A 72,089-nucleotide genomic window follows, 5' to 3' on the forward strand; every position below is an offset into this window, starting at 1 on the left:
AGCAGGGTTAATACAACCTCTAGTGCATGTCTTCCTGACAGCCGCTAGACGTTTAACTGCGAAGATGGATGTGAATTTTGCATCCATCGCGCAGAGCGTCCATAGGAAAGCATTTAGAAATGCTTTCCTATGGATTGTTACAATACGCGCGCACGACACTTGCAGGGCATGCGCATTACGCACCACTCAGGAGCTGACTTCAGTGGGGTAGGAGAGATAACGAGCGTCGAGGGAGCCCGGCGCTGGATTTAACTAAGCTGTTGAAGTGGTTTTAACACCTTCAGCGCCACGGGAGGTGGACCCTGACGGAGATGTTCCACCAAAGATTATATAGTGTCATGAAAACAGCTTTGTTTTCCAGACACTACAGTGATCTTCTAATTAACTTTATTAAAGGACCACTCTAGGCACCCATACCACTTCAGCTTAATGAAGTGGTCTGTGTGCCAGGTCCCTCTAGGAGTAACCCTTTCTTTTATATCAACATAGCAGTTGCAAAGAAACTGCTATGTTTATAAATGGGTAAATCCAGCCTCCAAATCCTCTAGTGGCTGTCTCATTGACAGCCGCTAGAGGCGCTTGCATGCTTCTCACTGTGAAAATCACAGTGAGAAGAGGCAAGTGTCCATATGAAAGCATTGTAAATGCTTTCCTATGAGACAGGCTGAATGCGCGCGCAGTTCTTGCCGCGCATGCGCATTCAGACAAAGAGGATCCAGCTCCCCGCCCGGTGCTGGAAAATAGATAAGTTTAACCCCTTTCCTCGCCATCCAGCCCGGCTGGAGGGGGACCATGAGGGTGGGGGCACCCTCAAGGCACTATAGTGCCATGAAAATGAGAGTTTTCCAGGCACTATAGTGGTCCTTTAATTAATTTTTTAAAATTGTTTTACCTGCCTCTTCAAAAATGTGAGGACTGGACTCTTTATTGATCATCTCGTCCACTCACATGATGCCAGCAACACACAATGTCTGTCGTAATAAAAAAAAAAAAAACATAAAATTAATATAATGTACTAGAAATGTTTCTTCTTCTTCTGCTTATTTTCATTGATTTCTTCTTTTTTAAAAGCTAAGTAAAAAAAATGGCAAGTGGAAATAGTTCAGATTCAACAGGTCCAAATGATGCGGACATCCAACGTATGGTAAGTTTACATAAGTGACTTACATTTTTCATGTTCACTCCTATTTTAGTAATATCAATTAACCAAAAAAAAAAAAAAGATCTCATAAGTCTAGCCGATTTTCTAAGCAATGAGATAATCATTGGCATTGGAGACAAATGGTAATATTTTGCATTGATGGATAAAAAGGACTGGACCACTGCATTAATCTCAATTCAGTTACATTAGGTTGCCTGATGGATGTTTTCATGGTCGATGAATTTTAAAGGACCACTATAGTCACCCAGATCACTTCAGCTCAATGGAGTGGTCTTGGTGCCAGGTTGCTCTAGTGTTAACACTGCAACTGTAAACATAGCTGTTTCCTAGCCTAGAACAAAAAAACGCTATAGGGTCATTAGGTCCACCCCACCCTCTGGGTCCCACTCCTGCAGGGCACTCGGGGTTAAAACCCCTTCAGCCACTTACCTTTCTCCAGCACCGTACTCCCTCGGCTAAGGTGAACACTTCTTCTGCCGACATCATTGACGAATGCGCATGCGCCACAATTGCAACGCAAGCATTCTAAACGCACATGGTAAAGCATTACTCAATGCTTACGTATTGACATGCAGCATCTTATCACTGGCATTGAGTAATGTTTTCCTATGGGCGGTTTGAATGCGTGCACTGCAGTTGGCGCGCAGGCGCATTCGACAATGATGTCAGTAGGAGGAGTGTTCACCATCGCCGAGGGAGCACGGTGCTGGAGAAAGGAAAGTGGCTGAAGGGGTTTTAACCCCGAGTGCCCTGCAGGAGTGGGACCCTGAGGGTGGGGTGGACCTAATGGCCCTATATTGACAAGAAAACATTTTTTTTTTCAAAACACTATTGTGGTCCTCTAACTGTCATAATTTATTGAATACAGAATAGGATTCATACAAATTTTATTGTGTTTATGAAGATCTAATACATATTTAAAAAAACAACTACTACATATATTTATAGCTGTCAGAATATTTTGAGGACCGTCATCGACATGCAGTGGATCCTGATATTTTAAATAGTATGGACTGGGATCCACCTGCACAGCAAGTGATTAACGAGGAAAATACGCAAGGTTCACCAACAAGAGTTGGAACATCGGAATGGTGTCTGTGTGGCAATTGTATGCCAATGCAAAGTGAGGAAGAAAGTCTATGCTGCAGGGAGATAGAGAACATTGTCGATATGTTGAATGAACAACACAATTGCATTTGCAATCTTCCATATCTACGTGAGCAATTATCTTCACGGGAACACGTGCTGTCTCTATACCGTTATGGTCTCAGCTATGTAAAATCCGCTAGATTCCGTTCTCCAGAACAAATGCAGGAAAGGTGAGTCTATCATAAATCTAAATACAGCGCATTGTTCTTTAAAACGGTCATGTATTTTTAAAAAAATTAAGCAAAATTAATATCTAAAGGAGCACCATAGTGACACAAAAAAAAATCATTTTGCTGGCACTATATAGTCGTTAGGTCACCCCCCAACCTCTTGGGAACCAATCCTGCTGGGCTGAAGGGGTTAAAACATCGTCAGCCACTAGCCTTTGTCCAGTGTTGTGTTCCCCCGGTGATGGTGACCTCTCCTCCTCCTGCCAACGTCCGCTACCAATGCACATGCGTGTCTATAGCGTTGCGCATTTGGAAAACAGCCTATAGGAAACAATTACTCCATGCTTTCCTATGAACGTCCAGCGTCTTCTCACTTAGAATTGTGGAAGCTCCTCTTGCGAATGTCGGTGAGACAGCCACTAGAGGCTGGATTAACCCTCAGTGAAACACAGCAGTTTCTATGTAACTATGTTTACACCGAAATGGGTTAAAACTAGGGGGACCTGGCACACAGACCACTCCAAGTCAATTAAGTTGTCAGGGTGCCAGGTCCCTCTAATTTTAACCCTGCAACTCCAAACATAGTGTAGGAGAAACTGCTAGCTTTCAATGAGGTTTAATCCAGCCTCTAGTGGCTGTCTCACTGACAGTCGCTGGAGGAGTTTCCTCAATTCTCACAACGCTGGATGTCCATAGGAAAACATGGAGTAATGCGGACGTTGGCAGAAGGAGGAGAGGTCACCGGCACCGAATGAGCTCGGTGCTGGAGAAAGTCAAGTGTCTGAAGGTGTTTTAACCCCTTCAGCACATCATGAGGGGGGGCACTGAGGATGGGGGGGGGGGGGACAATAATGACCCTATAGTGCCAAGAAAACGAGATTGTTTTCCTGTCACTATAGTGCTCCTTTGTTTTTAGTATTCAAATACTACAATTGGTTATGTTTTGTTCTACTTACTTTCTACAGTTTTGGATGCTAAATTTTATATTCATAATTTAATATTTTTTATTCTTTACTCCATTGACAATCATTTTTTGTTTGGTTATTTATATGCAATGTAAAATGTTTCCTTTATTTTTTTTTTGGTCACAGTGACTACCGAAAAACTGCCTACAGGTCCTTCACAATGTGGGTGTACGGATACCTGGGACCCAAAAGGCGGCGTCCGATACCCTCATGCACAGTGAAACTGATTAGGTCACACTTTCCTGCACCTGATGCGATATACATGGGTTTTAGATATGCGGATGATGACCCTATAGCTGTTGAACTTGTATAGTAGACAGTACGAAGCCTTGCAATTGTTTTACTTTATCAAAATGTGTTAACTATTCAACATTGGTTGTTTGTTGTATATAATGTTTAAAAAATTTAATTTGTTAATTTATTTTTGTTGTACAATGTAAACTGTTATAAAATGTTTTAATTGTGTTATATTAATATATTAAAAAATGTTAAAAAAAATTGAATTTTTAATTATTTTAATGATACTTTCATCTACTAATTTTATTTTATAGAAAAATAACACAAACACTAATATATATATAAATAATTTATTTATTTTTTCCCAATACTAAAAGTAATTTTACTGCAGTGTGATGGGTAAAATTATTTGTCCTTTAAACCTGCTATCACTAATTTCAATAGGGTGTCTACATGTACATAATTATCGAATAAAGTACAAAAATTGTGAAGTAATAAACATTTATTAACAACAATCAAAAAAATTTTTACAACAATAATTTAATGTAATAAATTACAAAATTTTAAAAATAAAATTTGGAACACAAGTAAACTTTTTTTTAAAAGCATCAACATCGCTAAATTAACTTTATTGTTACATTAATTGGTTTGAAAATGTAAATAATATATCATTTTTTTAATTAAGTAAAACATTATTGTACAATATCAACGTTGAACTTTCAAGAATATGACAATAATAAATATTTTAAAATAAATAAAATAGTAAACTACAGGCACCCTAATAACTGAATTTGCATAAAGTTGTTATGGTTCCTGTAATGTAACATGTTAAATAAAACAAAAACAAATAGTAAGTAAGTGCAACGTCCTGGTTTTGTTTAATAAATTATACAAAATAATCCAAAAAAAATATTATTTGAAGAAATTTTAATTTGTTGTTCTACTACAAATTACAACTAAATTGCACTATAAACAAGTATTTAGCACCATTAACAGAATTTTATCACCAGTCCAAAAATGTCAAACACAAATGATACATTTTTGAACATTTTAAAGTCTTCTTGGACGTAAACGTGAAAAGTGACGGTCTACCATTACCTCCGTTGGTGGGCGAGGTGTTGAAGCAATGTTTATTGGAAGTTGCCCTGTTTGAGACTCCCAATTAACTTGTAAGTCACCTGAGGCTATTCGTAGTACGTCAGCCATCATTGGATATATATGGGCAATAGTGGTTTTTTCATAGATTTTCTTTATTTTCCAAGTTTTACTCCTTTTTGAGAAAAACGGTTTGAACCGCAAGTCCCCAATGTGTCCAGTGCCTGCTTGTTCTTTATGTATAGTAGCCTGTTCTCGGCCTACATTGGCGTTGTGGGCCAAAACAGCCAGTTGTGTCCTGGCTACCATCCCATCCATCGTAAAATGTACTCTTTTGGGACGGTATTTTAATACCAGGCTGTGAAAGACTTCCAGTGAGCCCGTGTGGCAAAAATGAACCAGATGTGGAAAGTCTTTCTCTAATTTTGAATCGGTGACAAAGCTTCGAAGTTTTGAGTATGCCACTCCATTTTCTTTCAACCAGGATTTCTTTTCAAGAGTATGATCATATTCCGGATGTTGACATTTTTTGTAAATTGTTGCAGAGTCCCATTCATGTTCATTTATAATATGATGCATTACCGACAGCCATTTTTCTTTTAACAAAATTGGATTTCCTTTGCTGTAGGAACAAGCTGCCCACATGTGATTTATTATTGAATTTTGCCACGGAACCAATTCCTTGTACATTGCTTGGCGACATATGGTTGAAAGTTTTAACCGAATGCTCCTACAATAGTGCCATATATCGAATTGGTGATTAATGGCTTTGTATCTCTCTCTCATGATTTTCCTTATGCTTACATGACGATCGGTAACGAGAATTGAAATTAGAATTTTGTCGCCTAGTACTTGGTCCATGCAACTTTTGAATGCCAGTGATTCCATAGCAACGGATGATTTTGCATCACTCACTTGAATTGTTTTACATTCTATTATTTTTTGTGATTTTTCCTCCAAAAGTGAATACGTGCAGTACTTGGCATTAAATCCAGGGCTGTCACATTGCCCATCTCCTGACAGACATACCATTTTTCCACGTAAACCATCTATCAATAATCTTCTTTCTTTCTTATAATGATGATCAACTATTGGAAATAAAAATTGTTTTTGATATATGTAATGTATGGATTGTGAAATAAACGGCACGCCAAAAATTGCAAATAGTTCAGAAACTTTAGCAAAGTGCGAACCACTGAACAAAATTGATGCACTTGCTAATAAATTTCCACAAGAACGGTTCCCAATCATAGGCTGGCTGCTCCAAAATTCGCAACGATGATTTGATTCACAGACAGTGTATACTTTTAACAAAGTGCCTGATATAATTTTTTCAGTGGTTGTTATCGGAGCGTTACATGTTTCGTGAAAAGTACATGTTTGAATCTTTTTGATCAATAAATCGAGAGAAGTTTCAAACACAATAAACTTTTTTTCTGAAACATAATCCTCAGGAGAGGGCTCTGTTAAAAATGTTAGATCGCCAATATCGGTTGTTTCTTCTTCAGGACTGTAAATCGGATCTTTGAATTCAGAAACATTCAGAGTTGAATCTATTTCCGATACTCTTGAAATTGAAGAAATGTTGGAGAATGGCGTATCTATATTTTCTCCGGGTACGGACTGTTGTGAATTTGGGGATAACAGTAGTTCTGTCTCCATTGGCATTGCACCTGGCATAGTGCAAACCTTTTTTATAGTATCTGAATGCTGTACAATTGCAGGGATTGGTGAATTGTCAATGGATCGTGCCAATTCTTCTGTAGGACCAGTCCATGTCCAGACATCCCTTGTTCGATTCAAACCAATTATATTGGTGGATACATCTTTTGTATTAATTAAATTTTGGGTTTGTGTAGACCTGCTCCGCCTTCCATAGTATTTGGAAGTTGATACACCTTTGGCAATCATTAAGTTTGTGGTGTTGGTAGCTATGTTCGTAAATGATTTGTCTAAAGCCAATTTGTAATGGAAACCTGATATGTATTCGTGATCGTAAATAGATGTCTCGCCTTCTGCTGATTCCTCAGTTAGCATGCAAGGAACCTCTGTTGGAGCACTGAGGTCCTCTGACGGAGCTACCAGGTCCTCTGACGGAGCTACCAGGTCCTCTGACGGAGCTACCAGGTCCTCTGACGGAGCTACCAGGTCCTCTGACGGAGCTACCAGGTCCTCTGACGGAGCTACCAGGTCCTCTGTTGGAGCACTGTGTCCCTCTGTTGAAGCACTGCGGTCTGCTGACGGAGCACTGAGGTCTAACATTTCTATATCACTAAAGTTTTCTGCTCTCCTTAAAGTCATATCGTGTAAAGTTTGCAAAACTTTAGCTTTTACAAAAATAGTTGGTTTTGCCATTAAAACCAATCGTGTTCTCTTTTCAGACTTCACGATCATATCTGCCGTGAAATGGTCTGAACAAATTTTGAAAATCTCACTTTTTTGTTTTTCGATGATTAATTGCATTGTGGCCTCTAGGTTGACAAATTCGTCACCTGTGGCTAAAAGCCATTCTTTAATTCTGTCCGGTGTATTTGGAAAATTAAAGAAAGAGCAATCTGGTGAATGTTTAGTGTGACTGTTTCTGCAGCCTACAACTAAACACTTTGGCATTTTGTCTATGTTTTTAAAACAATAAAAGGGATGACAAAAGAAAATAAGAATAAAATGTAGTGTGATTGTTGTCGCCAACACTTCTCTTAATTATTACAGAATTTTTTTTGACATTGTTAATTTTGACAAGTAAAACTATAATAATTTTTTTAATTTAGTAAACTCAAAAATGGACGACGAACACCTAAATATACAGGCATTGAAGACTACATATACGTCACGCAATGAAACACCTGTACCAATTGTGACTGTAAAATGTGCGATTCACCAAAAAAACAATATCACTCGTGTTCAAAATATTTGCACACATTCATGTATTCTTATTCTACTGTTAACAATTACTCTGTACCACTAAAAACTTAATATCTTTCATAATTTAGAATATGTTAGTTTAATTTATTTTAGATTGTGTTATGTTAATCTTTGCAAATTAAGGACCACTCTAGGCACCCAGACCACTTCAGATGAATGAAGTGGTCTGGGTGCCTGGTCCAGCTAGGGTTATCCCATTTTTTTTTATAAACATAGCAGTTTCAAAGAAAATGCTATGTTTATAAATGGGTAAATTCAGCCTCTAAATACTCTAGTGGCTGTCTCATTGACAGCCACTAGAGGCGCTTGCGTGCTTCTCAACTGTGAAAATCACAGTGAGAGCACGCAAGCGTTCATAGGAAAACATTGATAATGCTTTCCTATGCGACCGGCTGAATACGCGCGCAGCTCTTGCCACGCGTACGCATTAAGCCGATGGGGCGGAACGGAGGAGGGTCGGAGGCAGAGAGCTCCCCGCCCAGAGCTGGAAAAAGGTAATTTTTACCCCTTTTCCACTTTCCAGAGACGGGCGGGAGGGGGGCCCTGAGGGTGGGGGTAACCTCCTGGCACTATAGTGCTAGGAAAACTAGTATGTTTTCCTGGCACTATAGTGGTCCTTTAAATACTCACAAAACCAATACTGTTGTTGATAGGTTTATGGAACACTGTTAAAGGACCACTGTAGGCACCCAGACCACTTCAGCTTAATGAAGTGGTCTGGGTGCCAGGTCCTTCTAGGGTTAACCCATTTTTTCATAAACATAGCAGTTTCAGAGAAACTACTATGTTTGTGAATGGGTTAAGCCTTCCCCTATTTCCTCTAGTGGCTGTCTCATTGACAGCCGCTAGAGGCGCTTGCGTGTTTCTCACTGTGATTTTCACAGTGAGAAGCACACAAGCGCCTCTAGCGGCTGACAATGAGACAGCCACTAGAGGATTTGGGGGAAGGATTAAGCCATTTATAAACATAGCATTTTCTCTAAAAATGCTATTTAAAAAAAAAAAAAGGGGTTAACCCTAGCTGGACCTGGCACCCAGACCACTTCATTAAGCTGAAGTGGCCTGGGTGCCTAGAGTGGTCATTTAATGCGAATAGCCACAGCTTACCGATATTCGGTACATTTACGATTTCAAAATTCTAAATGAAAAATGTTTTGAAAGGGAAATGCACAAAATATACATGACACATGTACTAGATGCAGTGTGTTTATAAAGGGAAGTCTTGTGTATTTGTGTAGTGTGTATATAATGAATGCATAGTGTGTGTGTGGTGTGTGTGTGTGTTTCTGGAGGTATGTAATTTAAGTTTCATTCTGTCAAATTTTTAAAAAAATGTTACCACTCAAAAACATTGCCTACCTTGATCAAAGTCACGCACAATACTGATTCTGATGACGCAAGACAATTCTCTGAAAATAAAAACAAAACAATATTAGATTTAAAAGAAATTAAAATTCATGTTTAAGATTAGTTGGATACGTAAACATGATTTTGACTGTGTGCCAGCAGGCGAAAAATGCAGCCCCAAGAAAGTAAAAGTAAAAATTCAGGGCAGCACTTTTCACGTGCCGAGCAACAGTGAAACTGTGTGAATATACAGAAATGGAGTTCAGCGATAAAGCCATTTTATGTGTGCCTGCAAGCAAAGCACGGGAGAAGAGCCTGCCTTCTATGCGCTGAAGCACAAGATGACGGCCAGCTCTTTTCCTGCGCTCCAAGGATGGCATACAAAAATGGGACACACACATTGAAAACACAAAACTACACTCAATAAAAAAAATAAAAAGTGAGTTTGACTGTGTGCCAGCAGGCGAAAAATGCAGCCCCAAGAAAGTAAAAGTAAAAATTCAGGGCAGCACTTTTCAAGTGCTGAGCATCAGTGAAATATGTGGCAATATAGAGAAATGTATTTCTTCAACACAGCTATTTTATGTATGCCCTCAAGGAAAGCACAGGAGAAGAGCCTGCCTTGCATGCGCTGAAGCACAAGATGAAGGACAGACCTTTTCCTGCGCTCCAAGGATGGCATACTAAAATGGTACATACCGATTGAAAACACAATACAACACTCCCAAACGGGTGGGGAAAAAAAATTGAAAGAAAGAAAAAAAGTGAGTTTGACTGTGTACCAGCAGGCGAAAAATGCAGCCCCAAGAAAGGAAAAGGTAATATTCAGGGCAGCACTTTTCACGTGCCGAGCAACAGTGAAACTGTGTGAATATACAGAAATGGAGTTCAGCGATAAAGCCATTTTATGTGTGCCTGCAAGCAAAGCACGGGAGAAGAGCCTGCCTTCTATGCGCTGAAGCACAAGATGACGGCCAGCTCTTTTCCTGCGCTCCAAGGATGGCATACAAAAATGGGACACACACATTGAAAACACAAAACTACACTCAATAAAAAAAATAAAAAGTGAGTTTGACTGTGTGCCAGCAGGCGAAAAATGCAGCCCCAAGAAAGTAAAAGTAAAAATTCAGGGCAGCACTTTTCAAGTGCTGAGCATCAGTGAAATATGTGGCAATATAGAGAAATGTATTTCTTCAACACAGCTATTTTATGTATGCCCTCAAGGAAAGCACAGGAGAAGAGCCTGCCTTGCATGCGCTGAAGCACAAGATGAAGGACAGACCTTTTCCTGCGCTCCAAGGATGGCATACTAAAATGGTACATACCGATTGAAAACACAATACAACACTCCCAAACGGGTGGGGGAAAAAAATTGAAAGAAAGAAAAAAAGTGAGTTTGACTGTGTACCAGCAGGCGAAAAATGCAGCCCCAAGAAAGGAAAAGGTAATATTCAGGGCAGCACTTTTCACGTGCCGAGCAACAGTGAAACTGTGTGAATATACAGAAATGGAGTTCAGCGATAAAGCCATTTTATGTGTGCCTGCAAGCAAAGCACGGGAGAAGAGCCTGCCTTCTATGCGCTGAAGCACAAGATGACGGCCAGCTCTTTTCCTGCGCTCCAAGGATGGCATACAAAAATGGGACACACACATTGAAAACACAAAACTACACTCAATAAAAAAAATAAAAAGTGAGTTTGACTGTGTGCCAGCAGGCGAAAAATGCAGCCCCAAGAAAGTAAAAGTAAAAATTCAGGGCAGCACTTTTCAAGTGCTGAGCATCAGTGAAATATGTGGCAATATAGAGAAATGTATTTCTTCAACACAGCTATTTTATGTATGCCCTCAAGGAAAGCACAGGAGAAGAGCCTGCCTTGCATGCGCTGAAGCACAAGATGAAGGACAGACCTTTTCCTGCGCTCCAAGGATGGCATACTAAAATGGTACATACCGATTGAAAACACAATACAACACTCCCAAACGGGTGGGGAAAAAAAATTGAAAGAAAGAAAAAAAGTGAGTTTGACTGTGTACCAGCAGGCGAAAAATGCAGCCCCAAGAAAGGAAAAGGTAATATTCAGGGCAGCACTTTTCACGTGCCGAGCAACAGTGAAACTGTGTGAATATACAGAAATGGAGTTCAGCACCAGAAACTTTTTTTGCATAGATATCTCTTTATCCTATATGTATAAGCATACAATAAGACAAAGAGAGCCAGGCAAACTTTACCCCAAAATAAAGACAAATTAAAACTTACCGTAACCACTTTGAATTTGTCCAAAATTCTATTGCGCTTTGAATGAATCTGAAATCTGCGTTCTGAATTTGAAAAGAAGATAAATGTTATTTTAAAAATTAATTTGTTATAATGTTTTTTATATATAACTAAACAATTACAAAAGGATATGGATATTTATATATATTATATATACGACTGTATGTATGTATGTATGTAATGTAATGTTTTTGGTGCTACAAATGTAAAATAATAAATTACAACAATGTATGCTTACAACTACATATACTATTATAAATAATGAATACATTGAAAATATCTCTAAAATATTTTTAAAAAAACATATATAACAAAAATACATATGTACACACACATAAAAGAAAATGTATATAAATATGAATTGAAATAGCAAAACTGTAAAAAAAATATAACAGTTAAAATAGTAAATCTATTACATAGGTCATATATATACCAAATCTACATTTTCTTCTCTAAATAAGGCAAATAAATGAATTAAATATTATATAAATCACTAAATAAAATTAAAAAATGAAAATAACAGTTAAAATAGTAAATCTATTACATAGGTCATATATACAAAATATACTTTTTTTTTAATCTTAATAAATAAGGCAATTAAATGAATTAAACATTATATAAATCACTAAAAAACATTAAACACATTAATAAGACATTACATTAATTAATAAGCAAATAAAAACATTAGAAAAGTGTACTTACTGTCAATGTGCAGCCAGATTCCGTTAGGGAAGATTCTTCTTCGGCACTCTGTCTTCAGTGAGAGATTCTCTCTCACACACTGGCCTCCGAGGAATAAAACTGAGATGTGAACGCGCTCGGCGCGTTCACATCTCAGCATAGTCTCTAATGCAGGCGCGCTCACATCTGAGCTGCCTGCATTAGAGGGAATGACGTTAGACGTCCAAGAGGACGTCTGACGTCAGCTCACTGTGATTCTAACAGTGAGGATTGCGGAAGCACCATCTAGTGGCGGTCTCAGAGACAGCCACTGTAGGTGGGAATAGGGAAAAAAAAATACACTGCTTTTTCTCTGAAACGGCAGTGTATTTTAAAAAAAAAAAAAAACTAGAGGTACCTGGCACCAAGACAACTTCATTGAAATGAAGTTGTCTTGGTGCCTAGAGTGGTCCTTTAAGGAGACATGTAAACATAAGCACTTCACTGTCTTCTCTGCAGTTTGAATCTTAAAAATGCATGATTTGCAATGCACACTGAATCTATAAGCCCAATCCAACATAAATAAAATTCTAGCCACTTTGTACTTTTACAAACATCCATAAAATAAGGTGTAGTTATACCTTAATAGGGTTTATTAGCCAGCAATACCAGAAATTTTACAGATAAATATACCCGTCACAATAGTGTATTCCTGTTTGACAACACATTATACAATGTAAAATATTGTGTATGTTTTATTTAATACACTTGATTAACTCTTTGTTCATGGGTATAGTGACCTGAGATTTATTTTCTTTTAACAGCAAATTACTATAAAAAGGGCAGAAGATTGGAGGGACAACTGGTTCGTCATGAGCGAGACGATCAGGGCTGTTTGAAGGAATTTGGGGGCCCCAAGCAAAACGGACATGGAGGCCCCCCCCCCCCGAGTCCGCCCACCGGGATGCAGTGTCTGCAGGGCCGGTGCAAGGATTTTTGCCGCCCTAGGCAAAAGTAAAGTTTGCCGCCCCCCATGTGACATCACAGTGCCCCACCCATATGATCTGCCATGCAGTGCCGCCGTGTTTACAATAAAAGGCCTGCAGGGACAGGCTATAGACACCAGAACCACTACATTAAGCTGCAGTGGTTCTGGGGACTATAGTGTCCCTTTAATGTGAGGTAAATTAGAGATTAGTGCCACGAATAATATACTAGATTGCCTACTTACAACCAGATGAGGATGATGATGGGCTTCAGCTGCCGTCTGGCTCCACTGGTCTGGTGTAGAACAGGCTCTCTGGAGGCGGTTTGTAATTGTGGTCACAAAAATCAAACGGGAAGCAGCTCCATTTTTTGAGGGCCATTTACACAGCTCAAGGTCTGGGTCCCAGGGTCCACCTTCATGTTCCACCAATGAGTTTGTTCACAGGGGGGGGTGTGTGTGGGGGGGGGGGATGTCCTGATGTGTGTAAGGAATGGATTGTGTGAATCTGTGTTTGTATGTGTAAGGGCTGCAAGGTGAGTTTGTGTATGTATGGGATGCAGTGTGTGTGTCTGTAAGGCAGTGTTTCCCAACCCAGTCCTCAAGGCACACCTACCAGTCCAGGATTTAAGGATTACCCAGTTTTGTCTAAGGTGTTTTTAGAAAAAAAAGAAAAAACACCTTAGACACAACTGGGTCACCCCTAAATCCTGGACTGGTAGGTGTGCCTTGAGGACTGGGTTGGGAAACACTGCTGTAAGGGATGCACTGAGTGTGTGGAAGGGGTGCGTTGTGTGTTGCTGTGTGGAAGGGATGCATTGCTTGTGTATGTGTGTCTGTGTGTAATGCATTGTGTGTTTTTCTGTGTGCAAGGGGTGCATTGTGTGTGTGTGTGATGGATGTCAATCTCTCCCCCTACCCCCGTCAATTTCCTTCTTCTCCCCCTCTCCAATTTCCTTCTTCTCCCCCTCCCTCTCATTGCCTTCTCCCCCCTCCAATTTCCTTCTTCTCCCCCTCCCTCTCATTTCCTTCCTTCTCCCCCCTCCAATTTCCTTACTCCCCCCTCCAATTTCCTTCCTCCCCCCTCCAATTTCCTTCCTCTCCCCCTCCAATTTCCTTCCTCCCTCCCCCCCTCAAGTTTCCTTCCTCCCTCCCCCCTCAAATTTCCTTCCTCTCCCCGTCCCTCAAATTTCCTTCCTCTCCCCCTCCCTCAAATTTCCTTCCTCTCCCCCCTCAAATTTCCTCCCTTCCTCTCCCCCTCCCTCAAATTTCCTCCCTTCCTCTCCCCCCCTCAAATTCCTACCTCTCCCTCCCCTCCCTCAAATTTCCTTCCTCTCCCCCCTTCAAATTTCCTCCCTTCCTCTCCCCCCCAAATTTCCTTCCTCTCCCCCTTCAAATTCCCTCCCTTCCTCTCCCCCCCAATTTCCTTCCTCTCCCCCTTCAAATTTCCTCCCTTCCTCTCCCCCCAAATTTCCTCCCTCCCTCTCCCCCCCACTCCCTCAAATTTCCTCCCCCCCACTCCCTCAAATTTCCTCCCTCCCTCTCCTCCCCACTCCCTCAAATTTCCTCCCTCCCTCTCCCCCCCACCCACTCAAATTTCCTCCCTCCCTCTCCCCCCAACTCCCTCAAATTTCTTCCCTCCCTCTCCCCCCCACCCACTCAAATTTCCTCCCTCTCCCCCCCACCCACTCAAATTTCCTCCCTCTCCCCCCCACCCACTCAAATGTCCTCCCTCTCCCCCCACCCACTCAAATTTCCTCCCACCCCCCCACCCACTCAAATTTCCTCCCTTGCCCCCCCCACCCACTCAAATTTCCTCCCTCGCCCCCCACCCACTAAAATTTCCTCCCTCGCCCCCCACCCACTCAAATTTCCTCCCCCCCACCCACTCAAATTTTCTCCCTCGCCCCCCTACCCATTCAAATTTTCTCCCTCCCCCTCAAATGTCCTCCCTCCCCCCTCAAATGTCCTCCCTCCCCCCCTCCCCCCTCAAATGTCCTCCCTCCCTCTCCCCCACCCCCACTCACTGAAATGTCCTCCCTGTCCCTGACACCCAGCGGGCGCGCGAGGGAGCACTCTCCCTGGCTGAGTGCTTCCTCTTCAGCTCCCTTGCGCGCTGCGTACTGATGCCGGAGCCGGAAGATGACGTCATCTTCCGGCTCCGGCATCAGTACGGTGCGCGAGGGAGCTGAAGAGGAAGCACTCAGAGGAGAGTGCTCCCTCGCGCGCCCGCCGGGTGTCAGCAGGGCCAGCCTCTGGGGGGCCCTGAGGTGACCGGCTGCTGGGCCCCCCAGGAGAAGAGGCTGGCCCAGTGGGTACATACCGGGCCCCCTGCGACCCGGTATGTACCCACTGAATGTGGGGCCCGGACGACCTGAGCAGTCCGGGCCCCCCAGGACCGCCGGGCCCATGACAACCGTTGCGGTTGTCATGCCCTGATGGCGGCCCTGCCGGCTCTGCTTGGGGCCCCGGGCCAGCTCGGGGCCCCAAGCAGTTGCTTGGTTTGCCTGTCGGGTAGCGACGGGGCTGGAGACGATATAGACTATGGAGGAATTCCCGTAAATTAACAGCTATGGTATAATGTATGTCACCTTTCTTTTTTCCCTGCTTTGGTTTCACATACGGTGTTGTGCTGTATTCTCAATAAATGCTAAATAATAAAAAACAAGAAATTGAAAGGGGGTATCGCAAAATGCTGTGGGTGAGCTGCAGGGTGATGAATTGGAGGAAAAGGAATTGGAGAGTTACCTTTTCATTTCTAAAAGGTATATTCTGTAAGTGTCAGTGAAAGGGTTAAAAATGAAGTAAGTAAATGGACAGACTATTTTAGAAATAACAATTATTAAATGTCAGCTTAAAAGTAAAACCTGTTACAGACCATCAAAGAGATAACTTTTTAACCTCGCTACCAGAGGTTAAAAAAGTTTTTTTTACTGCCGCAATTGTGGCAATCTGAGGTTATTTTTAGTATTGGACAGAAATTTTCCGTCCTGGGTCCTTAAGGGGAGGACTGCAATTACGAAAAATTTCTGTCCAGCGTCTTTAAGGGGTAAAGGAGTTAATAGTGGTTTGGTTTGTTTACTAAACAGCAAACTTTGGTCACTTGATAATCAATTTGTACAATTTGGCTACAACAGCTACACAAGTTGTAATTAAAGATAGATAGATAGAGATATTTTAAATCTCAGTTGACTTCCTTAAGATACCATGTTTGCAGTGTTTTCTTGCGTCATATATGGGCTTGTGAAAGGTGAAATTGGAAACCCAACTGTAGAGGTAACTTTTACTAGTATTTCGCCATGAATCTACTTAACAATATTTATTTTATTTAATGCAATCCCAAATAATTACTAGCAAGTTTCTTTATTAAAGGGACATTGTAGCCATGAATCTACTTAAAGGACCACTCTAGTGCCAGGAAAACATACTCGTTTTCCTGGCACTAGAGTGCCCTGAGGGTGCCCCCACCCTCAGAGACCCACTCCCGCCGGGCTCTGGGGGGAGGAAGGGGTTAAACTTACCTCTTTCTCCAGCGCCGGGCGGGGAGCTTTCCTCCTCCTCTCCTTCTTCCTCGTGACGTCATCGGCTGAATGCGCATGCGCGGCAGGAGCCGCGCTCGCATTCAGCCGGTCGCATAGGAAAGCATTTACAATGCTTTCCTATGGACGCTGGCGTGCTTCTCACTGTGATTTTCACAGTGAGAATCACGCAAGCGCCTCTAGCGGCTGTCAATGAGACAGCCACTAGAGGTTTTGGAGGCTGGATTAACCCTCAGTATAAACATAGCAGTTTCTCTGAAACTGCTATGTTTATAATAAAAAGGGTTAATCCTAGAGGGACCTGGCACCCAGACCACCTCATTAAGCTGAAGTGGTCTGGGTGCTTAGAGTGGTCCTTTAACAATATTTATTTTACTTCATGCAATCCCAAATAATTACAAGCACGTTTCTTTATTAAAGGGACATTGTAGCCACCAGAAAAACTACAGCTTATTTGTTCTGTTCCGTTTGTTCTGATGAATATAACCATTTCCCTTCAGAGAAAATGCAGTGTTTACATGAACAGCCTAGGGACTCCTCCCCAGCCACTCCATAGATGGATACTCGAGGTTCTTCCTGGGGAAGTGCTGCACAGTGTGCAGCATTGCCATTCAATGTTTTTACCCTCTGCATGGAGACACTGAACTTTCCTCATAGAGATGCATTAATTCAATGCAATTCTATGAGGAGATGCTGATTGGTGAGGGCTGTGTTTGATCTTCCTCCTTGACAGTCTCAGTCAATCTAATGCTTTCCTGTGGGAAATCATTGTGATTGGTTCAGATCACCACTTCTGATGATGTAAGCCAAGCAGGCAGATCAGGGGCAGATCCAGCAGCAGCAGACTGAGATAAAAAGTAAGATTGTGCTATATTTAAAGGGGCAAGTGGGGACCATGGGGGGTAGATGCTGATTTTAACACTATAGGGTTAGGAATACATGTTTGTGTTTCTGACCCTATAGTGTTCCTCTAAAGTGAGAATTGTGAGGAGTGTAAACACACCTTGCATTTATGCAGTTATGAATCATCATATGTCTCTGCGTCTGTGTTTCATGTAATCTCTGTACTTATCTTGGTCTGGGGATCCATGTGTCTTTGGGGTTGTATTGTCCTCCATGGTGTGGAGTATGTATGGTCCCAGCTTTAGATCTCGGCCCAACGTATCTCTTGGGAGTGTAAGCCCTGGCAGGAATTCCTGAAAGGGCCAGAAAGATGGGCTAGGGGCAGGATCAGGCCAAGGACAAGCTTCAAGCTCAAGCCCCTAGTTAGAGTAAATCTAGACTTATATTCAGTGTCTAAGGGGTGCCATTGTCTTTTTGGGTTATGGGTTGGTTTGAATTTGAAAGTTGAATTTTAACTGTGGAAAAGTTTTGGAGATAAGAATTTTGGAGCATTTCAGCTATATAAAATCATAATAAAATGCTTGTATTCACTCCATTATCTCCACAAAAAAATAGGAAGCTATATAGATAACAATAAAAGTGTATTTTCTCTTTAGGTTATATTCCTGTTTCATGACTTCTTATAGATTTAGTCTTCCAAATAAATAAATAAATAAAAAAGTGAAAATTAGTCCTGATCTAATTCTACTGCAAACCATATATGTCTTGTGTGCTCTCTCCTAGAATGTCCACTTAGCAGGGGCCGTGTTTGAGTGGCTTACAACATTTGGACTGTTTAGTTTCCTGTCAACACTCATTCCAGATTTCCAGGTTTGTATGTAAATGTAAATCTTAGGAACACAATGTACATATAACTTTGTTATGCCTTGTTCTGTGATTTATTCTCTAGTTATTTGTTATCCACTTGCTATTTCCTTTAAGGATGACTCGAGATTTCTGCATGGTGTTAATTTGCCAGCAATACCAGAAATTTAACAGGTAGATATCCCAGTCACAATAATGTATTGATAATGTATTGATGTTTGACAGCACATTATACATGGTAAAATATGTATGTTTTATTTAATACACTTGACTAACTGCATGTATATGGGTTTATTTCCCTTTAATAGCAAATAACTGGTGAGAAGGCCAGAAGACTAGAAGAACAATAGATTCTTAATGCGGGAGACGAAACAACAGAAGAATTCCTGTAAAATGAACAGCTCGCAGCTGAAAGTGGCTTTGTTGATAAAAATAAACTTTACCTAATCTGCTTCTATACAGTCTGTCTGAATGTCTTTTTTTTACTGAACACTGGTTTTAGAAGGAAAAGTAATATATTCTTTATTCCTTATACAAATAACATGTTCAGAGATGTGTCAATATTAAAATATATGAATCTATCAAAAAAGCTTATCCCGAAATATTACATCAAGGCCTGAATCAGTCAAATTTACAAAAGCAAATTTTATACTTAGGGTTAATCACTAAACTAGAAGTCTCACTTCTCTCAAGACTTGCTAGCCAAACAAGAAGATGGATTATTTTTTATTGTGGCCTGCATTAGTTTTTTTCTCCAGCATTTATTTATTTTCCAAATTTTTTCCTGTGTCTTTTCTTTTGACTCAGCCCTTCATCCTTTTGAGGTAGATAAAATTAGTACCATTAAATTGAGTAATAGTAACAACCCCTGGATGTTGGGCTAAGGTAAAACCCCTAGGACGTACTTAAAAACCAGAGTAATCTGAATATGCCTTTTCTAGTTAAATACTTTGTTATTATTATTATTATTTTAATTAAAGGCTTCGCTGATTATGGATTTTAACTTTTTGGGTGGAGGGAAGCTGAAGAAAGAACACTTCTGATGATAAGTAAATTTTTTATGTTTATAGCCCCTCCTCACTTATTAGGCTGAGGTAGGGTAGGGACCTTAGTTTAACTTAGGCGGGTGGCTAGTGGATTGGGGACATGTGGCCACCCCATTTGGGTGTGTACAAATGGCATGTATAATCCCCTATTTTATAATGAATTATGGCAGCCACCTGTCGCCTATTGTTGGGGGTCAGGGAAGAGGACACAAGGTCACCCCCTTTATTTTTATTATTAGGTCCCCCAATCGCATTAGGTATCTCCTCTGTATTATTATTATTGTGCATATCACATTGTGCATATGATCAGTGGTTATAGTGAGAAGATGCATGTGTGTTTTGTTCAAGCAAGGGTGGTGGAAAAGTTAAAGCGCCCTTGAACCAGTCAATCAAGGGTTGTGGGTGTGGAGCCATGGAAGACCGAGAATGAGTGGAAACATGGGTGAGGGCAAAATATCAAGATTAATAGTCTCTTTGTGTTGGCCAAGGAGGAGGCAAATGGGACCTGTTTCATACAGTACAGGTCCTGTTTTGATAGGAGTACCATCCACAACATATGGTGACAAGGGGTGAGCCTTCCGTTGCATGGGAAGATGATCTATAAAACAGCCACTGGCTCCTGAGTCGATGAAGGCTGTGACTGGATGATCTCTATTTCCCCACTGAAGAGAGAGAGAAACAGAGAGATAAGAGGAGGTTGGTAACAGTAGGAGTCCAAGAGGAAGGAGCTATAATATTCTTACCAGGTGAGGTGTTGGGTCGAACTGGGCAGGACCATAGTTGATGATCCGCCTTTCCACAGTAGAGACAGAGTCCTTGAGAGTGGCGTCTCTTGCGTTCTTCTTCGGTTAGAGGGCGGCGGACCATGCCTATTTGCATGGGTTCTTCAGAGGAGTTTGTCTCTCACTTCTCCGTTCACGGAAGCGGCGGTCTAATTGGGTGACCAGGAGGATCAGATCATCCAGAGTGGTAGGTATCCCAACTCTGGCCAGTTCGTTTTTTAAGGCCTCAGACAGACCCAATCTGTATTGCTCTATTAGACCAGTCTCATTATAACCGGTATCAGCATCTAGCTCCCAGAAATCTGTGGTATAATCCTCCACGGGTCTTTTCCCTTGCCGGAGGGCACTGCAGGCAGCAGAAGGTCTTAAAGGATCATCATATAACGAGCGCATGTTTGCAGCAAATGAATCCCATGAATCCAATATTGGGCTATTGGAATGCAAAAGTTGGTGCGCCCAGGTCTGCGGTTGACCGGATAGTAAAGCGATGGTTGTACGAACCTTCACAAAGTCATTAGTGGTTAATGGTAAATTTTCAGGCTGGACAGAGGTGGCAAGTGGTGTCCCTCAGGGGTCTGTTCTGGGACCCCTTCTATTTAACATTTTTATAAATGATCTTGAAGACAGCATTGAAAGTCATGTTTCAGTGTTTGCAGATGACACAAAACTTTGTAAAATAATACAATGTGAGCAAGATATTACTTTGCTGCAGAAGGATTTAGATAGACTGGAGGACTGGGCACTCAAATGGCAGATGAAATTTAATGTTGAAAAATGCAAAGTTAAGCACTTCGGCGTAAAGAATACACAAGCAACGTATACCCTTAATGGAAGTGAATTAGGGATAACAACACACGAAAAGGACTTGGGAATTGTTATAGACAACAAACTATGCAACAATGTGCAATGTCCATCAGCAGTGGCCAAGGCCAGTAAGGTATTGTCATGCATGAAAAAGGGCATTCATTCTCGGGACGAGAATATCATTTTGCCTCTCTATAAATCACTGGTAAGACCACATATTGAATATGCTGTGCAATTTTGGGCACCTGTTCTAAAGAAGGATATCATGGCACTAGAAAAAGTGCAGAGGCGGGCTACAAAATTAATAAAAGGAATGGAACATATCAGCTATGAAGAAAGGTTAACAAATTTAAACCTATTTAGTTTAGAAAAACGTCGCCTGAGAGGGGATATGATAACATTATACAAATATATTCGGGGCCAATACAAACCATTGTGTGGAAATCTATTCACAAACCGGACTTTACATAGGACACGAGGCCATGCGTTTAGACTGGAAGAAAGAAGATTTCGTCTAAGGCAAAGGAAAGGTTTTTTTACTGTAAGAACAATCAGGATGTGGAATTCTCTGCCTGAAGAAGTGGTTTTATCAGAGTCCATACAGATGTTCAAACAGCTACAAGATGCATACTTGCAAAGACAGAATATTCCAGGATATAATCTTTCAATGTAGGGTAATAACTGCTTGATTCAAGGATAAATCTGACTGCCATTCTGGGGTCAAGAAGGATTTTTTTGTCCTAGCTTGTTGCAAAATTGTGCTTCAAACTGGGTTTGTTTTTTTTTGTTTTTTTTTTTTGCCTTTTGGATCAACAGCAAAAAACAGGTGTGAGGAAGGCTGAACTTGATGGATGCAAGTCTCTTTTCAGCTATCTAACTATGTAACTATGTAATTAGGGTAGGTACATGGCTTCAGAGTGAAGAGTAATTCGCAGGCTGTAATGAATGAACGTAGTTCAGTTTTTTTTCTGTAAATTTGTCCGGCATAGGAACGTTTGGTTCAAAAGACGTAGGCGTCATATGGGCACCAGAAGGGGACGAGTCCGGAAAAGGTACAGAGTGAGCTCTTCTTTGTTCACGCTGTAGCAGTGCAGTATTGCTGGCTTGCAAATCCTGAATGGCTTGGGCTAAGGCCGACATTTGTTGGGTTAATGCAGTAATGGCCTCAGCTGTTCCTGCAGGTTCCATATGTAAACGGCTTAGTTATTATGTCATACCCACCTGGAGATTCGTGGAGCTGATGGAACCCAATTGCAGTGGAACAGCACTCCCTTACTATCACTACCCTTAGGAGCACCTGGAAGTGGAGACAAGGTCCCAAAGGGTCCGTGGTGGCGTGGAGGCCTTTAATGAATAGAAGAATTCCAGGAAGCAGGAGCGGGAAAAATAAATTAAAATTGCAGTCAGGCAGCAGACAGAAGTAGTCGATCAATCAGGATTTAGGTCAGGAAGCAGGCGGGAGCAAACATCTAAGGAATCAAGGATCAGGAACCAGGAACATAAGCTGGAAATTAAGGCAATAGGCAGGTATAAAGCAATAAGAAAAATAACCAAGCACTGACTGGAAGGTGTGCTGGGTTTAAATAGGTGGCTGGGATCACATGACCGGCCACCTCCCAGTAGGTGGAGCACACAGGGGTTATATAAAGAGGTCAGGGACGCGGCGCCATCTTATTTTATACCATGGTCCCTGACCTGTTCCTCCCCTATGGATCTAGAGCTCTCCTCCTCCTCCCCGTGCAGAACACTGAGTCCGCATGGCGGCCCACATCTTGCTGCTCCTGGAAGGGGAGCCTTCAGGAGTGGTGAGAACTGCGATTCTGCCGCGAGGGAAGCGCGGATGCCCAGGGTGAGTACCCGGCCATTCCATGACACCAGTATACCACAGGACCCCCTGTCTAGCCCAGCACGGCTCACAGCAACATGGGCAGGGCTCTCCGGGCCCCCCTTAATATCCAGCAGTGAAGGCTCCAAATCTCCAGTAAGCAAGCTGTCTGGGGGGCTGGAAATGGATCTGCACTTCCCTGTGGCATATACAAAGCTTAGTAATGGTCCACTGTTGAGATAAGATACATCCCCACCCTCTGGCCTGGGAAGAGGCAGCGGGGGAATCAGTCAATGATCACACTTCGAAAGAGCAGCTAGTGCTTATTGTGGATCATAATTAGAAGCAAGTATCTCTGCTTCGGAGGTATCCACACCCCTTGGGCTGTGGTATTATTGAGATGCTGTAAATCAGAAAAGGTGAGTATATGGGGGATGGGGGAAAAAGGGCCTCCCCATACTCAGGTCTGCTCTGTATCAGGAAGTCCGTTAGTTTTGGCTTCTGCCAGCATGCATGGGCACAGAGTGATCAACCAGCAATTGGTAAGGCTCCATTACTTCAAGGCATCTGAAAACGTGGTCTGGGGCCGCAATTAGGCCTAAATCGCTGGTGTCTAACCACACTCATGGCGTTCTGCTTCATTCAGAGTTCAGCTTAAAATTAAGGTGTTCCCTCATTCAAATCTGGCATTCAGGCAATTGCAGACATTGTTTGTCTTGAATTTTAAATGTTAAATTATATTAAATTAAACTAAGGATTGTATAGGAGGGATGGGGCTCTAAATGTGTTATGTGCTTGAGACTTACAACTTACTCTACAATGGATACATCCAAATACACATCAATGCAAACTAGATATGTATTCAGATATTTTCATAGAAGGCTTATGTGTTTTTCTAGCTACCATAAATACCTTATCAAAGACAATACATCTTTGGATGCATTTATACATTGTTATGTATTCATCCTCACCTTATGGTATTTGCGGTGGAAATTGCCTTCCTGGCAATAATGGAGGTGCCGCTCAGCAGTCCACCGCCAGTGTGCCTGACTTCTACAGCATGTCCGTGGACGCCAACTGCTGCGGATCCACACCATATTGTAGCCCCATGTCCACCCATGGTAATGACGGCGTCGACGTGAGTGTGACATCACGCAAAAGACGCGATCGCACATTTTGGGGTCAAAGGCCGGTTACGGCCAATCGGATCTGCAGGAGGGTTATTTAAACTAATTTTTCCTTTAACTTATTGCCCTGTCGTGGTTTCCCTTTGCTGGTTATCCAAGAGTGTGTTTCTGATCATATTGTTCTGACTTTTGACTTTGGCTTCGTTTTGACTTCCCTGGTTTCTGGTATTGTTGACTTTTGGCTTTACCTCATAGTTGTGTCTCCTTCTGTGTCCCTGACCTCGGCAAGAATTCTGACTATTCTTGGATACGTTGAGTCCGGCCATTCTAGGGTACGGTTAAACGTTATCCTTAGTCCTATGTGTAGTGATGTCGCGAATCCGAAATTTTCGGTCGGCGAACGCGAACTTCCGCAAACGTTCGCGAACCGCCATAGACTTCAATGGGCAGGCGAATTTTAAAACCCACAGGGACTGTTTCTGGCCACAAAACTGATGGAAAAGTTGTTTCAAGGGGACTAACACCTTGACTGTGGCATGCCGGAGGGGGATCCATGGCAAAACTCCCATGGAGAATTACACAGTTGAGTCTGGTTTTAATCCAAGGGCAGAAATCACCTAACATTCCTAAGTCGCAATGGATATGGATTGACACCTGACATATGACATATTGACACCTTGACATATGGATTGACACCTTGACATATGGATTGATTTGACACCTGTCCTCAGAGACTCTGATACACACTGACACAGAGCAGAATAGGGACTGTTCCCCTTACATAGGGTCACTTGGCAGGTATGGATTGACACCTGTCCTCAGAGACCATGATACACACTGACACAGAGCAGAATAGAGACTGTTCCCCCTACATAGGGTCACTTGGCAGGTATGGATTGACACCTGTCCTCAAAGCCCCTGATACACACTGACACAGAGCAGAATAGAGACTGTTCCTCGTCCTCAGAGACCATGATACACACTGACACAGAGCAGAATAGAGGCTGTTACCTCTACATAGGGTCACTTGGCAGATATGGCGTGGTCGTGGGAGGAGGAGGATGACTTTCACCTCTTCCCCTGTTAGATTCCCGTTGTGCTATGACATCACTCTTATACGCTGTGTAAAGCATACTTTTTAATTTATTTTGCAAATGCTGCATCCTTTCCGACTTGTAATTCAGTAACATTTCCGCCACTGTCTGCTTATACCGGGGGTCTAGTAGCGTGGACACCCAGTACAGGTCGTTCTACTTCAGCGTTTTTACACGAGGGTCCCTCAACAGGCACGACAGCGTGAAAGACCCCATTTGCACAAGGTTGGATGCCGAGCTACTCATTTCTCATTCCTCCTCCTCACACAGAGCAGAATAGGGACTGTTCCCCCTACATAGGGTCACTTGGCAGGTATGGATTGACACCTGTCCTCAAAGCCCCTGATACACACTGACACAGAGCAGAATAGAAACTGTTCCCCGTCCTCAGAGACCATGATACACACTGACACAGAGCAGAATAGAGACTGTTCCCCCTACATAGGGTCACTTGGCAGGTATGGATTGACACCTGTCCTCAAAGCCCCTGATACACACTGACACAGAGCAGAATAGAGACTGTTCCCCGTCCTCAGAGACCATGATACACACTGACACAGAGCAGAATAGAGACTGTTCCCCGTCCTCAGAGACCATGATACACACTGACACAGAGCAGAATAGAGATTGTTCCCCCTACATAGGGTCACTTGGCAGGTATGGATTGACACCTGTCCTCAAAGCCCCTGATACACACTGACACAGATCAGAATAGAGACTGTTCCCCGTCCTCAGAGACCATGATACACACTGACACAGAGCAGAATAGAGACTGTTCCCCGTCCTCAGAGACCATGATACACACTGACACAGAGCAGAATAGAGATTGTTCCCCCTACATAGGGTCACTTGGCAGGTATGGATTGACACCTGTCCTCAAATCCCCTGATACACACTGACAAAGAGCAGAATAGAGACTGTTCCCCCTACATAGGGTCACTTGGCAGGTATGGATTGACACCTGTCCTCAAAGCCCCTGATACACACTGACACAGAGCAGAATAGAGACTGTTCCCCGTTTTCAGAGACCATGATACACACTGACACAGAGCAGAATAGAGACTGTTACCCCTACATAGGGTCACTTGGCAGATATGGCGTGGTCGTGGGAGGAGGAGGATGACTTTCACCTCTTCCCCTGTTAGATTCCCGTTGTGCTATGACATCACTCTTATACGCTGTGTAAAGCATACGTTTTAATTTATTTAGCAAATGCTGCATCCTTTCCGACTTGTAATTCAGTAACATTTCCGCCACTGTCTGCTTATACCGGGGGTCTAGTAGCGTGGACACCCAGTACAGGTCGTTCTCCTTCAGCCTTTTTATACGAGGGTCCCACAACAGGCACGACAGCATGAAAGACCCCATTTGCACAAGGTTGGATGCCGAGCTACTCATTTCACATTCCTCCTCACACAGAGCAGAATAGGGACTGTTCCCCCTACATAGGGTCACTTGGCAGGTATGTATTGACACCTGTCCTCAAAGCCCCTGATACACACTGACACAGAGCAGAATAGAGACTGTTCCCCGTCCTCAGAGACCATGATACACACTGACACAGAGCAGAATAGAGACTGTTCCCCCTACATAGGGTCACTTGGCAGTTATGGATTGACACCTGTCCTCAAAGCCCCTGATACACACTGACAAAGAGCAGAATAGAGACTGTTCCCCATACATAGGGTCACTTGGCAGGTATGGATTGACACCTGTCCTCAAAGCCCCTAATACACACTGACACAGAGCAGAATAGAGACTGTTCCCCGTCCTCAGAGACCATGATACACACTGACACAGAGCAGAATAGAGACTGTTACCCCTACATAGGGTCACTTGGCAGATATGGCGTTGTCGTGGGAGGAGGAAGAAGACTTTCACCTCTTCCCCTGTTAGATTCCCGTTGTGCTGTGACATCACTCTTATACGCTGTGTAAAGCATACTTTTTAATGTGTTTTGCAAATGCTGCATCCTTTCCGACTTGTAATTCAGTAACATTTCCGCCACTGTCTGCTTATACCGGGGGTCTAGTAGCGTGGACACCCAACACAGGTCGTTCTCCTCCAGCCTTTTTATACGAGGGTCCCTCAACAGGAACGACAGCATGAAAGACCCCATTTGCACAAGGTTGGATGCCGAGCTACTCATTTCCTGTTCCTCCTCCTCACACAGAGCAGAATAGGTACTGTTCCCCCTACATAGGGTGTGGTGAAACCAACCTCGCCACTGGGCCCTGGAGAAGCCTGTTTGCTAGCCTCCTACCTGCTGACTATGGCCCCTGGGTTATTTGGGGCATATTGTACTTTATATTGCTGCTACTGGCCCTTTAAAATCAGCGATGGACATATTGGGACTTTTGGGACTACTGTCCCTTTAAGACTGTGCTACATATTCTAGTGTACTGCCTTTAATATTACATATGTATTTATGTGTTGAGTTTAACCTGGGATATGTATGCAGCATTCACCTGATTGTTCGGTAGAATCACTCCATTCATTATATTGAGTGAAACTACCGAACAACCAGACCACCCAGGAATAAGTGTGCCTCCAATTACAGTTTGCAACAATGTTGCAAACGGGTAATTGGCAATCAGTGTAATGTATTCTTTGTCCTCTGGGTGGCCGCCATTCGGGAAACAAACACGTGGCGGCGGCCATCTTAAACTACCGAACAGCGGTGTTTTGCCGTCGAGTGTCTGGAACTAAAATCGGACACTTGACTAGGCAAACACCGCTGAGACCTCCATACTTCCAGAAATTCGTATAGAAACTACCGAATGACCCGCCGTTCGGTAGAAAGAACCCCACAAACAAGGGAATTCATTCAAACCCTCTCCAGGCTCTATAACACAGGCAATTCGTCTGTTTTCATTCCCTTGTTTGTGACCGACCGCAGGGCCAAAATGCATGGAACTGTTTTCGGATACTTTACCCATGCGGTCGGTCAAATCTTTGGAACCCCATATCTCACGAACCGTTCATCCGAATGACTTGAATTTTGAATATGTTGTCCCCCTGAATAAGGGCTATCCAGCGATGCTGGATTTAAAGGTGTACCCCCGGGTTTTGGGGTACATCCAGAACTTGGCTGAAAAGGTGTACCGGATAATTGGGTTTAATGTTATCTGAGGGGAGGGGATGTGTGGACTGAACCATGTATGTGATTGGATATTTTATGCCTCCCCCTGGGTGTGGACTGTATGTGTATTATTGTAATAAAAGCCGGGCTGGATGAGCCAGTCCAGAGTTCCTGTTTTACCCTCAAAGTGATGTGTCGTCTCATTATTGGGGGAAGGATTTATTGTATGCTGTTCCAGTTGACTGCTAGGAGTACAAGCCTATTCGTATGGTTCCTATTCAATGGTCTACAGCATTCATACGCATGGGAGAATTTAAAAGTTTCTCGGATTCGGTGATTATGGTGTCTGCCAGAGTGCTTGGAGTCCTCAGGAAGCACTAGGAGCATCCATTAACGGAGGTACCAAGTCGGGGTGCCAGGCGATCCGTTACATTGGTGGCAAGCGGTGGGATGGCGTCCTAGTGTGAGGTGAAGCAGCTCGGAGACACAGGTCGTTTGGATTACAAAGGGAGGACAACGCTAGTACCCGTACAGCGTCCCAGGCGATCCGTTACATAGGGTCACTTGGCAGGTATGGATTGACACCTGTCCTCAAAGTCCCTGATACACACTGACACAGAGCAGAATAGAGACTGTTCCCCGTCCTCAGAGACCATGATACACACTGACACAGAGCAGAATAGAGATTGTTCCCCCTACATAGGGTCACTTGGCAGGTATGGATTGACACCTGTCCTCAAAGCCCCTGATACACACTGACACAGAGCAGAATAGAGACTGTTCCCCCAACATAGGGTCACTTGGCAGGTATGGATTGACACCTGTCCTCAAAGCCCCTGATACACACTGACACAGAGCAGAATAGAGACTGTTCCCCGTCCTCAGAGACCATGATACACACTGACACAGAGCAGAATAGAGACTGTTCCCCCTACATAGGGTCACTTGGCAGGTATGGATTGACACCTGTCCTCAAAGCCCCTGATACACACTGACACAGAGCAGAATAGAGACTGTTCCCCGTCCTCAGAGACCATGATACACACTGACACAGAGCAGAATAGAGATTGTTCCCCCTACATAGGGTCACTTGGCAGGTATGGATTGACACCTGTCCTCAGAGACCATGATACACACTGACACAGAGCAGAATAGAGACTGTTCCCCCAACATAGGGTCACTTGGCAGGTATGGATTGACACCTGTCCTCAAAGCCCCTGATACACACTGACACAGAGCAGAATAGAGACTGTTCCCCGTCCTCAGAGACCATGATACACACTGACACAGAGCAGAATAGAGACTGTTACCCCTACATAGGGTCACTTGGCAGATATGGCGTGGTCGTGGGAGGAGGAGGATGACTTTCACCTTTTCCCCTGTTAGATTCCCGTTGTGCTATGACATCACTCTTATACGCTGTGTAAAACATACTTTTTAATTTATTTTGCAAATGCTGCATCCTTTCCGACTTGTAATTCAGTAACATTTCCGCCACTGTCTGCTTATACCGGGGGTCTAGTAGCGTGGACACCCAGTACAGGTCGTTCTCTTTCAGCCTTTTTATACGAGGGTCCCTCAACAGGCACGACAGCATGAAAGACCCCATTTGCACAAGGTTGGATGCCTAGCTACTCATTTCACATTCCTCCTCCTCACACAGAGCAGAATAGGGACTGTTCCCCCTACATAGGGTCACTTGGCAGGTATGGATTGACACCTGTCCTCAAAGCCCCTGATACACACTGACACAGAGCAGAATAGAGACTGTTCCCCGTCCTCAGAGACCATGATACACACTGACACAGAGCAGAATAGAGACTGTTCCCCCTACATAGGGTCACTTGGCAGTTATGGATTGACACCTGTCCTCAAATCCCCTGATACACACTGACAAAGAGCAGAATAGAGACTGTTCCCCCTACATAGGGTCACTTGGCAGGTATGGATTGACACCTGTCCTCAAAGCCCCTGATACACACTGACACAGAGCAGAATAGAGACTGTTCCCCGTCCTCAGAGACCATGATACACACTGACACAGAGCAGAATAGAGACTGTTACCCCTACATAGGGTCACTTGGCAGATATGGCGTTGTCGTGGGAGGAGGAAGAAGACTTTCACCTCTTCCCCTGTTAGATTCCTGTTGTGCTGTGACATCACTCTTATACGCTGTGTAAAGCATACTTTTTAATGTGTTTTGCAAATGCTGCATCCTTTCCGACTTGTAATTCAGTAACATTTCCGCCACTGTCTGCTTATACCGGGGGTCTAGTAGCGTGGACACCCAACACAGGTCGTTCTCCTTCAGCCTTTTTATACGAGGGTCCCTCAACAGGAACGACAGCATGAAAGACCCCATTTGCACAAGGTTGGATGCCGAGCTACTCATTTCCTGTTCCTCCTCCTCACACAGAGCAGAATAGGTACTGTTCCCCCTACATAGGGTCACTTGGCAGGTATGGATTGACACCTGTCCTCAAAGCTCCTGATACACACTGACACAGAGCAGAATAGAGACTGTTCCCCGTCCTCAGAGACCATGATACACACTGACACAGAGCAGAATAGAGACTGTTCCCCCTACATAGGGTCACTTGGCAGGTATGGATTGGCACCTGTCCTCAAAGCTCCTGATACACACTGACACAGAGCAGAATAGAGACTGTTCCCCGTCCTCAGAGACCATGATACACACTGACACAGAGCAGAATAGAGACTGTTACCCCTACATAGGGTCACTTGGCAGATATGGCGTGGTCGTGGGAGGAGGAAGATGACTTTCACCTCTTCCCCTGTTAGATTCCCGTTGTGCTGTGACATCACTCTTATACGCTGTGTAAAGCATACTTTTTAATGTATTTTGCAAATGCTGCATCCTTTCCGACTTGTAATTCAGTAACATTTCCGCCACTGTCTGCTTATACCGGGGGTCTAGTAGCGTGGACACCCAACACAGGTCGTTCTCCTTCAGCCTTTTTATACGAGGGTCCCTCAACAGGCACGAAAGCATGAAAGACCCCATTTGCACAAGGTTGGATGCCGAGCTACTCATTTCCCGTTCCTCCTCCTCACACAGAGCAGAATAGGTACTGTTCCCTAAACATAGGGTCACATGGCAAGTATGGATTGACACCTGTCCTCAAAGCCCCTGATACACACTGACACAGAGCAGAATAGAGACTGTTCCCCGTCCTCAGAGACCATGATACACACTGACACAGAGCAGAATAGAGACTGTTCCCCCTACATAGGGTCACTTGGCAGATATGGCGTGGTCGTGGGAGGAGGAGGATGACTTTCACCTCTTCCCCTGTTAGATTCCCGTTGTGCTATGACATCACTCTTATACGCTGTGTAAAGCATACTTTTTAATTTATTTTGCAAATGCTGCATCCTTTCCGACTTGTAATTCAGTAACATTTCCGCCACTGTCTGCTTATACCGGGGGTCTAGTAGCATGGGCACCCAGTACAGGTCGTTCTCCTTCAGCCTTTTTATACGAGGGTCCCTCAACAGGCACGACAGCATGAAAGACCCCATTTGCACAAGGTCGAATGCCGAGCTACTCATTTCCCGTTCCTCCTCCTCACACAGAGCAGAATAGGGACTGTTCCCCCTACATAGGGTCACTTGGCAGGTATGGATTGACACCTGTCCTCAAAGCCCCTGATACACACTGACACAGAGCAGAATAGAGACTGTTCCCCCTACATAGGGTCACTTGGCAGGTATGGATTGACTTCTGTCCTCAAAACCCCTGATACACACTGACACAGAGCAGAATAGAGACCGGGGGTCTAGTAGCGTGGACACCCAGCACAGGTCGTTCTCCTTCAGCCTTTTTATACGAGGGTCCCTCAACAGGCACGACAGCATGAAAGACCCCATTTGCACAAGGTTGGATGCCGAGCTACTCATTTCCCGTTCCTCCTCCTCACACAGAGCAGAATAGGGACTGTTCCCCCTACATAGGGTCACTTGGCAGATATGGATTGACACCTGTACTCAAAGCCCCTGATACACACTGACACAGAGCAGAATAGGGACTGTTCCCCCTACATAGGGTCACTTGGCAGATATGGATTGACACCTGTCCTCAAAGCCCCTGATACACACTGACACAGAGCAGAATAGAGACTGTTCCCCCTACATAGGGTCACTTGGCAGGTATGGATTGCCACCTGTCCTCAAAGCCCCTGATACACACTGACACAGAGCAGAATAGAGACTGTTCCCCGTCCACAGAAACCATGATACACACTGACACAGAGCAGAATAGAGACACACTGACACAGAGCAGAATAGGGTCACTTGGCAGGTATGGATTGACACTTGTCCTCAAAGCCCATGATACACACTGGGGGGAGCTACTGTCCTCCCCAACCCCTGCGCGGTGGGTGGGGGCCATAAATCACAATGGGGGGACCTACTGTCCTCCCCCCCTCGGCCCACACCCCTGCGCGGTGGGTGGGGGCCATAAATCACAATGGGGGGGCCTACTTTCCTCCCCCCCGGCCCCCATCCCTGCGCGGTGGGTGGGGGGCATAAATCACAATGGGACATATACCTTCCGCGTTTCCTATCAGTGAACGTGTATATGGCAGCCATTTTAGGAACCGCACACCTGGGACCCGAGCAAGGTCACCTCGTTCAAGCTGCTCTGGTTCCTTGATGAGCCAGCTGCCCGTGAGTTAACATGTCCCGTGGAGAAGCAAAAAAATTAAATAACAAAAAAATTATACAAAAAAAAAAAATAAATAACAGCACTCGGAGTGGTGAGTTTAGTAAATGTTCATATCAGTTTAATACCTTCCGCGTCTCCTATCAGTGGACATGTATATGGCAGCCATTTTAGGAACCGCACACCTGGGACCCGAGCAAGGTCACCTCTTTCAACAGGCGACATGATTTGGCCCTGTAAAACTCTCCTGGATATTATGTACAATTTCTATGGATATGGCAGTGATATCCATAGAACAGGGAGATGGAAGAAGATGCTTGGTCGGTCCTCTTACTTGAAATTTGGGGCACTGCGCGGGCAAGCTAATGTGCCACCAGATAGGAATGGTGAGTTTAGTATTGTTCATATCAGTTTAATACCTTCCGCGTCTCCTATCAGTGGTCGTGTAAATGGCAGCGATTTTTAGTTGTTGAATCACCTCCCCTTTTTAGGCCAAGGTGGGAAGATGCTTAGACCACTGGTATATTGGTGCCATCTTGGAGGATTTTGTTTTGGTTTGGTTTTTGAAGCCACAGTGCTGCACCAGTGGGCCTAAAAATTAGGCATGTACACATGCCTGAAAAATTTGGTATTGTTGCTGCCGCTGCTGTAGCAGCGGCCAGAAAAATTGATGTTTGTTTCACAGGCAGAAAGTGCCCTAAAACATGGCGGCTTGAACCCTAGTTGGTGGCGGATAAGTCACGCAAGTCAAACGTCATTCAGAGCTAAAATACAGCAGCGTGGGGGGCGGAGCTTAACCAGCGAGCTAAACGGACGCCATCTCGACAAGCTCCCCAGTAAACGGGCACAATCTATTAAAAATCCCAACACCCTCAGCCGATCCAACCTCCTCCAGCCCCCAGCTGGACTCCCTACCTACTCCCGAGCCGATCGATGCCCTTCTTTGCGGCTTCCACCCAGCAGAAGCGGAGACGGAAGGTTGGGGCCTACCCCACGCTCACAATCCCAGACCTGGAGAAACTACTCGGCGGCTACGGAGCGCGACAAGCGCGGGACAAAGCCTCCCTCCAAAGGTCAGACCATCCGGCACACACACCAGCCATGGGCCGCCGCTCACAGCGCCCACAAGCCATAGAACAAAACCGGGACATAGGGACCATGCTTCAAAGGCCTGCTCCGGCTAAAACTACTCCCGCGGACACGCCGCGTACGGCGCCCCACTACCAACACACGGATCAACCGGAGGCAGAAACAACCTCAGAAGCCCACATAGGGCCACAACACCAACTAGACCCTCCAGCAGACATGACCCCAACATCCAGGCATGATTTAAAAATCCTATTATCGGACTTCCATAAAATCCTTGCGGCAGAACTGGCCCCCATCAAAAAGGACATCACTGCCACTATAAACAGGGTACACACTAATGAAAAACACATTACAGACATGCAAACTCACCTAGCTGAGCTGCAAGAATCAATGCACCACCTTCAGGCGCAACAAAGAGCCATAATGGCACAGCAGACAACCATGGAGGAACGCCATCGGCGCACTAATATAAAAATTAGAGGCATCCTGGCAGCCATCTTGCCAGATGAACTACCGCACTACACAAGGCGCCTTCTGGCCACTATTCTGCCTCACACCACGGTCAAGAAGATGGTCACTGAGGAGATCTACCGCCTGCCTACGTCCTCAAAGGTACGCTCAAACACACCCAGAGATGTGATACTCAGGTGCCCAAATGTACACGACAAGATTCAGGTCATGTCTGCTGTAACGGCTACCCAGGTAGAGAGAGGGTATCTGCCGTTGAAGACGTCCTTTTCCCTGCAAGCTGCTGTGGAGAAGTAAAGCTGGTGTAATCCCATCCACGATATCCAGAGCGAGAGTCAGGTTCAGCTGTAGCAGAAGCAGAATAACATCCCCAAATAATCCCCTTCCAAGAACGAGACGAGGCTAAGTTTTGAAGGGTCAAGATGAACTGAGGACTGGAACACCCAGCCTGCTTTTTATTAGGATTCAGTACAGAAAGAACACACCCAGGGGGAGGCATAAAATCACCAATCATGTACAGGGTACAACCCACACATCCCCTCCCCTCAGATAAACAGTTAACATAATTAAAACATACATTATTTTACCCCAGTTCTGAATGTACCCCAAAACCAGGGGTACAGCTTTAAATCTGGTATCGCTTATACAATATATCTAAAAATCAGCCCATTCGGATGAACAGTTCGGGAGTTATGGGGCTTCAAAGTTTTGACCGACCGCACAGACCAACTAGCCGAAAATAGTTCCATACGTTTTGGCCTTGCGGTCGGTCTCCGTTCGCATGAACAAAAGATACGAAATTCTTGCCATCCATTCGAATCTCTGTGATCGTTAGAATCCTCATACCAAGTTAAGTATAACTACCGAACGGCTGGTCGTTCGGTAGTTTCCGTACGAAGTTCTGGGTGCATGGAGGTCTCAGCGGTGTTCGCCTGTTTGCGCGTCCGATTTTAGTTCCATGCGTTCACAGGCAAACACCGCTGTTCGTGAGCAAGATGGCCGCGAACACGTGTAAGTCCCGAAATGGCGGCCATCTATTCGGCACACAAAGGATTCGTATAGAATCATACGAACGGTTGTATTTTCTGGCAATGCAATGTATATATGAATGGCTCCAGCTGTGTTCGGTTATTTCAATAGTCCAGGCATACAGCATAGTTCTGTTACACTGCTCCCCTTTTGTGGAACAATCCGGCAGACCCGGATTGATCCTTTTCGGGTCAACTTGGGGCTGTCCGGTCTACTGCTAAGGTAAAAGTTCAGTTTGCCTGGACAGTCCGTCTGCGTTCCCATTGAACTGGCCTGGGCGATACTGGAGGGAAAAATTATACGGTTGTAAAGCCAGGCTCCATCTCAGCAATCGTCCATTGTCCCCAGCCACTCGGTTCAGCCATACTAGAGGGTTGTGGTCTGTGATCAGGGTGAATTCCTGGCCATAAAGATAGGGTGTGAGCTTCTTTAGGGCCCAGACCAGGGCTAGACATTCTTTTTCCACTGCCGCATAACTCACTTCCCTGGGCAATAGTTTTCTACTTAGGTATGCAACAGGGTGTTCTCCCCCATCTTCTCCGACCTGGCTTAGCACTGCCCCAGTCCGTACATGGACGCATCTGTGTGAACAACAAATCTTTTGTTAGGGACGGGGGCAGACAAAACAGGTGCGTTGATCAAAGCTTGTTTCAGGGTTTGGAACGCTGCTTCACAGGCGGGAGACCACAGGACTACCCTAGGTAACATTTTCTTTGTTAAATCTGTCAGGGGTTTGGCGATGGCGCTGTAGTCAGGGACAAATTTCCTGTAGTACCCTGCCGTCCCTAAGAATGCTTAGGCCATCTATTCGGCACACAAAGGATTCGTATAGAATCATACGAACGGTTGTATTTTCTGGCAATGCAATGTATATATGAATGGCTCCAGCTGTGTTCGGTTATTTCAATAGTCCAGGCATACAGCATAGTTCTGTTACACTGCTCCCCTTTTGTGGAACAATCCGGCAGACCCGGATTGATCCTTTTCGGGTCAACTTGGGGCTGTCCGGTCTACTGCTAAGGTAAAAGTTCAGTTTGCCTGGACAGTCCGTCTGCGTTCCCATTGAACTGGCCTGGGCGATACTGGATGGAAAAATTATACGGTTGTAAAGCCAGGCTCCATCTCAGCAATCGTCCATTGTCCCCAGCCACTCGGTTCAGCCATACTAGAGGGTTGTGGTCTGTGATCAGGGTGAATTCCTGGCCATAAAGATAGGGTGTGAGCTTCTTTAGGGCCCAGACCAGGGCTAGACATTCTTTTTCCACTGCCGCATAACTCACTTCCCTGGGCAATAGTTTTCTACTTAGGTATGCAACAGGGTGTTCTCCCCCATCTTCTCCGACCTGGCTTAGCACTGCCCCAGTCCGTACATGGACGCATCTGTGTGAACAACAAATCTTTTGTTAGGGACGGGGGCAGACAAAACAGGTGCGTTGATCAAAGCTTGTTTCAGGGTTTGGAACGCTGCTTCACAGGCGGGAGACCACAGGACTACCCTAGGTAACATTTTCTTTGTTAAATCTGTCAGGGGTTTGGCGATGGCGCTGTAGTCAGGGACAAATTTCCTGTAGTACCCTGCCGTCCCTAAGAATGCTTAGGCCATCTATTCGGCACACAAAGGATTCGTATAGAATCATACGAACGGTTGTATTTTCTGGCAATGCAATGTATATATGAATGGCTCCAGCTGTGTTCGGTTATTTCAATAGTCCAGGCATACAGCATAGTTCTGTTACACTTGCATTAAAAGGTAAAACACCCTGATATTTGAGGGCGCTAGCCTAACCTTTTTCCAGGATCTTACAAAGTCTACCCTCATGTGGCGCAAAACCTTCAGCTCCCTCACCAACAGACTGAGGGCAGCAGACATCACCTATCGATGGCGGGCACACGGATCCCTGGTGATACCACAGAACGGATCCCAACTCACACTTGCCTCCATGAAAGAGGCACCCACAATAATACAGGCCTTGGGACTGGACCCACCGACCGCCAACTCACCCTCAAGACCCTCTACTACCAATTGGGACCCAGAGCGCACCGCAACGTTTGTACCGCGGAACAGAAGCCCTCGGTCCTCGGACCCAAGACAGCCTCAAGGCACTGGCTGACAATGAGGCACAGTAGGGACACCTTCCCAGCGCTCACCTTTACCTCAGGTCTAAAGACCTCAAAGTTATTTTCATTGAACGTTTAACATTTCTTATAGTACCCCATTGTTCTTGGGGGCAACAATATATTTATATATATATATTTTTTTTTGTGAGCCCAATTTTGGTAAAACGTTACCATAATTCCTACAGTTCGTACACTCAATGCAAAAATCACAATTGTTTATTACCTTGTTCTTTCTCCTGAACCCTGTTTTTGAGCCGGTGGCTGTCAGTTTGTAAGGTCTCCAAACATCTGATAGAGGTTAAAGCCAAGCTCAGTGTCCCATGACTAGGGGACATTACCCTCCTAAGGCTGAATAGGGGCACTAACATTTAATAAACACACCTCACTACTTTCAAGCTACAAAAACAAGATTAAATGGTCTGACAAAATGTATATATTGCTAAAGCCCATTAAATGCTGACCTTATATAGATGACTAATCTAGAATACTGAACAGTAGCCGGCCTTTAAGAGGGCAGCATAGTAAAGGTACAGGTTGTATCCGACCCATTACCTACCGTCAAAGTGTCCATATGGCAACGTACATTATTCTGCAAAGATTAGGGTTTGTCCTGCACTCTTAGTGGGTGTAGAGCTTTAACCCCTTAAGGACACATGACATGTATGACATGTCATGATTCCCTTTTATTCCAGAAGTTTGGTCCTTAAGGGGTTAAGCTCGAGGGTTTGTGAAGTCTAAAACGAGTCAAGAATTGCATACAAAAGCATAGGTCAGGAGAAACCTATCTAACTTCACACCATACCTGAGTTACAAAAGGACGTTTAAACAGTTTATTGTTTATGTTGTTGCGATCCCTACTAGAAGACTGACACACGTACAACAATCGACAGGCCTAACCCTGACATGGACTGTACTTGACTGACACCACAGGCTCAACGGGACCCACTCTCGCACGACTGGTACACCTAAGACGGGGACATACCACAAACGCTTAATGGAGTGACTGCTACACTCTTACCACGACCACCCCCCGCGACTCCCTAGGTTAGGAGTTTCGATCACGTGAGGCAGAGACCACACTCACGGCAGGAGGCAGCACTGGACAGCCCACACGCTTCAGAAGTCACTCACTAGTACACACCCATCAATATGCCCACGGGACACCATACCGACACATACAGGCACACCCAAGTGTCATAACCATGGAGGCACCACATACTCCATAACTACTTCACACACGGAACGCGGATACCAGCACCGAATATACGACTCAAACACACAAATAACACAGGTTAAGCGGTTAATGACCCGGATCCAAGATATTGCTTGTATTTTATAAAATTATATAATTGGTGCAGTCTCACAAGATGCAAGATAAATATGTTGATGCTATATACTGGAAATTCTGACTTGCAATGTACTGTTTTACTGTCATGCAAAGCACCGCAAAAATAAAGAATTAAAAAAATAAATAAAATACAGCAGCGTGTGGACCATTTTTAGCCCAAGGCAGCTCATCTCATCAGGCCTTTTTTAATCGAATGTATCGCCCAGTGTCAGTCCCTTCGGGATCCATCCCTCATTCATCTTAATAAAGGTGAGGTAATCTAGACTTTTTTGACCTAGGCGACTTCTCTTCTCAGTGACAATACCTCCTGCTGCACTGAAGGTCCTTTCTGACAGGACACTTGAAGCGGGGCAGGCCAGAAGTTCTATCACAAATTGGGATAGCTCAGGCCACAGGTCAAGCCTGCACACCCAGTAGTCAAGGGGTTCATCGCTCCTCAGAGTGTCGATATCTGCAGTTAAGGCGAGGTAGTCTGCTCCCTGTCGGTCGAGTCGCTCTCTGAGGGTGGATCCCGAAGGGCTGTGGCGATGCATAGGACTTAAAAAGGTCCGCATGTCCTCCATCAACAACACGTCTTTAAAGCGTCCTGTCCTTGCCGGCGTGGTCGTGGGAGGAGGAGGATGACTTCCACCTCTCCCCCTGTTAGATTCCCGTTGTGCTGTGACATCACCCTTATACGCTGTGTAAAGCATACTTTTTAATTTATTTTGAAAATTATTATTTGAAAAAAAAATATTTTTTTTTAAATCTAAAGCTTAAGCTATTGTAAAAACAGATATGAGTGGTGGCACTGGGCAAGAGGGCACAGTATCCACTGTGAACCTCAACAGAAGCTGGCAGGCACACACACTGTAGGCCTGACAGAGCCGCTTGAAGGACACTCTTCTATTACAGTGGAAAGAAAAAATTGATTTTAAAAGCACGCTATAGAGACACCAGATATGATTGGCAATCTGCACTGTAACAGTTCTGAAGAGCACACACTGTAGGCCTGACAGAGCCACTTGAAGGACACTGACTGGCTGCTATTAGCTTACACTGGAAACCTTTTTTCTTTGTAAAAGCACACTATAGAGACACCAGATATGATTGGCAATCTGCACTTGAACAGTTCTGCAGAGCACACACTGTAGGCCTGACAGAGCCGCTTGAAGGACACTGACTGGCTGCTATTAGCTTACACTGGAAACCTTTTTTCTTTGTAAAAGCACGCTAAAGAGACACCAGATATGATTGGCAACTGTCAAAGTACGCTGGCACAGGTCTGCAGAGCACACGCTGAAGGAGGCCTGACACCCAGACGCTTGCAGACAACTAACTGCTCTTCTATTACAGTGAAAAAAAAGTATTTTTTTTCAAATCTAAAGCTTAAGCTATTGTAAAAACAGATATGAGTGGTGGCACTGGGCAAGAGGGCACAGTATCCACTGTGAACCTCAACAGAAGCTGGCAGGCAGGCAGGCAACTGCTCTTCTATTACAGTGGGAAAAAAAATGTGATTTTAAAAGCACGCTATAGAGACACCAGATATGATTGGCAATCTGCACTGTAACAGTTCTGCAGAGCACACACTGTAGGCCTGACAGAGCCGCTTGAAGGACACTGACTGGCTGCTATTAGCTTACACTGGAAACCTTTTTTCTTTGTAAAAGCACGCTAAAGAGACACCAGATATGATTGGCAACTGTCAAAGTACGCTGGCACAGGTCTGCAGAGCACACGCTGAAGGAGGCCTGACACCCAGACGCTTGCAGACAACTAACTGCTCTTCTATTATAGTGAAACAATTATTTTTTTAAATCTAAAGCTTAAGCTATTGTAAAAACAGATATGAGTGGTGGCACTGGGCAAGAGGGCACAGTATCCACTGTGAACCTCAACAGAAGCTGGCAGGCAGGCGCACACACTGTAGGCCTGACAGAGCCGCTTGAAGGACACATTTCTATTACAGTGGGAAAAAAAATTTGATTTTAAAAGCACGCTATAGAGACACCAGATAGGATTGGCAATCTGCACTGTAACAGTTCTGCAGAGCACACACTGTAGGCCTGACAGAGCCGCTTGAAGGACACTGACTGGCTGCTATTAGCTTACACTGGAAACCTTTTTTCTTTGTAAAAGCACGCTATAGAGACACCAGATATGATTGGCAATCTGCACTTGAACAGTTCTGCAGAGCACACACTGTAGGCCTGACAGAGCCGCTTGAAGGACACTGACTGGCTGCTATTAGCTTACACTGGAAACCTTTTTTCTTTGTAAAAGCACGCTAAAGAGACACCAGATATGATTGGCAACTGTCAAAGTACGCTGGCACAGGTCTGCAGAGCACACGCTGAAGGAGGCCTGACACCCAGACGCTTGCAGACAACTAACTGCTCTTCTATTACAGTGAAAAAAAAGTATTTTTTTTCAAATCTAAAGCTTAAGCTATTGTAAAAACAGATATGAGTGGTGGCACTGGGCAAGAGGGCACAGTATCCACTGTGAACCTCAACAGAAGCTGGCAGGCAGGCAGGCAACTGCTCTTCTATTACAGTGGGAAAAAAAATGTGATTTTAAAAGCACGCTATAGAGACACCAGATATGATTGGCAATCTGCACTGTAACAGTTCTGCAGAGCACACACTGTAGGCCTGACAGAGCCGCTTGAAGGACACTGACTGGCTGCTATTAGCTTACACTGGAAACCTTTTTTCTTTGTAAAAGCACGCTAAAGAGACACCAGATATGATTGGCAACTGTCAAAGTACGCTGGCACAGGTCTGCAGAGCACACGCTGAAGGAGGCCTGACACCCAGACGCTTGCAGACAACTAACTGCTCTTCTATTATAGTGAAACAATTTTTTTTTTAAATCTAAAGCTTAAGCTATTGTAAAGACAGATATGAGTGGTGGCACTGGGCAAGAGGGCACAGTATCCACTGTGAACCTCAACAGAAGCTGGCAGGCAGGCGCACACACTGTAGGCCTGGCAGAGCCGCTTGAAGGACACATTTCTATTACAGTGGGAAAAAAAATGTGATTTTAAAAGCACGCTATAGAGACACCAGATAGGATTGGCAATCTGCACTGTAACAGTTCTGCAGAGCACACACTGTAGGCCTGACAGAGCCGCTTGAAGGACACTGACTGGCTGCTATTAGCTTACACTGGAAACCTTTTTTCTTTGTAAAAGCACGCTATAGAGACACCAGATATGATTGGCAATCTGCACTTGAACAGTTCTGCAGAGCACACACTGTAGGCCTGACAGAGCCGCTTGAAGGACACTGACTGGCTGCTATTAGCTTACACTGGAAACCTTTTTTCTTTGTAAAAGCACGCTAAAGAGACACCAGATATGATTGGCAACTGTCAAAGTACGCTGGCACAGGTCTGCAGAGCACACGCTGAAGGAGGCCTGACACCCAGACGATTGCAGACAACTAACTGCTCTTCTATTACAGTGAAAAAAATCATTTATTTTAAATCTAAAGCTTAAGCTATTGTAAAAACAGGTATGAGTGGTGGCACTGGGCAAGAGGGCACAGTATCCACTGTGAACCTCAACAGAAGCTGGCAGGCAGGCAACTGCTCTTCTATTACAGTGGGGAAAAAAAATTGATTTTAAAAGCACGCTATAGAGACACCAGATATGATTGGCAATCTGCACTGTAACAGTTCTGCAGAGCACACACTGTAGGCCTGACAGAGCCGCTTGAAGGACACTGACTGGCTGCTATTAGCTTACACTGGAAACCTTTTTTCTTTGTAAAAGAACGCTAAAGAGACACCAGATATGATTGGCAACTGTCAAAGTACGCTGGCACAGGTCTGCAGAGCACATGCTGAAGGAGGCCTGACACCCAGAAGATTGCAGACAACTAACTGCTCTTCTATTACAGTGAAAAAAAAATATTTATTTTAAATCTAAAGCTTAAGCTATTGTAAAAACAGATATGAGTGGTGGCACTGGGCAAGAGGGCACAGTATCCACTGTGAACCTCAACAGAAACTGGCAGGCAGGCGCACACACTGTAGGCCTGACAGAGCCGCTTGAAGGACACATTTCTATTACAGTGGAAAAAAAAATTAGATTTTAAAAGCACGCTATAGAGACACCAGATAGGATTGGCAATCTGCACTGTAACAGTTCTGCAGAGCACACACTGTAGGCCTGACAGAGCCGCTTGAAGGACACTGACTGGCTGCTATTAGCTTACACTGGAAACCTTTTTTCTTTGTAAAAGCACGCTAAAGAGACACCAGATATGATTGGCAACTGTCAAAGTACGCTGGCACAGGTCTGCAGAGCACACGCTGAAGGAGGCCTGACACCCAGACGATTGCAGACAGCTAACTGCTCTTCTATTACAGTGAAAAAAAAATATTTATTTTAAATCTAAAGCTTAAGCTATTGTAAAAACAGATATGAGTGGTGGCACTGGGCAAGAGGGCACAGTATCCACTGTGAACCTCAACAGAAGCTGGCAGGCAGGCGCACACACTGTAGGCCTGACAGAGCCGCTTGAAGGACACATTTCTATTACAGTGGAAAAAAAATTGATTTTAAAAGCACGCTATAGAGACACCAGATAGGATTGGCAATCTGCACTGTAACAGTTCTGCAGAGCACACACTGTAGGCCTGACAGAGCCGCTTGAAGGACACTGACTGGCTGCTATTAGCTTACACTGGAAACCTTTTTTCTTTGTAAAAGAACGCTATAGAGACACCAGATATGATTGGCAATCTGCACTTGAACAGTTCTGCAGAGCATACACTGTAGGCCTGACAGAGCCGCTTGAAGGACACTGACTGGCTGCTATTAGCTTACACTGGAAACCTTTTTTCTTTGTAAAAGCACGCTAAAGAGACACCAGATATGATTGGCAACTGTCAAAGTACGCTGGCACAGGTCTGCAGAGCACACGCTGAAGGAGGCCTGACACCCAGACGATTGCAGACAACTAACTGCTCTTCTATTACAGTGAAAAAAAAATATTTATTTTAAATCTAAAGCTTAAGCTATTGTAAAAACAGATATGAGTGGTGGCACTGGGCAAGAGGGCACAGTATCCACTGTGAACCTCAACAGAAGCTGGCAGGCAGGCGCACACACTGTAGGCCTGACAGAGCCGCTTGAAGGACACATTTCTATTACAGTGGAAAAAAAAATTGATTTTAAAAGCATGCTATAGAGACACCAGATAGGATTGGCAATCTGCACTGTAACAGTTCTGCAGAGCACACACTGTAGGCCTGACAGAGCCGCTTGAAGGACACTGACTGGCTGCTATTAGCTTACACTGGAAACCTGTTTTCTTTGTAAAAGCACCCTATGGAGACACCAGATATGATTGGCAATCTGCACTTGAACAGTTCTGCAGAGCACACACTGTAGGCCTGACAGAGCCACTTGAAGGACACTGACTGGCTGCTATTAGCTTACACTGGAAACCTTTTTTCTTTGTAAAAGCACGCTAAAGAGACACCAGATATGATTGGCAACTGTCAAAGTACGCTGGCACAGGTCTGCAGAGCACACGCTGAAGGAGGCCTGACACCCAGACACTTGCAGACAACTAACTGCTCTTCTATTACAGTGAAAAAAATATATATTTTTTTAAATCTAAAGCTTAAGCTATTGTAAAAACAGATATGAGTGGTGGCACTGGGCAAGAGGGCACAGTATCCATTGTGAACCTCAACAGAAGCTGGCAGGCAGGCAACTGCTCTTCTATTACAGTGGGAAAAAAATTTTTATTTTAAAAGCACGCTATAGAGACACCAGATATGATTGGCAATCTGCACTGTAACAGTTCTGCAGAGCACACACTGTAGGCCTGACAGAGCCGCTTGAAGGACACTGACTGGCTGCTATTAGCTTACACTGGAAACCTTTTTTCTTTGTAAAAGCACGCTAAAGAGACACCAGATATGATTGGCAACTGTCAAAGTACGCTGGCACAGGTCTGCAGAGCACACGCTGAAGGAGGCCTGACACCCAGACGATTGCAGAGAACTAACTGCTCTTCTATTACAGTGAAAAAAAATATTTATTTTAAATCTAAAGCTTAAGCTATTGTAAAAACAGATATGAGTGGTGGCACTGGGCAAGAGGGCACAGTATCCACTGTGAACCTCAACAGAAGCTGGCAGGCAGGCGCACACACTGTAGGCCTGACAGAGCCGCTTGATGGACACTCTTCTATTACAGTCGAAAAAAAATTTTGATTTTAAAAGCACGCTACAGAGACACCAGATATGATTGGCAATCTGCACTGGAACAGTTCTGCAGAGCACACACTGTAGGCCTGACAGAGCCGCTTGAAGGACACTGACTGGCTGCTATTAGCTTACACTGGAAACCTTTTTTCTTTGTAAAAGCACGCTATAGAGACACTAGATATGAGTGGCAATCTGCACTTGAACAGTTCTGCAGAGCACACACTGTAGGCCTGACAGAGCCGCTTGAAGGACACTGACTGGCTGCTATTAGCTTACACTGGAAACCTTTTTTCTTTGTAAAAGCACGCTATAGAGACACCAGATATGAGTGGCAATCTGCACTTGAACAGTTCTGCAGAGCACACACTGTAGGCCTGACAGAGCCGCTTGAAGGACACTGACTGGCTGCTATTAGCTTACACTTGAAACCTTTTTTCTTTGTAAAAGCACGCTAAAGAGACACCAGATATGATTGGCAACTGTCAAAGTACGCTGGCACAGGTCTGCAGAGCACACGCTGAAGGAGGCCTGACACCCAGACGCTTGCAGACAACTAACTGCTCTTCTATTACAGTGAAAAAAAAGTATTTTTTTTCAAATCTAAAGCTTAAGCTATTGTAAAAACAGATATGAGTGGTGGCACTGGGCAAGAGGGCACAGTATCCACTGTGAACCTCAACAGAAGCTGGCAGGCAGGCAGGCAACTGCTCTTCTATTACAGTGGGGAAAAAAATGTGATTTTAAAAGCACGCTATAGAGACACCAGATATGATTGGCAATCTGCACTGTAACAGTTCTGCAGAGCACACACTGTAGGCCTGACAGAGCCGCTTGAAGGACACTGACTGGCTGCTATTAGCTTACACTGGAAACCTTTTTTCTTTGTAAAAGCACGCTATAGAGACACTAGATATGAGTGGCAATCTGCACTTGAACAGTTCTGCAGAGCACACACTGTAGGCCTGACAGAGCCGCTTGAAGGACACTGACTGGCTGCTATTAGCTTACACTGGAAACCTTTTTTCTTTGTAAAAGCACGCTAAAGAGACACCAGATATGATTGGCAACTGTCAAAGTACGCTGGCATAGGTCTGCAGAGCACACGCTGAAGGAGGCCTGACACCCAGACGCTTGCAGACAACTAACTGCTCTTCTATTACAGTGAAAAAAAATTATTTTTTTTTAAATCTAAAGCTTAAGCTATTGTAAAAACAGATATGAGTGGTGGCACTGGGCAAGAGGGCACAGTATCCACTGTGAACCTCAACAGAAGCTGGCAGGCAGGCACACACACTGTAGGCCTGACAGAGCCGCTTGAAGGACACTCTTCTATTACAGTGGAAAAAAAAATTTGATTTTAAAAGCACGCTATAGAGACACCAGATATGATTGGCAATCTGCACTGTAACAGTTCTGCAGAGCACACACTGTAGGCCTGACAGAGCCGCTTGAAGGACACTGACTGGCTGCTATTAGCTTACACTGGAAACCTTTTTTCTTTGTAAAAGCACGCTATAGAGACACCAGATATGATTGGCAATCTGCACTGTAACAGTTCTGCAGAGCACACACTGTAGGCCTGACAGCCGCTTGAAGGACACTGACTGGCTGCTATTAGCTTACACTGGAAACATTTTTTCTTTGTAAAAGCATGCTAAAGAGACACCAGATATGATTGGCAACTGTCAAAGTACGCTGGCACAGGTCTGCAGAGCACACGCTGAAGGAGGCCTGACACCCAGACGCTTGCAGACAACTAACTGCTCTTCTATTACAGTGAAAAAAAAGTATTTTTTTTTTAATCTAAAGCTTAAGCTATTGTAAAAACAGATATGAGTGGTGGCACTGGGCAAGAGGGCACAGTATCCACTGTGAACCTCAACAGAAGCTGGCAGGCAGGCAACTGCTCTTCTATTACAGTGGGAAAAAAAAATGATTTTAAAAGCACGCTATAGAGACACCAGATATGATTGGCAATCTGCACTGTAACAGTTCTGCAGAGCACACACTGTAGGCCTGACAGAGCCGCTTGAAGGACACTGACTGGCTGCTATTAGCTTACACTGGAAACCTTTTTTCTTTGTAAAAGCACGCTAAAGAGACACCAGATATGATTGGCAACTGTCAAAGCACGCTGGCACAGGTCTGCAGAGCACACGCTGAAGTAGGCCTGACACCCAGACGCTTGCAGACAACTAACTGCTCTTCTATTACAGTGAAAAAAAATTATTTTTTTTTAAATCTAAAGCTTAAGCTATTGTAAAAACAGATATGAGTGGTGGCACTGGGCAAGAGGGCACAGTATCCACTGTGAACCTCAACAGAAGCTGGCAGGCAGGCAACTGCTCTTCTATTACAGTGGGAAAAAATATTTTTTTTAATCTAAAGCTTAAGCTATTGTAAAAACAGATATGAGTGGTGGCACTGGGCAAGTGGGCACAGTATCCAATGTGAACCTCACACAGAAGCTGGAAGGCAGGCAACTGCTCTTCTATTACAGTGAAAAAAAATTATTTATTTTAAATCTAAAGCTTAACCTATTGTAAAAACAGATATGAGTGGTGGCACTGGGCAAGTGGGCACAGTATCCAATGTGAACCTCACACAGAAGCTGGCAGGCAGGCACCTGCAATTACATTACACAGGAAAAAAAAAAAAGCAGCCTGATGTTCTAGCCCTAAAAAGGGCTTTTCGGGGTGCTGTCCTTACAGCAGAGATCAGATGAGTCCTTCAGGATTGTAGTGGACACTGAATACCCTAGCCTAGCTATCAATTTCCCTATCTAATCAGCAGCAGCTAAACTTTCCCTGCTCTCACTAAGCATGCAGCTTCAGAATGAATCGAAAATGGATGCTGGGAGGGAGGTTGGAGGGTGTGGAAGGGAGGGAGTGCTGCTGATTGGCTGGAATGTGTCTGCTGACCGAGAGGCACAGGGTCAAAGTTTGCCCAATGATGACGATTAGGGGGCGGATTGAACTGCGCATGTGTCCGCCCGCCGTGGCGAACGCGAACACGCTAAGTTCGGCGGGAACTGTTCGCCGGCGGACAGTTTGGTACATCACTAGTAGGAGGGTCTGCTAGGGAGGGTGTGCTGCTGATTGGCTGTAATGTGTCTGCTGACTGTGAGGTACAGGGTCAAAGTTTACTCAATGATGACGAATAGGGGGCGGACCGAACACCGCATGTGTTCGCCCGCGGTCGCGGACGCGAACATGCTATGTTCGCCGGGAACTATTCGCCGGCGAACAGTTCGGTACATCACTACTGACCACATTCTGCCCTACAGCCATCATGCATACTCCCATTCTGTCCCATTTATAAAACATAAAGCCAATAATCTATAAAATTAGCCTTTCCATAGTGTAACATTTGTTAGAGCTATTTATGCTTTTAAGGGGCCCAGGACCGGAGCAGGAGAAAATGGCTTCCAATTAGCTCAGCTTCTCGACTCCGCCCCCACATTTAACATCTTTAATGGCACTGGACAAGGATGCCTGCTAACTCCCTTATTATATACACTTTCAATAGAACCTTTAGCTGCCATGATAAAGATGTCTGATGAGATCAAAGGTATTGAATTTAACAGATAGGTATTTAAGATTAAATTGTATGTGGATGATATTTTGCTTACATTATCTGCTCCTGAAATATTAATTCCTGCTGTACCTAACCTTACGAAAGAATATATTTTTTTCTATAATTACAAATTAAATTTACCTGAGACTAAATCTATATCATTCGGCATAACATCCACTCAGAAGAATAATTTACAACAAGATTTCCATTTTCATTAGAGCAAAAATTGGATAGATTACCTCATATTAGATTAACGTTTGACTTGGACCAATTACTTTAAAATAACTATACTGTTTTGGATGGAAAACGTAATGGCCAGATTAATAAAATGAAAGAAATAAAGGTCTCTTGGATGGTAAGGCTCAACATGATTAAAGCATATTTGTTTTTTTATAATTTTAGAATGGTCCCTTTATGTGTATCATGCAAGATATCTTGGATGACCTAACAAAACTGCTACTCTCCTTTGAAAGTAAAAAATAAGAATAACACAAAATATAATTAAAAGAGATCTATCTCATATTAGAAATCTAATTTTCTAGATTTGAGTTTGCTACACAACGTAACAATGTTTACACACATCCTTGCTTGGGACATCAAAAAAGACGAAAAATTAGGATGGATTAATTGTGAATCTTGGGGATATAAATCCATGTCATATATCATGGGTTAAACTTTTCTTAACCCCTTAAGGATGGAGCCAGTTGTACACGTTGTGATCAAAACAAAATGTAAACAAAACCTGGAATTTACACTATATATCTGTTCAACTGTAATTCACATCTTTCATATTAATTGCACCCACACATATATAATTTTGTTTAGGAGAAACGGGCTTTCATTTCATATCAAACATTTATATATGAAACAACTGAATGTGAATAAAATCTAAAAAAAGTATGAGGAATTAAGAAATAAAAAGTATTTTTCAAGTTCTGCATGACATTTTAACTGTGAATGTCATAATAATGTTAGATTTTACTGCAATAAAATACACATATTTGTATTTAGCAATATCTCACGAGTACCACAGTGACCCCATGTACAGGTTTTATGTATTTTTGGAAACTTACAGGGCTTTCCCCTTTTTCATTGAAATTTGCCAGACTGGTTTGCTAGGCATATGTTGCCTTTGAGACCATATGGTAACCAAGGAATGAAAATTAACCCCATCTTGGTATACCATTTATAAAAGTAGACATCCCACGGTTTTCAAAATGGGGTATGTACAGTCATTTTTTTTTAGTAGCCACTTAGTCACAAACCCTGGCCAAAGTTAGAGTTTATATTTGTTTTTTTTTTTGCATTTTTCACAAATAAACTTCCTTTTCACCAATGATATCATTAGTATTATACATTTTACTGCTCTAAAACACTCATATTTGTGTAGAGAAATGTCTCACGAGTACAACAGCACCCCTCATTTACAGGTTTTACAGTGTTTTGGAAAGTTACAGGGTCCAATATAAGATTTGCCAATTTCTGTTTTGCCAATTGAAATTTGCCATATTGGCTATGTTGCCTTTGAGACAGTATGGCAGTCCAGAAATGCAAATAAACCCCACCACGGCATACCATGTGAAAATGGGGTATGTCCAGTGTTTTTTAGTAGCCACTAGTCATAAATGCTAGCCAAAGTTATCTTTCATATTTGGTTTTTGCATTTTTTACACAAAAACTGCACTTTTACTGGTGAATCGTTGTAAGGTTAAGGTTTACTGTTTTATTTTTTTTGACAATCTTTATTTGGTATTTTTTTTTGTGTCAATCAGTTTTTATTCAATTTTCAAAGGTAACAATAAGAGGCACAGTAGGTACAATGTTTGTTCTGTACAGTGGTGACAGTGGTAAACAGTTAAACTTGAAGTTGACAATCAGAACACATTAGTGGGGTAGGTTTAATGACGTACAGGTTCACTTAGTAAATTGTTTCTGAAGGTAGGTCGAGCCCTGGCAAGCAAGTACACGGTATTTTGAAGAGCAACCCTCCAGACCTGATTTCAACCCATCTCCCTATACGTCAGATTTTGTGTGTGGGCTCAAAGATTAGAAACCGTACAAGTATATGCTGTCCTATGCAGATGTTCTAGTGTGTGCGTGTGGCATAATTTTAAGGTAGGATTCTCCTAGGGCAGCTTTCGGTTTAGCTCTGGTTATGGTTAGTACATACATGTGGACAACCGCCTGAGACAGTTATCCCGTGTTCTGCCCATTCTTCGTCCCTATAGTAGTTAGCTTAGTTCCTATATCGGTCTGGGTATTCTGTCCCTTGGCTTATCTGTGTCCGGTGTCTATGAGGGTTAGTCTGACCTCTATCAGGACCGTATCTCGACCTCCCTCCCCCATGTGGCCTTTCGAACCTAACGGTACATTAAATGTCAGGGTCAGTCCTGTTGGTGGGAGGTGGTAGCCTAGGCGTTCCTTGCTGCGGTCGTGTCCATCTCCCTGGTCGGTATCCAACCTGTCGGGTTGTTCCGTCTCTCGTCTGGTATGTCGGGGGGGGGGGGAGTGTCCAGTAGGAGGTGGTTGTATCGGGGTAGGGGGTTGGGGGGGGAAGGGCAGGAGTCAATGTAGCCTTAGGCCAACAGCCCGGGTGAGGTCCCCCTGGGCGTGCACTAGTCTCATGTTCGGACAGCGTACGGTCGCGGCCACACGTCTATTCGTACTGGGTCCAGCCCCCGGAGCCCGGTATGCCCCTGTGCCCTTACGCTCTTCCCGTAGAAATGTAATGCCTCCACGGGTACCATTGTAGGGCGCACTTGTCCGAGCGTCCCTGCAGGGAAGCAGTCAGTATTTCCATCTCATAAATTGATTCTACTTTGTCAACCCATTGGCTGAAGGTGGGTACCGATGCCCTATTGCAAGGGGATCAGCGCTTTCGCGGCGTTCAGCATATGGATGGTCAGTGAGTGCTTATATTTCCTGGTGGGGACTGAAGTGTGGTGTAGGAGCATCGTCATGGGTAGTAGGGGAAGATCGCTTCCAGTGATTTCCTTAATTTTCGAGTTAATCTGCAGCCAGTATGGCGCTAGTCGGGGGCATGACCACCATATGTGCAAGGTCGTTCCCATAGCCGAGTTGCATCTCCAGCATGAACCAGCGTTGTTGTTGGCGAAGTGTCTCAGGATATTGGGCGTGCGGTACCAATGGGTTAACAATTTATAGCCGGTCTCCTGGACCTTCGAACTAATGGAACATTTATGGGTGAGTAGTACAATCTTGTCCCATTCTTGTTCTGTGAGTTGCGTACCGGTTTCCCGTTCCCATTTGCCTCTGTAGCCCACGGGGCTATTGTCTATGGTCCCTCGAAGAGTCCTGTATAGGAGTGATACCCCGTGGTCTATGTGAGCTCGGTTCGTGCATAACCGCTCGAAGCTAGTGAGTTGTCTGTGGAGGTGGTTCTGACCTGCAATTCTAGTAACATATGTCCGCACCTGGTGGTAGCGGAATTCGTCCAGCTGTGTGGGTCGTGTATCTCCCAGTAAGTCGGGTAGTGGTCTGAGTGTTCTCCCAGTGCACCACCGACCCACGTAAATCCAATCGGGTTGCTGGAAGCCCTGGAAAGCTGCTGGGGGTAAACCTCCCGCCAACTCCGGGTTGTGGGTGATAGGGGTCAAGGGGTTCGGTGAGGTATTTAGTTGCTGAGTGTGGCGGGTTTTGCACCAGGTCTTAAGGGTCGCGTCAATCATGGGGTTGTCTGTGCGTAGCTCCGGGAAGGTGGCTCGTCCCAACCACAGTTTAGAAGGAAACTGGCCTTGTGTTTGCTGGAGTTCCATGGCCACCCATTGCTTTGGGCTGTCACTGACATGCCAGTCCACTATTCTGTGTAGATGTGTGGCTTGGTAATAAGACTGAACCGACGGTAGTCCCAGGCCGCCAGCCAACTTAGGACGTTCCATGACTGTCCTACGGATGCGTGAGGCTCTGTGATTCCATACAAACCCGCGAATGGTCGAGTCCGCTTCCTTGAAGAACGCATGTGGTATAGATATCGGCAGGGTGGCGAAGAGGTATAGCAGCCGTGGCATCACATTCATTTTGACCGCGTTAATACGGCCAAACCAAGTGATGTAGCTCGTCGTCCATCGCTGAAGGTCCTGCTTTATGCACTTTAGGAGGGGAAGGAAGTTCAGCTGGTAGACCTGCGATAGGTTTTTTGGTAGCCAGGTACCTAGGTAGCGTAGTTTCACCGCGCACCAGGAGAAGGAGAATTGGACACTAAGTCTGCGGACGTCTTCTTCATTCCGCATGATTGGCATCGCTTCCGACTTATCCAGGTTGAGCTTCAGATTGGACACCTGTCCAAACCTGCGGAATGCCTGTAGAAGGTTGGGAACGGAGATCAAGGGCTGTTCAAGGAAGAACAGCATATCATCAGCGTATGCCGCCACTCTGTGTTCCACCGTACCTATGCGAACCCCCGTTATGCCCCCATCCAGTCTGACCGCCTCCAGGAATGGCTCCAGGGAGAGGGCAAACAGGAGGGGGGACAGGGGACATCCCTGGCGGGTCCCGTTACGTATGGGAAACGGTTGCGACAGGCCTCCATTCACACGGATCCTAGCGGTCGGCGTCGAGTACAGGGCGGAGATCCAGGTGCGCATATGTGTCCCAAAGCCGAAATGCCGTAGTGTTTCATTTAAGTATATCCAGTCTACTCGGTCGAACGCCTTTTCGGCGTCCGTCGAGAGTAATACGGTGTCCCGGTCTTTGGATCTCGCATAGTGGATAATGTTTAATGCGCGGATAGTGTCATCTCTAGCTTCCCGCCCTGGAATGAAGCCGACCTGATCCGGGTGTATTAAGTCCGGTAGAATCCTGGATATTCTCAAGGAGAGCACCTTTGTGAACAGCTTCAGGTCTGCATTAAGCAGTGAGATCGGCCTGTAGCTGGAACAGAGTGAGGGGTCTTTCCCTTCCTTGGGAATCACTGTGATCGTTGCCGCTAGGGTGTCTGAGGGAAAGGTTCCGCCTTCACGTATGGCATTGAGGCTCGTCAGAAGCCTGGGCATAAGAACCTCCTGGAATGTCCGCAGGTACGTCAGAGGGAGGCCGTCCGGGCCCGGTGCTCGATGCGGTTTTGAGTGTTTCAGGGCTGCCGTAAGTTCTACCAGGGTCAAGGGTCCATCCAACTCCTCTGCGAGGTCCGGTGTGAGTTTACGTGTGACGGTTTGCGATAGGTAGTCCGATACCCTCCGGCGGTATAGTCTCGCCGTGTCTCCTGTTCGGGCCTGGGACTGATGGTAAAGGTCCTTGTAGTACTCCCTAAAGGCTTCCATAATTCCCTCAGGCATCCTTGTGGATCGTCCCTGTGGAGTATGGATTTTGTGTATGTGCTGGGATCTCCTCTTCTCCCGAAGCATTTTCGCTAAAAGCCGCTCTTATTGGAATGCTCATAGAAAAATCTCGCAGACTACCGCAGGGTGTGTAGCAGGCCCTGAGACAGGAGATCCGCCAGTGCCCTGCGGGCTTCTGCGAGTTGTAGGTATACATTGTCATCCGCGGAATTTTTGTGAGAGTCCTCAAGGCTGGCTATCTTTTTGGTGAGATCAGAGATGTCCTTGTTCCTGCTTTTCCTCCGCTGTGAGCCAAGGGCTATGAAGTGTCCTCGGATGACGCACTTATGTGCCTCCCACAGCGTGAGGGGGGACACGTCCTCCGTGGTGTTCGTGTCAAAGTAGTCGGTGAGTGACCGGCAGGCCGATGTCCTGGCTTCCAGATCGTCTAGAAGGGTCTCATTGAGTTTCCAGTGGCGCTCCGCAGGTCTAAACAGCGGGGATTTCATCCGGATCAGGACGGGCGCATGGTCGGATTGATGCATTATTCCAATCTTCGCGTCTTGGAGGTGAGTTAGTCGTTCTTGAGGCAAAAATACATAATCGATTCTGCTATAGCGCTTGTGGACCGCGGAATAGTACGAGAAGTCCTTATCATCTGGGTGTGCGACTCTCCAGCAGTCTTGGAGCCCTGATTTGGCTAAGGAGCGTCGCATTGAGCGCAGGCAGTGCTCTGGGATCGCGCTTGTGCCGGTTGAAGAGTCCACGCTTGGATCAAGCGGGGCGTTAAGGTCACCAGCCATGACCAGCAGGCCTTCCCGGAATCTCTCAAGTTTGGCCAGGGTTTTGGCCAGGAAGACGTGCTGCCTACGGTTAGGGCTGTATACGCATGCAAAAGTATATGGGGTGTCAGCAATGGTACCCTTAAGGAAGATATATCGACCACCTGGGTCCTTGCATATTTCTTTGAGATTAAACGGTATCGTGTGTGCGAATAAAATCGCCACCCCTGTTTTTCGTGCGTCTGGGTGGTTTGCAAAGTAGCCCTGCGAAAAGCGTCTATTTGTCAGTGCCGGCGCATCTCTCTCTCTGAAGTGCGTCTCCTGCAGGAACGCAACGGACACTCTCTCTGCCCAGAGCCTACGGAGGAGTTGCGCGCGCTTCTCGGGTATGTTGAGCCCACGAACATTGTGTGACCACAGTGTAAGCTGTGCCGGTCGAAACTGTGCCATGCCCGATTGGTACAGGGCCCTCACTCAGGTGTGGCGTGGGCCAGGTGGGGAGAATGGGGGGGAGAGGGGGGGGGGTAGTCTGGGAAAGTGTAAACGTCCGGCATTGAGTAGTCCGTGGACGTAGTCAGAGCAACGTCGAACCTCGGTCAGGTGGGGTTGTTCGGGGGCCGTCTTTGGGTCGTCCCTCTGAACTCTGGCCGGTATTTACAAAGTAGGTCAGTTTCGTGGGGTGCGTGGAAGGCTCCCTATGGGGTATGTCGTCCCTCTGTGTAGGTTGTGTAGTCAGCCAACTCCATCGGCTCCCTCCCCGCCGGTAGTATCAGCTGTAGGGTAAAGTTTGTCTGTCGTGTGGGCCCCTCCGTCTCGGGTCGTATGGGGAGCAGTCACCCCACCCAGACCCCGCTCGCGTAGTGTGCGGAAGTCTGCGGCCCTCTCCTCTGTGGGGTTCTCCGACTCATCCGGCTTAGTTCTTTTTTTGCCGTGATACCTGTCGAAGCCTACAGTCAGCTGACAGTGTGTCGGACCTCTATCCAACTCCCTCCCCTCCGGGGCCCGCCTAGAAGCACGGCTAACGGGGACCATAACTCCCTCCGCTTCCCTCCATGCGGTGTCTCGTATAAAGGGCCCTTAACGTACATTGCTGGGTAAAATAATAGTTCAGCAAATAAACAACTCCTATTCTGTGCAACGGAAACAATATAGGTACAGATTATACATATTGCTAGGTAAAATGATAGCTTGACAAATAAACAGCTCCTATTCGGTGCAACGTTAACAGAACGGGAACATGGTGTACACAGTGCTAGGTAAAATGATAGCTTAACTAATAAACCGCACCCTTTCGGTGTAACGTTAACACTACAGGCACATATTATACAGTGTCATTCCGTGAGTCCCCCAGAGACGCCGTCACCCCGCGCCCCGTCCAGCCAGGCCGCGGCATGCTGTTGGTAGGCGGCAGAGCCTGGGTTTGGGCAACCGGGGCGGGGTGGGTGCGTGTCTTGCCCCCATAAACCCCTCTCCCCGACTGCAGCCCTCCCCCTCCCGGTCCCTGTGTGGTTCCCATGGTGGCCATTTCTTATATATTTTCGGGTAGGGTAATCAAGCCTCTATGCAAGCCTGTGGACATGCCGTCCCCTCTCCGGAGAGGCCCAAGGTTCTGTGATAGACAGCAGTTCGCATACACTGAAGTCTGTCCAGGGACTGTCTCATAAACATCAATCCTCGTGGGTATCCAGTCCCAGCTCCCTGTCCCCCACCCAAACCTCTCTGTCTTCCCGGGGGTAGAGATAAGATCCGGGGTGTGCGATTCTTGGGTGACCTGGCTTGTGCTGCTAAATCCCCTACTTTACCCCTCCCAAATCATCTAACGGGACCCACGGGGCTTCGGGGAGGCTATGGCCCGGTGCGGTGGGGGGGGGTGGTACATACCCTGGCGGGATTGTCTCTGCGTCCCTCGGCCGCCATATGTCCTGCGGGTTCACGGGGGGGGGGGGGGGTGGGGATCACCTGTGGCCTTCTCCATGATCATCCGGGGAGGTGTCAGAAAAAAAAACAATGTGGAAGGTCAGCTCAGCGGGGTTCCTACGTCTCTGGGGGGGTCTCGCTTCATTCACTCTTCAGGTGCCACAGGGCCGCCTCTGCGTTGGATCGGCCTCGAAGTCGCCCCTTCTCGGAGGATGTCTGCCGGTGTACTCGGGCCAGTGGGTCTAGCCGGTGGGTAGTCCAAGATCCAGTTTGTTACATGTATGTCAGGTAGGTCTAGGGCCCGCAGGAAGCGTGGGATCTCATTCGGCCACCTCAGGATATGCCAGCGGTTTCCCACCCTGGCCTGAAGACTGAACGGGAATCCCCACTTGTATGGGATCCTCTTCTCCTGCAGTATGGAGGTGATTGGCTTCAGGGCTCGCCTAGCATCTAAGGTGAGAGTGGATAGGTCGTGGAACAGCGCTATTTGTGAGTCCAGGTAACGGAGTGAGCGTTGAGTCCGAGCCACTCTCATGACAGTCTCCTTCAGTTGGAATGACCGGAGACAGCAAATCAGGTCTCTAGGCTGGCCGTCTGGGCGCGGAGCTCTGAGCGCCCGGTGAGCCCTTTCAATGCCAAAGTCCGGTGGTGCTTCGGTGCCAAGGATTTGGGCAAATAGGCCCTCCAGCAGTTCCCTGGGTGTCTCACCATCCGACTCCGGAACTCCCCTGACCCGAATATTACAGCGACGGCTCCTGTTTTCCAGGTCTTCAACCTGGCGCCTCAGGTCCAGTAATATGTTGCCCTGTCTCGTGGCCGCCAGTTCCGCTGTCCGCTGGTGCTGTGTGGCTTGTAATTGGTGCACCTCCAGGGTGTCTACTCTTTGTTCCAGCAGTGTGAGGTCTTGCCTGACCGCGGTAACTTCTTCCCGGATAGCGGTTCGGAGTTCTGCCACGAGTTCCGACTTGTCCCTGCGTTTCAGCATGTTAGCAGCTATCTCGGCCAGATCAGCGGAGAGCCTTGTCAGGGCATCTTCAGGGGGTCCACGGGTAGGGGATCCTCGTGGAGAGCCCGCGTAGCTACTTGAGCCCGGGGATGCGGGCGCCATCTTGCCGGGGCCGCGTGTTACAGCCCGCGGAATCGGCGAGGACAGATACTCGTCCATCGGACCCGCGGGAGGTCCCGTAGAGGGGTTAGCCGGACCGGGGGTGGCCCCACGCTTGGTTTTCCCCATCTGTGTAGGGGGAGATAAAGCTTATTTGCTGTGCTTCGGCGGATCGGGGCCTAGGAGCTCAGTGTGTCTGCGTCCTACTTCATGCTCAGCCGAGCCACGCCCCCTTTATTTGGTATTTAGTTCAATGTAGGTATTTAACATTGTCGAAGTGAAATCGTATGAACATATTCATAACAATAGTTGATTAACGAGAAAAACTGTTTCATTTGCATGCATCGGTCCAAGCGAGATGTTGATTGCTTTATGTTTGGTACAGGTGTCTGGTTTACTACGCTTGTGTTTGTGCTAAGGTTAGACGATTCTAGGAGTGGGTAGTGCCTTAGGAATCTGCGTTATGTGTGTGAATGGCAGCACTATATCCCTTCTGCTGCTTACTTTGTCGCTAGGTTAGTGAAGCTGTGTGTGTTGGTATTTCGTATCTATTGCGCTGTTTATGTTTCTTTATGTTGAGATGTTCTGTCGTGAGTAATGTATACGTTCCCCTGTCTGGTCTTCTGTCTAATGGGTTGAAAGGTTTGGGTGTTGTTGTGTGTTTGGCAGAGTGTGCCTGGTCTCCTTTGCTGTCTCTTCCCCTTACCCCAGTCTTGTCTCTCAATCCGCTACCTGTGTGGTGTTCTGGGGCTACGGCTCGTTTTCATGGCTCGTATTCATGTTCTAGTATTGCAGGTTTCAAAGTCGTTTAGCTGTCTAGGCTAAGTAATCTGGTTTTGTGTTGTCAGTCCCTTCAAGGTTACCCTTGTTCTGATTGCGTGAGTCTGTCAGGTAGATCATTTTGTATTACTTCTTTCTTTACTGGTCCTGTGGGGGCTTGTCCGGTGTCCGGGGTAGGAGGCGGGGATGGGGTTAGTGTCGGTAAGGGGGGTAGATGGGGGAGTAGGGGGGGGGTGGGGGGATGTTGGGGATACGTGTTCTGGGCACTCAGGGATTCCCCATTGTTTTGTGTTTGGGGCTGCTGTTTAGGGGGGTCCATTCAGTGGCGTTTCCCCTGGATTCTCTGCTTTCTTGGTTATGTATGTTACCCATGGGTACCAGGTCAGTGCGCACTGTTCCGGTTTCCCATGGAGTTTGGCCGTGAGGGTTTCCATTAAGTATGTCCTCCACCTTTGTCAACCATTGCTGGAGGGTGGCGCTCCCTGTTGCTTCCACAGCACTGTGTGTTGTGTAGAGCAGTGGTAGTATCAGGGACTTCTTGTAAGATTTCAGTGGGAGTGTAGTGTGGTGTAGAAGCATTGTCAGGGGGTTTAGGGGTATCTCAGAACCGGTGATGTTCTGGATTTCCCCCCGGATCCTCTCCCAGTATGGGGCTATTGTGGATGTACGTTACATGATGTGTGCCGCATCTCCAGCATTTGTCTGGTGTGCCCTCGTGTATGCGGTGAATTATGTCCGGTGTCCTGTACCAGCGTGTCAGAATTTTGTAGGTAAGTTCCTGATATTTCGAACTGATAGAGCATTTGTGTGTGAGGGTGAAGATCTTGTCCCATTCTTGTGAAGAGAGGGTCACCCCTGTGTCTCTCTCCCAGTGGCCTTTGTATCTTAAGACTGCATCATCACTAGTCTGGGTCATGAGCACGGTGTATAGAGTCGAAATTCCCCGGGGGACGTGTGTTCGGTTTACGCAAAGGAGCTCGAAGTTCGTGAGGTGTCTGAGTGAGTGCCCGCGCCCTGGCAGGGATTGAAAGTACGTCTTTAATTGGAGATAGCATAACTGTTCGAGTAACGTTGGCGTTCTGTCTGGGCAGAGGTCTTGGAGCATTTTAAGTCCGGTTGGGCCGTACCATTGGTGTAGGAACATCCAGTCGGTCAGTTGGAAGCCAGCTAGGTCGTTGTTGGTTAGTGTGTCCGCTAGGTCTGGATTATGTGTGATGGGAGTCAGTGGGGTTTGGTGAGGTGGTGAGTCGTAGCCTATAGCGCACTGCTATCCACACCCTCTGGGTGGCATCGATCAGGGGGTTTTTGGTTTGAAGGTTTCCATACGTGGCGGTATTCAGCCACAGTCTGGAGGGAATGCTCCTGTCTGCCTGCTCCAGCTCCATTGTTACCCATTGCTTCGCGGGGTGGTGTACGTGCCAGTCAGTTAGCCGGTGTAAGTGTGTGGCGCGGTAATATGTTTCTATGGAGGGTAAGCCCGTTCATCCCGCCCGTTTCGGTAGTTCCAGGATCGCTTTTTTTGTGCAGGTTGGGCGCGAGTTACAGACAAATCGGCAGATAGCGGTTATTACGGAGCTAAAAAAGGCTCTGGGAACAATGATCGGGACCGTCTGGAAAATGTATAGTATTTTGGGCAGTACGTTCATTTTGACCGCATTAATGTGCCCAAACCAAGAGATGTAGAGAGGGGCCCATATAATAATACCCCCCATGTCCAGGTTTTATGGTGTTTTGGAAAGTTACAGGGATAATATATAGGACTTGCAAATTAAATTCTCTGGACTTGCTGTCTGGGTTATCAGGCTGGTCCCTCAAATTATAATTAATAAAATGACTTAATTATGTTAAAAGAGTACCTAAATATACATAGAATTTAAATATATATACATATATATGTATTTAAATCCTATGTGTATATTTATGTAATTATTTTTATTTAATGTATATATTTAGTTATATTTTTAGATAGATATATAATTTAATTCTAAGTGTATTTTGATAACTGTATATATATTAATATGAAAATACTTTTAGAATAAAATTCCATATATATATAAAATAATAAACAAATTGGCTGCACTCACGGTTTTTCCTTGTATAGTTTCCTTTATTCCATCAAGTAAAAAAGCAGATCAACGTTTCAGTCCGCTCAGGGACCTTCCTCAAGATCAAATGGCATTTAAAATATACATATATAATAGTTACAATTACTGTATGTATATAATATATATATATATATATATAAAAAACAAAAATAGTAATGAACTCCACCTTCCTTGATGTACTTGCCCGGTGCTTATCAGCAAACAGATACAGCCAAAAGTACAAGATAGCACTCCAGGTGCTCCTGGGATCACTCCTATCCTTAACCTGGGTAAGTTAAGGGGATATTGGGGGTATATATTCTTTCTTATGGATTTGATTTGCAAGCTCATCCTGATGAAAGTCTGTGATACAGACTGAAACGTTGATTTTTATTTTGAGCTAATAAAAGCTAAGTTTTATTCATTCGACTTGGAAGTCCCTGGAGGGCTATCTTGTACTTTTGGCTATATATATATGTGTAACTCCATAGTAAGTGTATTTTGATATTGATATATATAACTATCGATATAAAAATACACTTATTATGAATTATATATGTTATTTTCTTTTTACTCTGGTTGTTGTATTAATTTTTTTTTTATATTTCCTGACCAGCAGGGGGACTGCCAGTCAGTTTAGGCAGTCCCCATGCAGGCAGCTCTTCCAGAGTGATCACATAACCCCCTTGGGCCTAAATTGGGCAGAAGAGGATCGCAGTGGAGGTGAGTAGTTGGAGGTCGCGGGGGCTCAAAGCCGTTAGGGCGTTCTATGCCGCCGTAACCGCTTTAAAGTCCATTATAGTGGGGAAGGCATAGAACGCCCTAACAACGTTAAGGGGTTAATTAATTCCCTAAAGATTAATAAACCACTCCTGAAAAGTGCAGTTAACACTGGGGCAAAGATCATTGCTAGTCTAGGAATCTTTAGTTACTACTCCTTTCAAATAATTTTTAAAAGACATAAGATACAGAAATTATAAATATTTTGTAAATATAAAATACAATATGGGGAAAATAATAATAATATATATACATCCATATTATATGAGAAAAAAAGTATATATATATGTTGGAAGGCCATTTGGCCTGAATTTGTGGGAGGAGTTATGATCCTATATCCTATATAAACCCTACCCCCCCTACTTTCCTTTGTTGTGCAAGCTGTTTGTCTCCATAGTTACCTGCACTTCCGGTCGTTGTTCCCGCCAGTCCTGCCTCGAACAAACACTCTGTCTTCAGCCGCTCCTGCCGCCGACCTCTGGGCTTGTCAACCGGCTGCCCCTCTGTATTCCTTACTCATTACCCGGCTTTCTTGATTCCGGTCACAGGACCGGCACGCACACGTAAGCATCAGCATGGGAAATAGTGTTCGGCTATTTCCCACGTTCGGGCCTAAAAACGCGGGGATAGGCTCTCCCTATATTACTTACCCGTTCATATAATTCTGCTGTTCATGTACTTCTGCGTTTGTGCGGCTATTAGCCGACCGCAGAGTACACACTCGTTCGTTTTTCTTTCGTTAGTATTAAATACCGACCGCTTATACTCACCTACGTTCGCCTGTTTCTTACATACGTTCATTAGCCGAAACACGTACGAATGGCTGTTTTACTAGCTTTTAGTTTTCCCTAATCTATCACATGCGGTCCTGTTATATCCCTCTTGCACTTTCATTAACCATACGCATGAGGTTTTATGCAGCTATTTGTATAATTTTAAGTATGTTCCTCAAATTTGTTCCTTTTATAAAACATATGTACACAGTTCTCCCTACATTTTTCCTTAAATCAGAGAGTCACTATTCATCACCCATAGTCACATTTAATTATGCATAAATTCCCAGGGGCATTCTCTTAAAGACACAGTTGGGCCCCTTATGCTTTTTTTTATGTCAATAGGTCAAGCCCATCAAACCGCTTAAATTTATCCAGCTCCACGCGCAATTTGTTCATTAGCTCTTATTTCTAAAAATCTCTATTTATATTAAAACACTATACTCTGGTTCCTTATTTTTAAATAATGAACGTGTTTTAGGTTCTACTACTCTTCTTCAAGAAAACTCCAGAAGGTAGGTCAAGAATCCCGTCTCACGGTATCAGGTAGAAAAAGGTTAACATTTTTACGTTTCTCCTGAGGCCTCGTTCAGCCTCCACAGCCTTTTTTACTATCCCCTCCCACCTCCCACAGTGGGTTCTAACTTCAAACACACCAGGTCTAAAGATGCCTCACCCTCCATGTTACTATTATATTAATGTGTTAAATTTGTTTATCATTTCTACATATCAATTCTTAGACCTGCACCATGTCGCAGATTCACTACGCCATCAACAAACCAACAGGCTACCTGGTCCCCGACGTTTCAGTATCAGGTATCATTAATCTTACTCACTACGATTACGTTCCTTCTAAGGCCTCACTTTGCCTTCGTGTCTTTCACATGTAATGCACATTTGTGGGAATCCAGGGGCTTGTCTCAAAATCTTTGGACCAACGTTCAGGTCCCTCAGCTTACACTGGTTCTTACGCTACAGTTTCGCTGTTACACTCCTTTCCATACGTTCTACATTTTTACACTAGGCATACCAGTGGCACGCCTCAGGTCTGCTAGCATCCTTTTACCCCTAGGTTCCTGGACTGGACCTGTTCTTCGCAGTATATATATATTGCCCTGAGCATTGTCTAAATACACAGGACAAACACTCGAGGTCAGTATCTACATACGTTACATACTTCCTTTCTAGAGACAAGCCCCGTCAGGTTAGAGAACTGGCTTTCAGGGTTAGGCGCTGGCCCTAGCTTTCCCAAATAATACTGCGGTCTGCGAGGTCTACACCACCACCTCATACACGGAGGTTCAGCCCCACGACCAAATCGTAGCTAGCCACCTCGCTCGCTCTTCTTTGGGCTACAGTTAGGGCTTCCCAAGTCATGGCCACACGTTTTGAAACTCTTACTGTCACCGAGAGGCCAAAATCCTGCCACCTCGTTTGGTGGCAACAAAATCCCCTCGGCCCAAATCATAGGTAGAGCCTCTCACCGCCACTTGGCAATAGCAAGGCATCACCTGTCACTTGGTTCTAGGTTAATTCTTTGCCTCGGCACTAGCTAGCAGGCCAGTTCTCCGGAGGTCTCATCCCCATCTCTACAACACCTTTATTTCACCCATTATTTCTTTTCAGAATGTCACAAGAATCCATCCCAATAATCGGTCTACTGTTGGACGAAATACCCAGCACACCTGTCAGGCCTGGGTCTCCGAAGGAATCTCTCACCCTTTCTTTGTTCGTTCCCTTCTTTGTTCATTCTATACATCCATACCCCCCATACAGCCCTATTTTGCCACCCAGCAGCTCAGGACTAACATTAAACACTCTGCCTTCCACTACAATACCTCTACACATGGCCCTCACCAAACCTTCACTCCATACGTTTACACATGGCCCACTACGGGCACTATGGAAATTCTGGCACCTCATTTGGGCAGCTACTTTCGTCAATTTCGGCCCCACATTTGGGCGATTACATACTTCGAATTTCTAATATACAAGGGATAAAGAGAACAACATTTCATACTACATTCCTAATATTACGCATGACCTTGTTAGGCCCACGCATGTCTTTTCCCTCTCTCAGCACACACCCGAGAACCCGGTACCTATCACTATGCTTTTAACATATCCAGGCTTCTTGGGTCTGTCACAAACTTAACAGTTTGGTCCCTCTTATCACTCCTTCATCCCACGCACTATACTGGGAGGCGGGCAAAAGGACAAAAAAATTAATGGCGGGGCTGACCATTAATTTCCAGGCAAAGCGCGGGCGAGCTATGACTTTAATGCTGGGGTATGCTATTTTCACTACATACAGGGTATCACACATGTGCTTCATCTGCTCCAGAACTCACACCTAGTCCACATATACAGCCCGTCTGTCACCCAAGATACGCCTAACTAGGTCAACATTGACATCCTGGTATACCATCTGCACTATCTGCATTTACACCCAGCTGGGCATATGGTAGATTCTGATGCCGGGTTTCTCACAGAGGTCTAACACGGGCCTTGGCGTCAACCCCACGGGTACACTCGTATGCCCTAACCTATTATCTACATCTATTGACCCACTTACGGCGGATCACCTTCTGTCCACAACAATCATATGATGGTTTCATGATCGCCCCTTTCCGGTCTTCACGTTTTCTCATCTTGGTGTAACACTCCCATCGGGGTAGCCATTCACAGTACCCAAATACGTTTGATCATAGACCTCTTCGCACCGCCCTCTGCAGAAACACTCTGCTGGCCGCTCCTATATATATTCAGGTGTCCATCAGTCATCCATGTTCTGGATACATTTTTGTTGATTTCACGGGTTCACAAACACCACCACAGACCCCTCCCATTTTTCAGTTGGTCCCTCTTCCAAGTTTGCTTTCTGAGGCATAGTATTGGGCTCCACTACTTTCCAAGCCAGCCTCCCAGACGTTCTGTTCCGCATTAGGAATGGATTTGTCCTGCTCCTGCGGAGTGTTGCGCACAATAGGAGGGGGCTTCAGTCCTGGTTTAGGCCCCTAAACTTTGTTGTGCATTTCATTCCGCAGGGTTGGTCTCTTGTCCCTGGGATACTTAAATTTGCTCCACGAGGTACCAACCCCTGACCAACCATTCGGGCGAGCCAACCAGGGCAGTTTTACACAATTGGTGTAGTTTCTCGGCCGCATGGATTGGGATCTCTTCGGTCATTCCCCCACTTTCAAAACACTCACTTTCAATTCACACAGACGCAGCAGCAAACACAGGGCTCGCAGCCTTTTTTCGGCAACCACTCATTAGGGATGCCTGGCCCACTGAGTCGGATGTGTTGCCAGCCTTTGGAGAGACCTCTACTTTGTTGGAGATCTACCCTTTCAGGCTGATTTGGCAGGCAGCAACCCCTCAGCTCTTTCTGGTCTACATTTACATTCCTGGTGTCCAATACACAGCCGCTGACACTCTTGCACGCTCTCATTTTAAGGTCTTCTTTCAGGCACTCCCTACGGTCCACTACATATCATCCGGGATACCACCATTCCATGAGCTAATCTTGGACTAAGCACACAATTACACCACGTACAGGTGCGCTCGCTTCACACAGTTTCACGACTACTCTATCACTCACGCCAGCGCCTTGTATATTGTACATGTCACAATTAGAGTTTGCTTGAATCAAGACTTTTGCAGTTATATACTTACTTAAACCTCCTATGCTTTACGTCTCCAAGGTCAACCACACACTATCAGTCCTAATCCACTACTTCACGTCTAAACCTTCCATTACGGTGGAGCTACATCATGGCTTCCTTCGCCGGCCTCTCTGTCACAAAGCGCTGCATCAGCAGCTTCAAGCTCTTAAACCCCAGTCTACATCACTAAGTGTCGGGGCCACGGGCCATCCTCAGCGCAGTTACATATATACCTCAATCAGAGTAAAAGCTTCTCACAAGCTTTCAGTACCCACGCTGTATAAACTTGCATAAAGTGTGTTTTCTTCGAATCTTCTTTTGCCCTTTTTTACAGGCCTACTTGTACGTTGGTTTCGGCACACCTCAACCAACTTTGCTTCTCCTTCTACATCCCATTACATGTTAGATAAATTCCGAGCACAAGTTGGAAGGCCATTTGGCCTGAATTTGTGGGAGAAGGTAGGATCCTATATCCTATATAAACCCTACCCCCCTACTTACCTTTGTCGTGCAAGCTGTTTGTCCCCACCCACCTACACCCATCTATATTAACAATTCACCTTTGTGGGCCCTCTTTTACAGGCCTACTTGTACGTTGGTTTTGGCACACCTCAACCAACTTTGCTTCTCCTTCTACATCCCATTACATATTAGATAAATTCCGAGCACAAATATATATATATAAATATACACACATACACACACACATACGTTTTTACATAATATATAAAAACTAATATGAAATCACAAGTATATGTGATGTAGATTAATTTAGAAATAAACAAATATGTTTAAATGTCTATCTGTTCCTGTCCAAATCTGAGATGATTAAATTGCGTATACGCAGAAGTAAGTTCACACTGACACATGGAGTTCAGGTTAAAAGCACTTCAGAAAATGTAATGGCATCTGGGTAGAAAACGAGTATGCAGACCCTTTTAAAGGCAAAATGACATCATCATTGAATATCAGATAATAACAAATAAACATCATTAATTGGATTAAATGTTAAGTGTCTGGGTTAGTGTCCACCTATCAATATTATTAATTGGCTCAGGGATTTGAGTGACTAGCTAGGTGTCCTCCCACCGGGAGGTGGTATTGTTCTGGACACGGGTGTGGACAGAAGGCTCAAGCGCCATCTTTCCCAGCATGAGGTTTACTCGGTGGAAAGGGGGGCTTGAGCATCATTTTACACAGTCAGTGATGTCAGGTCTTGTGGTCAGGTGCAAGGTTCTCTTATGAATAGAACATTTCATTAGTACAGTGTTCTCATGGCCTTGGCTCTGGCCTTGGTTATACTTTGTTGCATGTTACAGGAGATTCAATAATTCCGCAGTCAGCTATGTCTTTATAGAAAATACAGTCTCTGTTCATTGTATTGAATGTTGCTGGGAAATTCTGTCATGTAATGTAGTTTAAGATGGAGGATCTGTCAGGTAATGAGGACAAAATGGAGGGTCTGTCACAGTGTGAAATTAAAATGGAGTTAGTGCAATAATTCAATACAAGTTCAATAAAGATTTTTAATAATTCTACATCATATGTACAAAAGATAAAGAAAAAGAAAATGTATCATGTTGGTCCGATTGCATATGCTACTCGGATTGCAGCCATTAGAAACTATTCACAGGATATTAATTTTTTTCGACAGGACTAGTAAAGGAATTTACCATTTTAACATTTAATGAATTCAAGCTAAATTTTCCCTTTCAAACCAATTTTTTTTTACATATCTTAGAATTAAAAAAGTATTTAAAGTTAAAGGGACACTGTAGTCACCAGAACAACTACAGCTTTTGTACTTGTTCTGGTGAGTTTAATCATTCCCTTCAGGCTTTTTGCAGTAAACACAACTGTTGTGGACAAAAAAATATTAACCCAATTAATGTTAGTAAAATGCCTATTTACTCAGCATAACCATAATCAGCATTATACATACATTACCTAAAAATGGCCGCTAGTTTCCCCCTTGTCATCAACTAACACCCTCATTAACAACATTGTGCTGGAATCTGGGGGAGACCTCCATGATGTCAGTGGCATCACACCCGGTAGGAAGAGCAATAGCTGAACCACTTAAAACCTAACCAACTATTGATGTATTATTCTCTGTTTTCTCTGACAATGCATATGATGTAATTCTGCTTTATAAGGGGCATACCATCCCCCTGGAATAAACTCTTCCTCAAGCCTTTCATTAACTTAAAACTTGTGTCTGGTGTGAATTACTTCAATTTGGCCAGGGTCAGATATGCAAGATTATCAATTATTTGATTGATTTCACAACAGCCTAGTGATAACTACTCGCTACTCCTCGGAAGGCTACTAGAGGTGCTTCTTGGGAAGTGTTGCACACTGTGCAGTACTGCCATTCAGGATCTCCACTCTCTGCATGAAGACACTGAACTTTCCTCATAGATGTGCATTGATTCAATGCATCTCTATGATGAGATGTAGATTTGCCGGGGTGCAGTTTTGCTCCGCCCCCTGCCATTCCAATTGGAAAGCATTGTAATTGGCTCAGATCATCATCATTTCTGATGATGGCAGCCAAGGAGGCAGATCAGGGGCAGATCCAGCACCAGCAGTCTGGAATAAAGGTAAGATTTTACTATATTTAGCGGGGATAGTAAGGGCCAGATAGTGATTTTAACACTATAGGGTCAGGAATACATGTTTGTGTTCCTGACCCTATAGTGTTCCTTTAATTCTATTGCTGCTTCAACACCGCTGGATGATGTTATTTGATCTCTTGAGTTAAAGGGAAACTATAGTGCCAGGAAAACAAACAAATTTTTTCTCCCTCTGTCAAAGTCCACCCCTCACGAAGCAGAAGGGGTTAAAAACTCCTTCTCTCACTAGTGATGTCCAGAACGGTTCGCTGGCGAATAGTTCCTGGCGAACATAGCTTGTTCGCGTTCGCCACGGCGGGCGAACATATGCGATGTTCGGTCCACCCCCTATTCGTCATCATTGAGGAAACTTTGACCCTGTACCTCACAGTCAGCAGACACATTCCAACCAATCAGCAGCAGACCCTCCCTCCCACCTCCTGGACAGCATCCATTTTAGATTCATTCTGAAGCTGTATTCTTAGTGAGAGGAGGGACAGTGTAGCTGCTGCTTATTTAATAGGGAAATTGATAGCTAGGCTAGTGTATTCGGTGTCCACTACAGTCCTGAAGGACTCATCTGATCTCTGCTGTAAGGACAGCACCCCAAAAAGCCCTTTTTAGGGCTAGAACATCAGTCTGCTTTTTTTTTTCCTGTGTAATCTAATTGCAGTTGCCTGCCTGCCAGCGTGTGTGTCATCGCCACGACTTGCAGGCAGGCCTGCTGCCACCTTCTCTACTCCTCCTACTCCATCCTCTTCCATAACCTCCTCGGCCTGTTCTGCTGCTGCGTCTTGCTCCACATCAACGGCACCCCCCCAGCTCCCCAGGTACTATTCCACATCCCGGATACGGCAGTGTCACACCGTCTTGGGGTTGACTTGCCTGAAAGCAGAGAGTCACACCGGACCAGCACTCCTGTCCACCGTGAACGCACAGGTGGATCAGTGGATGACCAACTGGAGATCGGCAAAGTGGTTTGTGACAACGGAAGGAGTTTGTTGGCGGCATTGAATTTGGGCAAGTTGACACATGTGCCGTCCATGTGTGTAATCTGATCGTACAACGCTTTGTGCTTAAGTATCCAGGCTTACAGGACATCCTGAAGCAGGCCAGGAAGGTGTGTGGCCATTTCAGGCATTCCTACACGGCCATGGCGCACTTTTCAGATATCCAGCGGTGAAACAACATGCCAGTTGGGGTATTTGTATGACCGGGGTGCTAGGACAGCCTCTGCGGAATTGGGAATTTTTTTGCCACGTTACTGGACGCTCATGTGCAATGCCTGTAGGCTCATGCATCCTTTTGAGGAGGTGACAAACCTAGTCAGTCGCACCGAAGGCACCATCAGCGACATCATACCATTTGTTTTCTTCCTGGAGCGTGCCCTGCGAAGAGTTCTGGATCAGGCCTTAGATGAGCGTGAAGAGGAAGAGTTGTGGTCACCATCACCACCAGAAACAGCCTTATCAGCATCGCTTGCTGGACCTGTGGCAACGCTGGAAGAGGATTGTGAGGAAGAGGAGTCAGAGGAGGAATGTGGCTTTGAGGAGGAGGAGGAAGACCAACCACAACAGGCATCCCAGGGTGCTCGTTGTCACCTATCTGGTACCCGTGGTGTTGTACGTGGCTGGGGCGAAGAACATACATTCAGTGAGATCACTGAGGATGAGGAACGGGACATGAGTAGCTCGGCATCCAACCTTGTGCAAATGGGGTCTTTCATGCTGTCCTGCCTGTTGAGGGACCCTCGTATAAAAAAGCTGAAGGAGAACGACCTGTACTGGGTGTCCACGCTACTAGACCCCCGGTATAAGCAGAAAGTGCCTGAAATGTTACCAAATTACCGCAAGTCGGAAAGGATGCAGCAGTTCCAAAATAAATTAAAAAGTATGCTTTACACAGCGTGTAGCGGAGAGCCGATCTTTCACAGCTATTCTCCACTAGAGATCCCAGTGAGGCTCAGGAACAAGGTGATGATAAGTCCACAGGCAAGGTTTCTAGCAGGTAGAGTAATACAGCAATATCCCCATCGCAATCCCAATAACTGGACGACACACAGTTTCAGGAGTAGTACTGACAAGCTTTATTCCACAGTTCCTTATAAAGCCCTCTCCCATGCAAGGGAGGAGGTTCTATCACTTAAGACATTATCCAATCTGTGAACAGTAACCTCCCACACATCTCCTCCCCTCCTCTAGCATCATAATCCCCTTATCATGTACATAGTTTTACCCAAGTTTTGGATGTACCCTAAATACTTGGGGTACATCCACAAATCCAATATCTCCCTAGTCTGGAGGATAGCCCTAGTCTGGAGGAACAACATATTTTAAAATCAGCCCATTCGGATAAAGCGTTCGGGAGTTATGGGACTTTAAAGTATTGACCGACCGCAGGGGTAAAGTATCCGAAAACAGTTCCATGCATTTTGGCCCTGCGGTCGGTCACAAACAAGGGAATGAAAACAGACGAATTGCCTGTGTTATAGAGCCTGGAGAGGGTTTGAATGAATTCCCTTGTTTGTGGGGTTCTTTCTACCGAACGGCGGGTCATTCGGTAGTTTCTATACGAATTTCTGGAAGTATGGAGGTCTCAGCGGTGTTTGCCTAGTCAAGTGTCCGATTTTAGTTCCAGACACTCGACGGCAAAACACCGCTGTTCGGCAGTTTAAGATGGCCGCCGCCACGTGTTCGTATCCCGAATGGCGGCCACCCAGAGGACAAAGACCACACTACATGAATAGGTAATTACCCGTTTGCAACATTGTTGCAAACGGTAATTGAAGGCACACTTTACACAGGGTCGTCTGGCTGTTCGGTAGTTTCATTCCCTTGTTTCATTCGAATGATTCTACCGAACAACCAGAGGAATACAGTACTTTACACACATTCAACTACCAATATAACCGGATACAATGATTTCTATGCATGTTCACACACATTAAACTAGCAATATGACCAAATACAATTATTCCCATACATGTTGTAGGACAGCCCGGTACCAATCCGCTACACAGCGTATAAGGGTGATGTCACAGCACAACGGGAATCTAACAGGGGAAGAAGTGAAAGTAATCCTCCTCCTCCCACGACCACGCCGGCAAGGACAGGACGCTTTACAGACGTGTTGTTGATGGAGGACATGTGGAGCTTTTTAAGTCCTACGCATCGCCACAGCCCTTCGGGGTCCACCCTCAGAGAACGACTCGACCGACAGGGAGCAGACTACCTCGCCTTAACTGCAGATATCGACACTCTGAGGAGCGATGAACCCCTTGACTACTGGGTGTGCAGGCTTGACCTGTGGCCTGAGCTATCCCAATTTGCGATAGAACTTCTGGCCTGCCCCGCTTCAAGTGTCCTGTCAGAAAGGACCTTCAGTGCAGCAGGAGGTATTGTCACTGAGAAGAGAAGTCGCCTAGGTCAAAAAAGTCTAGATTACCTCACCTTTATTAAGATGAATGATGGATGGATCCCGAAGGGACTGACAGTGGTAATACATTCGACTAAAAAAGGGGACTACTTAACACACCACTCCTATCTGGTGGCACATTAGATTACACGCGCAGTGCCCCAAATTTGAAGTAGGAGGACCAACTGATAGGAATAGTACTACTTAACACCCTTATAATAACGCAGAGAGAGGCAATGCAGAGAGAGGAGTCTGAAGAAGAGGAGTCAGAGGAGGAAGGTGGCTTTGAGGAGGTGGAAGACCAAACACAGCAGGCGTCCCAAGGGGCTTGTTGTACGTGGCTGGGTGGAGGAAGAGACCTTCAATGACATCAGTGAGGACAAGGAACGTGACATG

The 72,089-nt window shown here is 45.2% G+C and overlaps 1 protein-coding gene across 1 annotated transcript; it reads left to right on the forward strand.

The window, feature by feature from the left end:
* Positions 1 to 1,062: 1,062 nt before the first annotated feature.
* Positions 1,063 to 3,798, forward strand: LOC134600879 (P2X purinoceptor 7-like). Its single transcript, XM_063445266.1, has 3 exons — positions 1,063 to 1,144; positions 2,111 to 2,481; positions 3,573 to 3,798. Exons 1-3 carry the CDS (start codon positions 1,085 to 1,087, stop codon positions 3,757 to 3,759), a joined length of 618 nt encoding a protein of 205 aa, XP_063301336.1. The 5' UTR covers positions 1,063 to 1,084; the 3' UTR covers positions 3,760 to 3,798.
* The last annotated feature ends 68,291 nt before the right edge of the window (positions 3,799 to 72,089 follow it).

This window comes from Pelobates fuscus, chromosome 3 (assembly GCF_036172605.1).
Source record: "Pelobates fuscus isolate aPelFus1 chromosome 3, aPelFus1.pri, whole genome shotgun sequence".
Lineage (NCBI taxonomy): Eukaryota > Metazoa > Chordata > Amphibia > Anura > Pelobatidae > Pelobates > Pelobates fuscus.

What these genes read in the sequence shown, in the direction of transcription:
- LOC134600879 (XM_063445266.1), top strand. Translation starts at nt 1,085, where the DNA reads ATGGCAAGTGGAAATAGTTCAGATTCAACAGGTCCAAATGATGCGGAC. An exon ending in ATGCGGACATCCAACGTATG is followed by an intron (nt 1,145 to 2,110) that starts GTAAGTTTACAT and finishes ATATATTTATAG; the next exon opens with CTGTCAGAATATTTTGAGGA. An exon ending in CCAGAACAAATGCAGGAAAG is followed by an intron (nt 2,482 to 3,572) that starts GTGAGTCTATCA and finishes TTTTGGTCACAG; the next exon opens with TGACTACCGAAAAACTGCCT.